The sequence below is a fragment of the Nicotiana attenuata genome, chromosome 7, assembly GCF_001879085.1.
Source record: "Nicotiana attenuata strain UT chromosome 7, NIATTr2, whole genome shotgun sequence".
Taxonomy (NCBI): domain Eukaryota; kingdom Viridiplantae; phylum Streptophyta; class Magnoliopsida; order Solanales; family Solanaceae; genus Nicotiana; species Nicotiana attenuata.
In genome coordinates, this window is record NC_031995.1 from 89,059,548 (window position 1) to 89,131,636 (window position 72,089).

General features: G+C 40.8%; 1 protein-coding gene across 1 annotated transcript; it reads right to left on the reverse strand.

Annotated features, from left to right (window-relative positions):
• Nucleotides 12,433-24,079, reverse strand: LOC109230240. Its single transcript, XM_019395761.1, has 8 exons — nt 24,042-24,079; nt 15,559-15,620; nt 14,243-14,343; nt 13,689-14,182; nt 13,543-13,645; nt 13,158-13,507; nt 12,584-12,720; nt 12,433-12,545 (listed from the first exon to the last, which is right to left on the reverse strand). Exons 1-8 carry the CDS (start codon nt 24,077-24,079, stop codon nt 12,433-12,435), a joined length of 1,398 nt encoding a protein of 465 aa, XP_019251306.1.

Below are 72,089 nucleotides of genomic sequence, written 5' to 3' on the forward strand. Positions count from 1 at the left end.
CCTAACGAGGTTTCAATCAATGACATTCAACAATTTATAATCATATAACAACACCCACAAAGCATGGTGTAAGCCTAGAACTACCCGTACATAACAGGAATAGTAGCCACGTACGGACTGTCATCACTTCGTGCGTACGTAGTCCCCCACAATAAAATCACATATTAATTAAGTTTACCTATGGGGAGATTTTCTTTTTACAAGGTTAGAAAAGAGACTTACCTTGCTTCACGGTCTACTTTCTGGTCTAAGCTTATGCCCAAACCCTCAATTTGGCGCCAAACGGTCCAAAACTATTCAAATGGCATAAAAACTAATCAATATAGGCTTAAAAGTTCATATCCCAACCATTAGAGTGATTCCCAAATCCAAATTACAAGATTTCTCAATTTCACCCTCGGGCCCACGTGCCTGGATCTCGGAATTTTTTGAAGAAAGTTATTACCCATAACCTAAGGATCAAGAATATATGATTTTTACTCCATTCCATAACAAATTTCGTGGTTAAATCTTGTTTTTATCAAATCCCTAGGTGTTTCTCTAATCCCATAATTTTCACTAATTTTCATGTGTTAATCTACCCAAAACTCAAGTATTAAACTCACATTAAGTAGCATTAACTTACCTCACAATGCTAGGTTGAAATCCCCTCTTTGGAAGCTCCCAAATCGCCCAAGTGTAGAAGTGAAATGAAATAAATGACCTAAGTCCCGTTTTTAAAAGCTGTGTCCAGGTACCTGATGTCGCATTCAGGTTCGCAAATGCGAAGTACGCAATTGCGAAAAAACCATCGCAATTGCAAACCTGGTCGGCCCCTGCAATGATCGTAAATGCGATGGAAGGGTCGCAAATGCGGACCCTGCTGGGTTCGCAAATGCGACCATTGCCCCAGCCCAGGCTTTATCGCAAATGCGAAGCCTTCCTCGCAAATGCGAGGTTCGCAAATGCGAGCATTTCCTCGCATTTGCAAGACCTGCAACTCTTCCCAGAAACACTAGAAAACTGGGGTGTTTTTCACTCCAACCCACGTCCGAAACTCACCCGAGCCCTCGGGGCTCCACTCCGAATACTCACTCAAGTCCAACAACATCGTACAAACTTGCTCGAGCAATCAGATCGTCTAAATAACATCTAAAACTACGGATTTAACACCAAAACGCATAAGATCCTTAAGAATATTTAAAATTCCTATTTTTACAACCGGACGTCAGAATCACGTCAAATCAGTCCCGTTTCTCACCAAATTTCACAGACATGACTTAGATGTTATATTGGACCTATACCAGGCTCCGGAACCAACATACGGGCCCGATACCAACATGATCAAACATTATTCAATTTCTTTAAATCCTTAAATTTTCAGCTTAACAATTTTTAACAAAAATTCATTACTCGGGCTAGGGACCTCGGAATTCGATTTCGGGCATATGCCCAAGTCCCATATTTTACCACGGACCCTCCGGGACCGTCAAAACATGAGTCCGGATCCGTTTACTAGAAATGTTGACCGAAGTCAAACTTAGCCTTTTTAAGCCATCCTTAAGGAACCAAGTGTTTCGATTTCAACCCAAACTCTTCTAAATCCCGAACCAACCATCCCACAAGTCATAAATCAATTAAAGCAAGTACGGAAAGCCTTATTTAGGGTAATGGGGTTCTAGGAAGCAAAATGACTAGTCGGGTCGTTACATGCATCTTATGTGGTATACATGGCAGGTGAATGGGCCCATATTCACCTTTGATATTTCCAGTATTCATGGGATTCTATCCCAATTTTAATTGGTCTATTAATTAATAATAATAAGCAGCATAAGAGAATTCGTAAAGAGCTTTCTAGTTCTTTAATATTTACCCATGTGAATTCTCTTTTATTTTTGCACATCATACTTAAATTAACATGGCTAAACCAATTATGCCAACTGAATAAATTATCAATATTGATAAAATTCAGATTTACACCATGACGTATGCAATTATCAAAAAACTTCAAGTTTATTGTGATATGGGTTTTTATATCAATAAATATCTACTTTATTGTGTTATTCTTTTATTTGTGTAGTACAAGCTGGAGAATAAAGTGGACAACTTTTCACATACATATTACCCCGCTACAAGCTGTAGTAATAGAAGATATTAAATCTTTCCTTTATTTATAGTCTCAATATAACCAACCACTTTCGCGAATACTTTAGAAACTCAATTAAGTTTCTTTGAGACATAATGCCTTATTGATAATCAACTTTATTTCTCCAAAATAGTAATAATTGAACTTCCAGAGCTCTCAATTAATTTTGTACTACTACATATTCATCAACATCCATATGGTGAATATCTCTTTTAAAGAGAAAGTTATACCATTATGGTTATGGTCAACATTACATGCAAGATCTGTTTCTTGCATTACCGTTATCTTTTAATAATCACTTTGCCAAAATATTTTGGCGTACAATAAGTACGTGACCAATGACCATTTATGCCATAATAACGATATTATTTTCTTATTTTCCCTCAAACCTCATTCTAGAGGTGAGTGTGGTATATTCACTACCACTAGAACGTTCATATTCTTCCAAGAATGAATATGTACTCATAAATCACATGTTATCACATTCACATCATGAACGAACCATAATCATCTATATGTGATTTAAAAAATTTCATGTCAAATCAATGACAAATATTACTTTCACAAAGTGAAGGATTATTTTGAGAAACCTTATTATTCTCATTACCACGATGATGACGATTATAATTTCGTCATTGTCACGTCCACATTCATTGATACCTTTACGGTAATAATTTTATCTTCTTTCAGACTTATTACATATTGCTACTATATTCTCTTAAGGGAACGAGAATGAAGCAAATTCAATGGGACGGGTTTTCAATTCTTTGCCCACAATCATACATGAATTTGATCATGATAAGACATAGAAGTTTTACCATTTCGAGTGGTTATAATTTCTTACAAACTCTATTAGTATTATAATCAAACTTTGCTATCTTTGCTTGTATATAAAATTAAATTATAGAATTCAATAATTTAAAGGAGAAAAATAAGTGAAATACTTACCTTAAATCTAGAATTTAATCATGAAGGAAGTTCATGGAACAACTGTCAATCATTATGCTCAATACCAAAGCTTCTACTCAATTGGATAGAGTCTCGTGCTGATAATGTGTTATAAAATAATAAAAGAAGAAGAAGAGTATTGCAGAGAAAAGTAGGGAGGGACTTATTAATTTGGGATGAATTATAATGGAATAGAACCCCTCTATTTATAGGGAAAAAGTGACTTAGCCACCAAGTAAAATTCCTAAAATCTCTCTAAAATATAGACATCACCATAAATAAAATTCTATTTATAACAATTTCTAAGTAGTTTTGATCTACATTTGTTAGAATTGAGCAATATCCAATCTCGATAGCTTATAACCTCCCGGGTTCAAATATATAATGTGTTTTCAAATTCGAGTTCATTTCAATGTTCAAAACTATAAAATCTATTCTCTTAAGTTTTGATTGAAAAACCTATTTCCTCTTGCAAATCTATTGTTTTGATGTTAGATCAAGTGATAGATTCATGTTATAATTATAGATTTGACTTAGAATTATTTATCCCAATGAATTAGATGAAAATCACCTAAAAATTCACTTCAATCTGTGGTCCCTAGCTCCCAAAATGGTGAAAACTCTAAGTATCAAATGAGGTTTATACAAGTGCTGAAAAATAACTAATATTGCAAAAAATGGCTGAAGTGGTTGGTGGTGTAATTTATTGCTGTTTTTTATGTTAAAAAAACATTCCTTGAACACCCCCAAATACTCGAGCCACCTGGGACCCCAGCCAAACCATCCCAATTAATCCAAATACCCTATATCAACTTATCTAATGGCTCGAAACACAAAGCGAGACGCTATAAATCAAATCGACAACTTAAATCAATCAAAGAATCCTTATAGTTTCGATTCTCATGCCATATTGCCGAAAAGCATCTGATGAGGCCACAGATCCTAATCCGAACATACGTACAAGTCCAATAGTTATATGAAATTTTACATTTAAAAGCTTCGATAAGTTAATTTGTTCATTTGATTTATTTTCATCATGTCTTTATTATGTTTGTTATATATCACTCATGTACTACCATGAGTGATTTAGCTATGATGTATGCTGGGTTTCCATACTCAGATATTCTATTATGATATCAGGTTTAACAGTTGGTCAGAAGTAGGATCGTCTGCGTGCAAGTTAGGATTTCTGTACTCTTTACATTTTTGGTGAGCCTAGCTACTTTGTGATCCAGCCCCGATCTCGGTCTTCATCGATACTCGAAAAGGGGGCCTTGCTGGTCCGACGAGTAAGCTTGATTAGTGCCCCTCGGAACATTCAGAGGCTGCATAATCGGAGCAGATGGTCGATCGTGAACCGATGGGATTCGGTCTTGTTCACGAAGTAACGGAGGAGGGTCACGATCCTCTACAATGGTGGATGGATTTGCCCGAGGCACACCTTGTACCTCTTGCAAAAGTCTAGAACGATCGGGTCCATCGGGCCCAGTATGAAAGGATAAGTGTAAACACTTAAGTATCCCTCCACGTGGGTAGTAACCGCGTCCTCGGTCCCGGGGACTACTGTGTTCTTGCCTTCCCAATGCAGTCCTTACGAACTATGGGAAGAACATCTACAGTCACAGAACATATGTACCACGAGACTCCTTCACCCCGATCATGTTTGCACGAAGGATTCTCAACTTTAAAATCATCTGCAATTGAACAACCCCCGGGAATGAATGCTGTCAAGGGAGGCTTGGCGGCCGGTTCGTTAGCTACCACAATCGGGGAAGCCGTTTCGAGGGCGACCACTTCGGGGGGCAACTGCTTCATTAAAAGCGGCCGGTTGAAAAGATGAAGAGGCCACTTGTTGAGGAATGATTTTCGATGTTTTGGCCATTGTCATCCAAGGGGTGTTTTAAAAATTTGAGGAATGAATGCAAAGTTCCGGAAACTTGGGTTTTAGAGATGAAGAATAGAGTATGAAGATTTAGAGAAAATCTGGGTAAACATCTGGAAATTCCTATGGAGATTAAAGAACAAGGATAAAGATATAAAGGTTTGAAGATGGCTGGAAAGCACGAAGGTAGTAATTTAGTCGAAAGTAGAAAAAGAACAAAGCGAGGAAGCTTTTATAGGGAAACAGCCGACACTTCGCATTCGGGGGCAACCTGCCGCTGAGCGACATGTGTCCGAAGTTAGAACAACGCGACTGATGGAATGTTTTGGCCCCTCGTTGTAACGTACGAAGGAAGGAACCAGAGTCTTTTGTCGTTTCCCATTGTTTCGACAAGCCTACTCTCTGAGAAACGAGGGGACTATTTGTATACGGGTAAAACTGAGCCCACTCAGCATCCCGGTTCCTAGTGAGGTAGACGGAGCAGAAACGTGATTGTAAGGAATCGGAGTCAGAGCGAGGAGCCCCTAATATCGGGGCTTGAGCAAATCATCTACCCTTGGGAGTATCGAGACAATGTTCTCTAGGTCCGGTTCGAGCCTCAATACTTCGGAGAGCATTACCAAACACGACTAACAAAAGGTCGTGATGACCATGCCCAACCGGATATCATGGAGTGAATCTCGGCCTATCGGCAGAAAATCAGTGATTAGCGAAACGGAAGACTTTTACCTTTCTTAGAATTTTACTTAGGGTAAAACTCCTCTACTATATAAAGGGAAAAACTTATTATTCATGAAGGACATTGTAACATACATACCAAGGCAATTTACTTCTATTCTCTCTGTTATTCAAAGTTCTTATTTATGTTCATCAGTTCTTCATAAGTGCAAGCTCGGGATCGAAGGCAGGTTCCTCATTGAGCGATTAACCGAGCCCGGGATCACCCTTATCATTGGTTTGGCAATTTATTATGTCTTTCATTAGCTTAATCTAGCGTCATTAATCACTATTATTGAATTAATCTACGTATCCTTAAAACCGCGTATAAATTTAATTGTTATCCGTTTTTAAGGGTAGACAATCACATTGTTAGCCAACAGTTATCAAACAGACTCTTCCAAGAATTAATTCACAATGTTTTTTCATTGTTATTTCCTCCCCCTGCCCCTCCCCGCCGACCGCCATCGGAAAGTGTAAAGCTAGATGTGTGTTGACATGCTCAACTCTGCACAATTTGGATGCATATGCATCTCATTGTACATCTCTTAAGACAATTAAAAACCTGAATGGATACAACACATTCTTGCCAAACATTCATGACAACTTATTAATTTGTCGATTTCTTTTTCTTCCGTTGTCATGGCCAGTGCGGTATGAATTTGCCAAATTCTTGTTCTTTGATTTTCCTGTGTTGTTTTTTTCCACTATAAATAGCATCACATATACAAAGTTTCTCCAAATCCCTTTTATATATCCTCCACCTAAGTATAATTCACCTTAAGAGCTTCTCAAAATAATAATATCAATGTTAAGTGTTCAAAATATAGCTTTTATTTTTGGCCTCTTGGGTACGTAAATGCTCCTTAATTAGCTTAGTCACTACCATTTTGAACTTATTAATCTCTAACTAAACTTTATTTCTTATTGTTTTTACTAATTGTTTTACAGGTAAAATTTTGTCATTTATGGTGTTCTTATCCCTAATGTAAGTCAAGTTTTCCTTTTTGTCGTTTTAAATAATCTTCTGGATAAAAATATCATTAAAAAGAAATTACATTACTCCCTTTTTCTCCTCTTTTTTCAGTCCAACTTTTTATAAAATATACAGAGATCATCGGAAGGGTTTCAAGCATACCTTGTGCTTAAAGGAGCAGTAAAGACATTTAAATAATATTGGAAAGCTAAAATCGTAATCAGTAATTTATAGAATATGAGAGTTCCTTGTGGGAGTCACCTATCTACTTATTATACATTGAAGAGCAATATTATTTCGTGATTAATAAGAAAATGCAAAGACCATTTGAAAAAAATGGCATGAACTTTAGAGCCCGTTTGGACATAAGAAAGTTTTCCCTTTTTCTCGAAAATTTTTCACTTTTTTTCGAAATCAGCGTTTGATCATAAAATTTTCAATTTTCACTTGAAGATGCATTTTGGAATTTTTCGAAAATTTGAAAAACTCCAAAAAGCTATTTTTCAAAATTTTCACTCAGATCACTCACAAGACTTCAAAAACAACCCAAAATTATATTCATGACCAAACACAACTCTAATTTTCAAATACCATTTTCACTTGAAATTTTTTTTCATTTTTTTTCTTTTGTGGAATTTTACAATTCTTATGTCCAAACGCCCACTTATTCTTCAGGAAGATAGACAAAACAAAAGGTTATCGTTATCTTTATCAGATCGACGGACAAAGCATTCACTTAGCCTGACAAAAGTTAAATAAAGAGTTTAGGTTTAACCTTAGAAATTCCAAATTGAAACTAAATTCTCAACATCGGTCAATTGAAGAAAGTAAGAAATAACTGAAGATGTATAACGGAGACGAAGAAGTAGCCACTGAAGTTATGAAAGAAGAATGCAAAAATAAACTAATGTTTCATATAAAGCAACCACATACTAACCTTACAAACAAAAGAAAATCTCCATGTTTCACTGATTTGAAATTTAGGTTTATAGATGAATAGGTATTTAACTGTAGAAATTCGCTCATACGTCAAACAACTTGGTCGCATTGAAGTTCTTCGCTACTGCATAACTATCTTTGTTCCAAATGATAATTTAGTGATCCCAATGATGCAAGAGTGTGCAATCCTATGGAAAAAAAACATCCACAGAGGCATTAAACAAATAATCACATACATATAATAAATACACCAAAGGATATGCAGAGAATTAAAAAATCATATGTATAACTCAACTGGTAGTAAGTTGTCATCTGCTCGTGCAGAGAGAACCTCTTTTTTATCAACTTGCATCATTACTATATAATTCGTATCGCCTAGCCTTTTCGTCGGGATGTACTTTTTCGAAGTTTTGATCATTTTTCAGATTTCTATTCTACATTTCATCAATGATTTTTCATTCCCGAACATGAAATTTTGATTACAGGTTTAACAGTATTGAGTATATGTTTAATACTGATTAATGTGCATACATGTCAACTATTTGTATATTCACTAATATGCAGAAATATATCATAAAATTAAAGAACCCAGGTAAAAATACAACATACATAAACAATCAATAATAGAAAGTATTAAGGAGATTAAGGAGTAGAAGAGCATTACTTACCAAACGATGAAATGCTTCACTGACGCACGGATGCACAATTATCACAATGGAACATAGAAACTGCAGCAATGATAAAAATAAAACAATAAAGTATTAGACAACTCCAACCAAAAGATAAAAAAAATTAAACCAATTTAAGCGATATTGGCAGCCATGCACACAACGACTAAATAACTGCTAGCTTGGTCACGGTTATCGCTACCACGCTGGAAAAGGTCTCGTTTCTATTTCTTTAGCATTTTGAGGACAAAATCGTTCTCTTTTTTTTTTTTAAAGAAAAATCAAATCGTCATCAAGAAGCCTAAAGCAAATGAAATTACTAATATGATATTCTTCTTTACAGTTAGTTATTTGAATAACACTCTCCAATTTAGAGCACAATAACAATAAAATCGTGAAATCAGAAGTATTGAAATAAAAACAGAAAGAAAGCTAGCAGAATTAGAAAGTATAAAAGAACCACAAAAATTTTCTTCAGCTTAATTAGGATTAACACCTAGATCAATATCGTTATCAAGTTGAGATCGAGAAGCATTTAGCCTTCACAGAAGAGAATCAAGAATGAATTTTTTTTTTTTGCGTGTGGCTGAAGCTTATGGGAAAAGGGGAAATTGGAAAGCTAGAGATACATAAAAAACAGGAATTTGAGGGTGACGATGAAGGATATCTACATACGTTAAATAGCAAAACTAAGAAGGATGGAGAGAACTCAAAAGAAGTGTTAGCCAATCTGTATTGCTGTAATAAACAATAAAACAGTAAACTTTCTGGAAAAACAGAAACAAAAAGTTAATAGAACCAGAACGACAAAATAAATTCTAAAAAATAATATAGGAATAAATCGAGTCCACTAAATACACAGTGTGTCCTTATGAAAATTATTCCCCTCAAGTACGCGAGGTGCTGGAATATATCCTTCCAGGATAGAACGATTTAACTCACCGGAGTGTTGGTACCAAAAATGCCGATATACAACGAACCACTCGAAGACTGTAAAACACACTAGAATTTTTATGTGCAGAAGAAGAAGAAGAAGATCAGAAAATTTCGTAAGTAAAGATTCTGGGATTCAAGGAATATTTATAGATCATTTGGCACTGTTTCTGAAAAGGTTTGCAACCTTTCAGAAACAGCCATAGCTGTTGGAACAGGTGTGAAACAGAAATATTTCGGGAAATAACAAACGGATTTAAAATAATCCGGGAAAGAAAATGGACCGGACTGGACCGGTTTGTGGGTCATGGGTTATTCCGGATTGAATTTTTATTAATTAATTAAATAATTGAAAGAAATTTTGTCCAAAAAGATTAATCAATCAATCGATCTTTGACCAAATCCAAATCCGACGAATCCGAATCTGAAGCCGAGCCGAGCGAGCGACGACGACGCGAGGCTTGCCTTCTTCTTAACTATTTAAGAGCTAGAAGAAGAGCAATTGCATATATACCCATCAAAAGTATTTTCTTCCTCCAATATGGGACAATGTCCCTTTGACAAGGAGGGAAACTCAAATATTTCATTTTCCCTCCATTTTTCATTCACCCGCTTTAAGCTACACAAGCTTAAAAACCCAACAATCCCCCACATGAATTGAAAATGGCTATAAAATAAAGGAATGCACGGACGCGTGTGTGTTTTACATGCAATAATTAATTGCACCTGGATAAGTAGGTTGCCCTTTGAACTTTCCGTAGTGAACTTATACCGGATATACTCGGTCAATTGGTAGATTTAATATTTTTGAACCGTCGAGCTTTGTTGTATACCTAGACAACATAAGTCACACAATCAATCCTTAACTATCTATGGTTCTTACGGTTGTGTTCGTTTCTGCCATGAACACTGCCTGGTTTCATGAGTGCTTAGAGAATGAGAGTTTACTTTCATTCCCCTTAAAGCAGCTTACACTTCACACTCACATAGGTGATTTCTAAACGTATAATCCTATAGACGCACTATCTGGTCATATCCTGCTAGACTTAGCAAATCATTAAAAGGCTTTAAGCTTTATTGACTCATCAAAAAGCCTTAATTCTTTACCTCGATTTATGAACATTGTCTTCATCACGAGAAAGGGTTGATTTATTCGACAATGTTGAACCGTCATTCCTAACTTTGTTTGATCTCTTTGAACCTAGCTCGTGGGATCTCCAGTCTGCTAGGTAGAGTTACCGCCATGATGACTTGTCCTAGAACTTAACCCCATTCTGTTTGATGATCTTTCAACTGCCTCTCTAGATAGGCTTTTTGTAAGTGGATCTGACACGTTATCTCTTTACTTTACGTAGTCAATCGTGATAACACCGCTAGAGAGTAGTTGTCTAACGGTATTGTGTCTCCGTCATATATTACGAGATTTTCCGTCATACATAATGCTCCCTGCCCCGCCTATTGCGGCTTGACTGTCACAATGTATACAAATATGTGCCAAAGGTTTGGGCCAACATGGAATATCTTCCAAGAAATTCCGGAGCCATTCTGCTTTTTCACTAGCCTTAGCTAAAGCTATGAATTCAGATTCCATTTTAGAACGGGCGATGCACGTTTGTTTGGATGATTTCCAAGACACTGCTCCACCACCAATTGTGAAAACATATCCACTCGTGGATTTAACTTCAGGTGATTCGGTGATCCAATTTGCATCACTATTTCCCTCGATCACGGAGGGATATTTGTTATAATGCAAAGCATAGTTTTTGGTATGATTCAGATACCCCAAAACTCGTTTTATTGCCATCCAATGTATTTGATTGGGATTACTTGTAAACCGACTCAGTTTTCTAATAGCATATGTTATATCTGGTCGTGTACAATTCATGATATATATCAAATTTCCCAATACTCTTGCATAGTACAGTTGTGAGTCACTTTCACCTTCATTCTTTTGAAGTGCATAACTCATGTCAATTGGAGTCTTGGCAATCTTCAAATCCAAATACTTGAACTTGTCAAGTACTTTTTCAATGTAGTGAGACTGTGATAATGCTAGACCTTGTGGAGTCTTATGAATTCTGATTCCTAAGATCACGTCAGCAGCTCCTAAGTCTTTCATGTCGAATTTGCTAGCCAACATGCGTTTAGTAGCATTTATATCTGGCATACTTTTGCGCATTATCAACATGTCATCAACATATAAACAAACAATGACTTCATGACCTGGAGTATTTTTAATGTAAACACATTTGTCACACTCGTTGATTTTAAACCCACTTGACAACATTATTTGGTCAAATTTGGCATGCCATTGTTTAGGTGCTTGTTTAAGTCTATAAAGCGACTTAACAAGTTTTCACACTTTCTTTTCTTTACCAGAAACCACAAAACCCTCAGGTTGTTCTATGTAAATCTCTTCCTCCAATACTCTATTTACGAAAGCTGTTTTAACATCCATTTGATGGATTTCAAGACCATACACGGCCGCTAGTGCCACTAACACCCTAATAGATGTTATCCTCGTTACTGGCGAGTAAGTGTCAAAGTAATCAAGGCCTTCCTTTTGTCTATAACCTTTGACAACATGTCTTGCCTTATATTTGTCAACTAGTGCCATCAACTTTCATTTTCCGTTTAAAGATCCATTTCGAACCTAAAGGCTTATTTCCTGGAGGAAGATCAACCAATTCCCATGTATGGTTATCCAAAATTGATTGAATTTCACTATTGACTGCCTCTTTCCAAGACGCTGAATCAGAAGATGACATAGCTGCTTTAAAATTTTGAGCCTCATTTTCAAACAAGAATATCACAAAACCTGGTCTAAAGGACGTAGATATTCTTTGACGTTTGCTACGCCTTGGATCTTCTACACTTGGAGTATTTTCCTTTGGTTCTTCCCGAGGACGTTTAGGTCTTTCACTTAATGACTCAGAATCAGTTTTATACGGATAGATGCTTTCAAATAATTCAGCATTATTTGATTCCATTATCGTATTATCATGAATTTCAGGATTATCAAATTTATGAACCAAAAATCGAAATGCTTTACTGTTTGTAGCATATCCAATAAAAATGCAATCTACACTTTTTGGTCCAATTTTAACCCTTTTCGATAAAAGGAACTTGTACCTTTGCTAGACACCCCCACACTTTGAAATATTTCAAGTTGGGTTTTCTTCCTTTCCATTTTTCATATGGAATAGATTGCGTTTTGCTGTCGGGTACTCTGTTGAGTATTCGGTTAACTGTAAGGATAGCCTTCCCGCACAAACTCTGCGGTAATTCGAAACTTATTAATAAAGAATTCATCATTTCCTTTAATGTCCGATTTTTCCGTTCCGCTCTTCCATTGGATTGAGGTGTGTAAGGTGCAGTAGTTTGATAGATAATTCCATATCCCAAACATATTTCTGCAAACGGAGATTCATATTCTCTACCCCTATCACTTCTAATCATTTTGATCTTTTTATTCAATTGATTCTCCACTTCATTCTTGTATTGCTTAAATGCTTCAATTGCTTCATCCTTACTATTAAGTAAATAAACATAACAATATCGAGTGCAATCGTCAATAAAAGTAATAAAATATTTTTTTTCACCTCGAGACAGTGTGGACTTCATATCACAAATGTTAGTATGAATTAAGTCTAAAGGACTTGAATTCCTTTCAACAGACTTATAATGATGCTTTACAAACTTAGATTCAACACCTATTTGACATTTTGATTTATTACACTCGAATTTAGGCAAAACTTCTAAATTAATTAACTTCCGCAAGGTTTTGTAATTGACATGTCCTACGAATATGCCATAAATCATTTCACTCCAATAAATAAGAAGAAGCTGAAATTTTACATACTGTCAACAACCATTACATTGAGTTTGAAAAGGCCCTCTATGAGGTAGCCTTTTCCAACATACATTTCATTCTTGCTTACAACAACTTTATCTGAAACAAATATACATTTGAATCCATTCTTCACAAGTAAAGAAGTAGAAACTGAATTCTTCCTATTAGTAGGAACATGAAGAACTTTGTTGAGCGTTAACACCTTGCCGGAAGTCATCTTCAGGAATATCTTCCCATAACCTTCAATCTTGGCTGTTGCATTATTTCCCATGGAAAGCTCTTCTTCGGGACCAACAGTAGAGTACGTCGCAAATGCTTCTTTGACAACACAAACATATCGAGTGGCTCCAGAGTCAATCCACCACTCCTTCGGATTTCTAACTAGGTTGCATTCCGAAAGCATTGCACATAGATCATCAATGTCATCATTCTTCTCCACTATGTTGGCCTGTCCCTTCTTCTTATCCTTTTTCGGGAGACGACAATCAGGGGCTTTGTGACCAACTTTTCCACAATTGTAGCAGTTGCCCTTGAATTTCTTTTTGTTCTGCTCCTTAGTCTGTCCAGAAGACCTCCTCCTCTTCTTACTTTTTTGAGCAGTCTCCTCAACGATATTAGCTCCCATGATCGTTCAATTTCCACAAGACTTCTTCTCGTCTTTTTTGTTGTCTTCCTCAATCTTGAGACGAATCACAAGATCTTCCAACTTAATTTCTTTGCGCTTGTGCTTAAGATAATTCTTGAAATCTCTCCATGAAGGAGGCAATTTTTCAACCATTGCAGCCACTTGAAATGCTTCATGCACGACCATACCTTCATCAATAAGGTCGTGAAAAATAAGTTGAAGCTCCTGAACTTGGGTTCCAACAGTTTCGCTGTCTATCATTTTATAGTCTAGAAACATGGCAACCACGAACTTCTTCAAGCATGCATCTTCAGTCTTGTACTTCTTCTCAAGTGCGTCCCATAATTCTTTCAAAGTATTCACCGCACTGTACACATTGTACAAGTCATCCTCTAAAGCACTTAAGATATAGCCTTTGCAAAGAAAATCTGCCTGTTTCCACGCCTCAACAATTATGAATTTCTCGTTATCCGGCATGTCCGCAACAAGCACTGGAGGTTCTTCACTAGTGAATTTCTGCATACCATGTGCGGTATGCCATACGAACACCCTTTACTGCCATCCTTTGAAGTTGGCTCCAGAAAATTTTCCCGGTTTCTCGGCCGGTGGAACAGCAGTCCGGCTTGACGAGGCTATCGTCTTTGCCGCAACAGTCGAAGAAGAATTTCCATTTCTCACTGTCAACAACAGAGGAGTTCAATTAATAGCAAAACCAGAACAGTAAACAATACTGTAATTAACAATAAACGGTACGTATGATAAATAAAAACCAAAGTTTTGATATACTGTTTCATAGAAACGATGAAGTTTTTATGTTTTCCAAATCGTTTTCTGAATTTCAATATTCTGATGGAGTTTTTGTATCTTCAAATCAGAAGAGTAAAATCAGAAGGAGTAGAAAACCACACAGGTTTTAATCTCCACAAACAGAATACAGAATATAAAAAACTAATTTCCTTAAGATTGTTAGCCAATTTGTATTACTATAATAAACAATAAAACAGTAAACTTTCTGAAATAAAAGGAAATAGAAAGTTAGTAGAACCAGAATGACAAAATAAATTCTGGAAAATAATATAGGAATAAATCGAGCCCACGGAATACACAGTGTGTCCTTAAGGAAATTATTCCCCTCAAGTACCCGAGGTGCTGGAATATATCCTCCCAGGATAGAACGATTAACTCACCGGAGTGTTGGTACCAAAAACTCCAATGAACAACGAACCACTCGAAGGCTGTAAAACACAATGGAATTTTTATGTGCAGAAGAAGAAGAAGAAGATCAAAAAATTTCGTAAGTAAAGATTCTGGGTTCAAGGAATATTTATAGACCATTTGGCACTTTTTCTGAAAAGGTTTGCAACCTTTCAGAAACAGCCATAGCTGTTGGAATAGGTGTAAAACAGAAATATTGCAGGAAACAACAAACGGATTTAAAATAATCCGGGAAAGAAAATGGACCGGATCGGACCAGATCGCGGGTCATGGGTTATTACAGATTGAATTTTCGTTAATTAATAAAAAAGCTGAAAGGAAATTTGTCCAAAAAGATCAATCAATCAATCGTTGACCAAATCCAAATCCAAATCCCAATCCCAATCCGAATCCGAAGCCGAAGCCGAGCCGAGCGAGTGACGACGACGACGACGACGCGAGGCTTGCCTTCTTCTTAACTCTTTAAGAGCTAGAAGAAGAGCAATTGTATATATACCTATCAAAAGTCTTTTCTTCCTCCAATATGGGACAATGTCCCTTTGCCAAGGAGGAAAACTCAAATATTTCATTTTCCCTCCATTTCCCGTTCACCCTCTTTAAGCTACACAAGCTTAAAAACCCAACAAGAAGTTGACCCAAACAAAATCGAGGTAAAAGAGAAGAAGATTTGTGCATACCTGCAGCTTGAACAAAGTCAGAAACATGAGAAGGCCCGTATAGAAAGTAGAAACTGAAGAAACTAAAAAAGACAGGAGACTTTTTGAAGACAGCTATAGAGCCCGTTTGGATTAGCTGATTATAAATAGATGATAAGCTTGAAACGCTGAAAAGTATTTTTAAGTGCTGAAACCTCATACAATCTTCTGTTGGGACGACCATGGATACATGCCGCTGGGGCCGTGGCTTCCACACTACATCAAGCCGTGAAATTCGAATGGAATCGTCAGGAGGTGATTATTCACGGAGATGGGAGTAACCCCATTTACACCAGCCAAACCATCCCGGTTATCGGAAACAGAAGAAGGCTAGGACGGGAAACCTATCATCACATTGAACGTGTCAATGCCGTCGAGAAAGACAAATGGTGGAGCAGCAAAATACAAAGCATACTGGCATGGTCCGGGTATGAACCCGGCAAAGGACTTGGGAAGAATCTCCAGGGTATTACTAAACTGATACGGCTGAAGGGTCATGGCACTACTTTGAGCTCGGATATCAGTACATATGGCAAGAGTATAATGATTGGTCGCCTCCATGGCGCGGACCGTATTACCCTCTCGAGCAACCAATGCCACATCTGGATCAAGCTTTTCACCAAGCTGATACAACATGGGGAACTACAGAAGAAGAGGCATTAGTTGGGCTGAAGAATCTGTTCTTAGAGGACGAAGACATGGACTGTAGTGTTATAATTGAGGAGGAGGAGGAAGAAGGCCTCACTATTCAGACTGTGGAGAAGGGAGCTGTTCTCAGAAACTGGACCGCCGTACCATCCCGGGCCCGCTGAGTCCCTGGGTAGCTTGGCAGATTTTATTTCTATAGCCATTCTAGGCATTTAAGATTTTCAGTAACTTTGTTTTAAAGACTTACTTGTTTCAAAATAAATGCTCGATTCATCGAGCCGTACTTGTCCGCATGTTTTTCAGTTTTAATCAAATGCATTGCTCTTTATTATTCATTGTTATTTTCTACATTTTTTCTTTCTACAACGTTATTATTACTTTTCATGATGAACCGATGACTGTGACATGTAATGAGGCAACGCAATATGAGGATAGTGATTCGGATGAAGAAGACGAGATACCCGAAGAAGTTGTTAGGGAGGTTGAAAACTTTGAGAATAAGCCTAAGTCCAATCAAGACGAAACCGAAGCCGTAAACTTGGGGGACGCCGAGACCATCAAAGAGACTCGCATCAGTATTCACTTATCACCAATAGAGAAGGAAGAGTACATTCGTTTCTTAAAGGAGTATGGGGACATTTTCTCATGGTCGTATGATGACATGACCGGTTTAAGCACGTCCATAGTGGCTCACAAGTTGCCTACTAATCCCATGTGTCCGCCAGTGAAGCAGAAACTTAGAAAATTCAAACCAGATATGAGCCTGAAAATCAAGGAGGAAGTTACTAAGCAGATCAAAGCCAAAGTTCTCAGGGTTGTTGAGTACCCAACCTGATTAGCCAACATCGTGCCGGTTCCGAAGAAAGATGGAAAAGTCAGAGTATGTGTTGACTATCGAGATTTAAACAGAGCAAGTCCCAAGGACGACTTTCCACTGCCAAACATACATATCCTGATCGACAATTGCGCCAAGCATGAACTCCAATCCTTTGTAGATTGCTTCGCCGGTTATCACCAGATCTGGATGGACGAAGAAAATGCAGAGAAAATAACTTTTATTACCCCTTGGGGGGTATACTGCTCTAAGATGATGCCATTTGGTATAAAGAATGCTGGGGGTATCTACATGAGATCCATGACAACTATCTTCCACGATATGATACACAAAGAAATAGAGGTGTATGTGGACGACGTCATTATCAAATCCAAGAGGGCCGCGGATTACATAGCAGACTTGAGAAAGTTCTTTGACAGATTAAGGAGGTACAACTTGAAACTGAACCCCGCAAAGTGTGCATTCGGGGTTCCTGCAGGAAAGTTACTGGGATTCATTGTCAGTCGTCGAGGGATCAAGCTGGATCCGTCTAAAGTCAAAGCTATTCAGGAGTTACTGCCACCTAGGAGCAAAAAGGACGTGATGAGCTTCCTACGACGTCTCAACTATATCAGTCGCTTCATAGCACAGTCCACAGTTATATGTGAACCCATCTTCAAGATGCTAAGGAAAGACGCCGAAACAAGCTGGACTGAGGATTGTCAGAGAGCTTTCGACAAAATAAAGGAGTACCTGTCCACAACACCGGTCTTGGTCCCGCCAGAGCCGGGACGACCTTTGCTACTCTATCTATTTGTATTGGATGGAGCTTCATATGTGTTCCGGGACAACATGATGAGACAGGGAGAAAGGAGCAAGCCATATACTACTTGAGTAAGATATTCACACCTTACAAGGTACTGTACTCTCTGCTGGAACGCACTTGTTGTGCTTTGACCTGGACGACCCAGAAGTTGAGGCATTACTTCTGTGCCTAGACCTCATACCTCATATCCGGGATGGACCCTTTGAAGTATATATTTCAGAAACCCATGCCAATCGGGAAGTTAGCCAAATGGCTGATACTGTTAAGTGAGTTCAATATCGTCTATGTCACTCAAAAGGTGGTCAAAGGACAAGCATTGGCAGACCACCTTGCTGAAAATCCGGTGGGAGGAGAATACGAACCCCTAAAAATGTATTTTCCTGATGAAGAGGTGTCATTCGTAGGAGAGGACATTACTGAAGCATACGACGGTTAGAGGATGTTCTTCGACGGAGCTGCAAATTTCAAAGGAGTGGGCATTGGAGCAGTTTTGGTAACAAAAATGGGGAAACATTATCCGGTATCTGCTAATCTCAGATTTCCTTGCACCAACAACATGGCAGAGTATGAAGCCTGCATACTAGGACTCAACATGGCAATTGACATGAATATTCAGGAGCTGCTAGTAATCGGTGATTCAGATTTGCTCGTACCAGGTACAAGGAGAATGGGCCACCAAGAATTTCAAGATATTGCCATCTCTGCACCATTTTAGGAATTGAGAAGGAGGTTCACAAAGATAGAGTTTCGGCATGTACCCAGAATTCAGAATGAGTTCGCCGATGCATTGGCCACCTTGTCATCTATGATACAACATCCAGATAAGAATTTCATTGATCCCATCCCAGTGAGAATCCATAATCAACCGGCTTACTGTGCTCATGTCGAGGAAGAGACGGATGGAAAGCCTTGTTTCCATGACATCAAGGAGTATTTGGCGAAAGGAGAATATCCGGAGCATGCAAACCACACTCAGAAACGCACACTCCGGATATTGTCCAATCACTTCTTCCACAGCGGAGGAAATTTGTACAGAAGAACTCCTGATTTGTGATTGCTAAGATGTGTCGACGCAAAAGAGGCTTCTAAGCTACTTGAGGAGATACATGCTGGGACCTGCGGCCCACATATGAATGGTTTTGTCTTGTCTAAGAAGATACTTAGGGCCGGTTACTTTTGGATGACTATGGAGACAGATTGCGTCCAGTATGTCCGCAAATGCTACCAATGTCAAGTGCATGCCGATATGATAAAAGTGCTGTCAAATGAGCTCAATGCCACAAGCTCACCTTGGCCATTCACCGCCTGGGGAATGGATGTCATCGGTCCTATCGAGACCACAACTTTAAACGGGCACATGTTTATTCTAGTAGCCATTGATTACTTCACAAAATGGGTAGAGGCTGCATCTTACAAAGCTGTAACCAAGAAAGTCATCGCAGACTTTGTCAAAGATCGTATTGCTTGCCGATTCAGAGTTCGCGAGTCCATTATTATTGATAATGCCGCCAATCTCAACAGTGATCTGATGAAGGCCATGTGTGAAACTTTCAAAATCAAGCACAAGAATTCCACAGCCTATAGACCTCAGATGAATGGAGCCGTAGAAGCCGCCAACAAAAACATCAAGAAGATACTAAGGAAGATGGTAGAAAACCACAAACAATGGCATGAGAAGCTACCTTTTGCTCTGTTGATACCGCACTACAGTTCGCACATCAACCGGGGAAACTCCCTACATGCAGGTATATGGTACCGAAGCTATCATCCCAGCCGAGGTAGAGATTCCTTCTTTAAGAATCATACAGGAAGCTGAACTCAGCGATGCAGAATGGATTAGGAGCCGCTATGAACAATTGGCCCTTATAGATGGAAAAAGGATGAATGCAGTATGTCACGGTCAACATTACTAGAGAAGAATGTCTAGAGTTTTCAACAAAAGGGTCAAACCAAGATAGTTCGCACCAGGATAGCTGGTATCGAAGAAGATCTTCCCACATCAAGATGAAGCTAAAGGGAAATTCTCTCCCAACTGGCAAGGTCCTTACATGGTCCATAGGGTGCTAACAGGAGGAGCGCTCATACTTGCAGAAATGGACGGAGAAATCTGGCCAAAATCAATCAATTCAGACTCAGTCAAGAGATACTATGCTTAGACTATTTGCAGTTGCTCATGTGATGTAATTGAACTATGCTTGACCTGATTCCCGTTTAAGAGGGGATACGTACGCAGCCATGTGGGTTCGGTCATATCATAATAAAATTTCCATTTCCCCCAAGATCAGAAACTGGGGCAGAATTTTGAGGAGGACCATCAAAATTCCGGAGCAAGTCCAGCCAACGCCATCGCACGCCGGAAAGTCAGAAATTGGTTAAGAAACTAGGGCAGAATTTTGAGAAGGGTTCTCAAAATTTCGAGGAATGGTCGACAAGTCTCGTTACTCGCAAACGGCCAAAGGATCATCCACCAAACTGGGGCAGAATTTTGAGGAAGACCCTCAAAATTCTAATATGAGAAAGCTGCAATGTCTCTGAAATGTATTACAGTCACTAGTTCATTTAAAAATCACTTGATATATCAATATGTTTCTAATATGACTCTTTTATCAGTAATTGCATATTTCCGAAAACTCTATTTCCGTAACAGTTAGGTGTTACCCAGGGAAACTTAAACGAGGCCTCAAGAATGGAACATAGCAAGGCCAGCAGACAAAGGAACGAACCAACCTCCCCTTACGAAACTTACAATTTTTCTTTGAGCGCAGGCACATCTGACATAGCGAAAGCATTCGCAAACAAATGCACACAAACCAAAATCACTATCAAACGGGCCACCAGACACTGAACGTATTTCCAGCTATGAAACATTCTACCCTTATTTGCTATTTGTTCTTTGCATGGGACTACGCCCTGTCCCGCACCCTGCATGAGGCTAATCCTTGCCTCCGTACTTGCATGAGGCTAATCCCTGCCTCCACATCTGCATGAGGCTAATCCTTGCCTCCATACTTGCATGAGGCTAATCCTTGCCTCTATACTTGCATGAGGCTAATCCTTGCCTCCACATCTGCATGAGGCTAATCCTTGCCTCCATACTTGCATGAGGCTAATCCTTGCCTCCATACTTGCATGAGGCTAATCCATGTCTCCATAATTGCATGAGGCTAATCCCTGCCTCCATAATTGCATGTGGCTAATCCCTGCCTCCATACTTGCATGAGGCTAATCCCTGCCTCCATAATTGCATGAGGCTAATCCCTGCCTCCATACTTGCATTGGACTAATCCCTGCCTCCATACTTGCATGAGGCTAATCCTTGTCTCCATACTTGCATGAGGCTAATCCTTGACTTACTTGCATGAGGCAAATCACTGCCTTCCATTTGCATGGGACTAAGCATTGTCCCTCCTTGCATAAATGTTGCTCTATTCTGGTACTATCTGTTTACTTTTCAATCGGGCTAAGCTCTGCCCTCCATTTCACAAGACTAAGCCTTGTCTTGTTAACATCATATTATTGCATCTCATGGGCTGAAATATCACCAACCTATCCAAAGGTATCATAGTCTAAAAGGCATCATCCTCATAGCCGGAAGACACCATGCCATGGCCTGAGGATTTCTCAAATCTGCATATCATTGTTCAAAGGCATCATGGTTCGGAGGCACCATATCCATGGCCCGAGAACACCATTTCATGGCCTACGAATCCCTCACCAAACAATTCATGGCCCAGGACATCATGGTCTAAGGACGTCATCCTTAAACCGTCCGAAGAAAACTTCCATGGTCCAAAGGGAATCTGCATCATGTTTAAATTTTCGCACAAATACATGTTCGTAGCATCTCTTTATCTGCAGGTGACCAGTAAGCAACCGCTATCCTAGCAGGAGTGACCTCGCTCCAGTTCCTTCAGCTATCTCAAACCTGGACCATTCACCATAACCACTCTTGCAGCAAGTCCGAAATCTCGTGTCTGTTCTTGTAATGACTTCATCGGTATATTTCGCCAATGAATCCAGAACTACACATGGCTTGATTCCTGTAAAACCAGGGATATGTAGGCAGCTCAAAGACCAGAGTCCGGCCTCTATCTTTCAAAACATCCCATCTGGTCAAAATTGGCCATCATTTCTTTACCCGAAAACTCTTTCATCCTTCCCAGGTAAAGAGGGGCAGCTGCTGACACCCAATTTTTCCATAATATTTTCAAAACTATGCTTTGGCATCAATTAGTATTTTTTATACAATTTCTGCATTTTAAAAAAAATATTTTAACTAATTTCTCCCAGCATTTTTATTTATAAAACAATCACTAATTGCATCACAAATAGTTTTATAATAATTTTTTGCGTTTAATTTTATCATTTGCATTTGTACTAAGTTTCAATTGTTGCACAAATAGCCATTTTTGTATTTTCAGGCTGCAATTGTAGTTACTTTGCAATTATAGCCCACACACGCATTACTACATTATTTTACCATAAAATAGACTTTTATATATTTTTAAAATATTAAGTAATTATTTTAAAATATTTCCAGGCATGAAAATCATTTTTACAGCCTATTAGTTATTTTAAAAAAATGTTTTATCAATTAAATAGGGTATTTAACAAATGGCCCTCTTATTTCAGATTTGGCCTAACTACCTAGCCCAATTTTTAACCCCAATTCAATCAAACCAACCCAAATCTACCCATCCCAAACCTATAATATCCAACCCGGCCCTAAATCCTTTCAATCTTGGCCGTTGATCACAGAGATCAACGACCACAATTACCCTTTTCCTTTTTTTAGTTCCAAACGACCCCCCAAACCTGGCCATTTTCACCAAACAGCCGCCTTGAAACCCTCTCCTATCCGTTCTCTCTGAGACCTAAGCCTAACCCTAGTCGCCGCCACCCAAAACCAACCCTCATCCCTTTAATCCCTGTCCAATCTATGGCTTCCCATGGCTGTACAAGGCCTCTACTTGTCTCCTATCTCCCTTGGTCGCTCGATTGTGTGATTTCATGGAAGAATTTCGAAAAGATCTGGTCCAGATCTCGTTTTAAACTCTTCAAAAGTCCGTCGATGGTCCGTGAATGATTTCTATCAAAGTCTCACGATTCAAATCCTTGATTCAAAGGCCATATTCTCTTACCCTTTCTCTTTTCTTCAAGAAACCTAATGTTTGGACTTGAATCGGTTCAGATCTCCGTAGATCTGGAGCGATCCTGATTTCATCATTGATTTTCCTAAAAGAGGTTCCCTTACTTCTTTACTAGTTAATCAATGTCTGAATACTTTTGTTATATTAGGGTTTGTTTTCTTGTTGTTTGTTGGTCGAACCTCTGGGTATCTGAAGCATTTTCAAACTTCCATGGCTATTATTTTGGGTTCTTTTACTTCTTTTCTACTAACCGATGTTTAAACACTACAATACTTTAGGTTTTGACTTCTATGATTTCTGTTTGTTCGAATCTCTGTGTGTTGACATTCCTTCAAGTTTTTCTTCTTTAAGTGTTTTCAAACTAGGGTTTCATCCCGTTAAGTTTTCTGCAAAAATTCTAAATTTTTTAAGTGTTGGACTGTGGTTCTCTTTACCTGTTCGACTGATTTTTCATATCTATGTTTTAATCCCTAGGGTTTCTGCTTATTTCACTGATTATTTTAATACTTTACCGTTATTCTTTAGTTCTGTCATTTAAAAGAGATTGATTGATTTCATTTGCTTAATTAGGGTTCAAATTATATTTTTTGCCGAGATTGGTACTTCTCTGTGATTTTTTTTAACCTATTTTCCTTATTTGTGACTCATAATTGGTACTACTTGCCTTAATTAGTTTATTAGCCTCATTTATGGGATTTAATTGCTTGAACCGATTCCTAGATGGTCCTTGATTGATTTATTTACCTTATTAAACCTCTAACTTGGTTGTTAATTGATTATCCCTAATTTAAGGGGTGCTTTCCGGATTCTGTTGAATTATTTGATTGAGTTTAGCCCCAATTAACTATTTAATTTTACTTGCGTACCTTATTTGGAACTCTTAATTATTCTTTGCCTTATTTGTTTACTCTGCTAAGTGCTATATAATCTCCCCATTCTGATTTTGAAGGGACGAACATTAGTTCATCAATACTCTCACACTCTCAAAGCTCTCTATTCTCTTCTGTTACTTATAATTCTCACTAACCTAGCCGGCTGTAAACCAAGGCTGGCTATTTGCACCATCTCTGCTCTTTACTCTGTATTCTCTCCTTAGCTGGTATGTCCTGATTCTATTCAAATTTCAAAACTATGTGTTTCTTTGTTGTTTCAGTTCATTAGTTGTGACCTCTAATCCTGTTTATTATTTTACTATCATGTTGCTCAATGTGTAACCAGCATGCCTAGACCATACTGCCTAACTACTGTCTCACTTAGCATGTTGGAGTTTGTTCTGTTAGAAGCTATGACTAGTTTATTTACCCACAAGGATCTGTTTATTGTTTAGCATGCCCAATCCTGCCTTGTGATAATTGCATGCATCTTGTTTGCTCACTAGCATGTCCAAGCAACATTGCTTGTTTACTGTCCCCCCAGCATGTCTAAATTCTGCTTGTTCTATCTATGCTTAGTATTTCTAAACTATAAATGTTTCATGAAGTACTTTCCTAGTTTGTTCATCTAAATCTTGTTTACTCTACTTTACTAAAGAGATCCTGCTAAGTCATCTAGCCCTACAAAGTACTCTGATTGTGTGTCCAAGATCTATGTGTTTTCAACATGTCTTTGCTGTATCTTTGTAATTAACTTACAATTTCTTGAGAAGTTTGTGCATCTATTTGCTTATACACTAGGGTGTATTCTATGTGTCCCCAACCCCTCTCTCCATGTGTGGAATCTGTTTGCCCCAAAATATTCCTGAAAGCTGTTTGTTTTTTGACTTGCATTCTGATTTCAAAAAATGTTTTTTTCATGCTTTTCTCAAACTATTTTACCACCCTAACTAGTACTGGTTTCAGAAAATCTCTTCACTCCTAAGGCCCTTCTTCATACTATTTACCAAAACTCTTTCAAATCATGTCAAGAACTCTCACTTATTCTTAGGTTATTAAGTTCTGCCCCTTTGGTATGTGTATTGCTTAGAGGTCCACGAGATCTCCCTGAACTCTGGCATATCAGGGCTGGCACTTCCACACTGCACATAATCAGTCTTTATTGGAGGAAAGTCTGGGTGTGAGCACTACCCGGGATCTTTGAGGTCCTTAGGGAACTCTGACACACCTGGACATGAATTGGGCTATGAAATCTTGGGCATTTGAGACTAGTGAAGGCTTGGTACACCAGGATTTGCTTTGGGCCTACTTCAGGCTCCCTGTAGCTTAGTTTCTATTCTATTTATGTAATTTTTTATTCAATCCTTGGTCTGTAATAATTAATTGTAAACGAATATTGGGGTGACTAGTGAAAATGGAGGGTAGTTGTATACTGTGGGTAAAGATGGGTAGATAACATGCCTATAGGGTTCATTGTTGTTCAAATGTGTTTTGTTAGATAACATGCCTATAGGGTTTCGCTTTGTTCAAATAAAATTCTGCCTGCTTTACTTTGGATGATTAGACACCATGCCTATAGGATCTAAAATCAGCTATAATCAGATATTATGCCTATAGTATTTAAAATCAGCTTTAATCATAGAAATCATGCCTATAGGATGTAAAATCAACTTTAACTAGACATTATGCCTATAGGATCTAAAAATCAGTTTAATTAGAAATCATGCCTATAGGTTCTGAATCAGTTAATCAATTATCTTACTCGTTTCTTTAATAGTCCTCAACGCTGAGTTAATTAATATCACTAGAAAGCATGCCTATAAGATAAAGAACTTTAAAAAGCTTCTCAGAATTGTGACTGCATATACGCACTTAGGCAAGCCTTAGGGCGTTAAATAATTGTGAAACCAGTTCTGTTTATATGTGAAATTATCCAAGTTTAACAAGCTGTAAAACCAGTAGGCAAACTGGTTAGGATCCTGCCACTTCCCTAAAAAACAAACGCTGCATGTTTTGTTTTGTGATGTTCATCTAGATATCATGTTCTTAGGATTTCGGAACTTTCTTCAAAAATTGGTTTTTAGATGTGTTGTTTGTTTGCCTATATACATGCGGAGGTAAATGTGAGCCTTCTAACTGCCTGTCTTTATTTGCTTGTCCTATATGTTATTTGCCTGGTGCCTAGATTCTTACCTTTTAAAAACCTTAGATTGTCTAGAACTGTCCAGATTTAGTGGTCCCAAATTCCTCCAGGACCATAAGGAAGGGACGGGTAGCAGCACGCTTAGAGGTCGTTAAATTAAACTCGGTTATATAACCACCAATGGGAGGGTAATGGGTAGTAAAAGGATATGATGAGTGCACGCTAATGTCACGTGTAGCCCCTCATTGAGGAGTGATTGCCGGGCATTGCATGGGTATGATCCTATAGGCTAATCAACCTAGGACTTCCCTTTCCCAATTTCATATGTGTTTAAATTTTACTAACTTTCTTTTCTTTACATATACATGTGCAAGTTGTTCAAACCTCTCTCTTGCTCCCATTACCTGAATCGTACATGTACTTAGAATGTGAAAACATACCTTTGTTTACAAATATGTGTTGAAACTATTTACTTGTTAAAATAACTAATTCACATAGTTTATGTTCGGCCGGGACCCACCGTTGTGGACCGGGAGGGGTGCCTAACACCTTCCCCTCAGGGTTATTTCAATCCCTTACCCTAATCTTTGGTAATGCAAACTAGTTACACGAGTTAATTATTCTAGGTGCCCTAACGCACCATAATCCGTTAGGTGGCGACTCATCAAATACCCAATTCCCAAAAGGAAACGAGTTGTCCCCCCCATGAATGTTGAAACCCATAATTCCCTACCAAAGGGGAAAAAAGGGGGCACGACAGGGCCAACTCAGGCACCAGTTGCGCCCACTGTGATTCCAGGTCTACAGGAGGCTTTGGTTCAGATTTTGACTGTGTACCAGCCTTGCCTAGGCGGTCTCCTTTTCGGCCGCATCAGCCACTTCTCAGGCCGGGGGAGGTGCTCAGACTCCCGTCGCCCGTACACCCGAGCAAGTGATGCAGGGACAACAGACACCAGGGGCACTACCAGCCCAGCCAGTTGCAATTGCTCAGGCCGATGTGGTTCCTATTATGACTGATGATGAGCGGAAGAGACTAGAGAGCTTTGGGAGGCTCCAGCCTCCATCTTTCAGTGGGGAAGAGTTAGAGGATGCCCAGGGTTTGTTGGACAAGTGTCAGTAGATTCTCCGCACAGCAGGTATTCTGGAGACCAGTGGGGTCTCGTTCACTACTTTCAGTTATCTAGGGCTGCCTTTAGATGGTCGGAGGCTTATGAGAGACGCAGGCCGGTCGGTGTAGTACCACTTACCTGGCAGGACTTCACTGTTCTCTTCTTGGAGAAGTTCGTACCGCAGTCTCGCAGAGAGGAGCTTCGCAGATAGTTTGAGCAGCTATGTCAGGATACATGTCTGTGATGCAGTACGAGATGAGGTTTTCTGAGTTGGCCCGTCATGTTTTTTGGTTGGTTTCCACTGATAGGGAGAGGATTAGGAGGCTCATTGATGACCTCATATATCAGCTGCGGTTGCCTATGACTAGGGAGAGGGTGTTTGGTGCTACTTTCGATGAGGTTGTTGATATTGTTCAGCAGATAGAGATGGTCCGCAGCCAAGAGTGGGGTGAGAGGAAGGCCAATAGGCCTCGTGGATTGAGTGGTTTCAGTGGTGTTCCTTTTGGGGGGTCAGTTCTACCACAACAGGGGACGTCCTTATAGGCACGCCCAGACGGCTCGTCCAGTTCACCATGGCGCATCATCCGGCCATGGTTCATTTAGTGCCCTTCCAGCTTAGAGTTCGTCTTGTGCACCGTCAGCTCAAGGTTCATCTGTACTGGGTCCTTCTGACAGTTATTCTGGTTCTCGAGGTCCTTCTTAGTACTCACCGCCATTCATAGGGAGTGGTTGTTTTGAGTGTGGAGATTTGGGTCACATCAACATGCATTGTCCCTGCCTTTTAGGAGGCCTAGCTCAGCAAAGGAGTCAACATACCACTTCACCACCGGTTACTTCACCACTCGCCCATCCAGCTAGGGATGGATCTCAGGCAGCTAGGGGTCGCCCTAGAGTGGGAGGCCGATCAGGGGATGGACAGGCCCGGTTCTATGCTCTTCCTGGTAGACCAGATGCCATTGCTTCAGACACAGTGATCATAGGTATTGTCTTAGTATGGCACAGGGATGCCTCATTATTATTTGACCCTGGTTCCACTTATTCATATGTATTATCGTATTTTAATCATTATTTGGATATACCCCGTGAGTTCTTAGTTTCATCTGTTCATGTATCTACGCCGGTGAGCGATACTATTATTGTGGGCCGTGTTTAACGGTCGTGTGTGGTGACTATTGGCGGATTGGAGACTAGAGTTGATCTCTTACTGCTTAGTATGGTCAATTTCGACATGATGTTTGGTATGGATTGGTTGTCTCCACGTCATTCTATTTTGTATTGTCACGCTAAGACCGTGACGTCGGTGATGCGGGGGTTGCCAAGGATTGAGTGGAGAGGTTCTCAAGACTATGTTCCTAGCAGAGTGATTTCGTATTTGAAGGCCTAGCGGATTATTGGGAAGGGTTGTTTATCTTACTTGGCCTTTGTAAGGGATGTTGGTTCTGATACCCTTACTATTGATTCTGTTCCAGTGATGCGAGATTTTCCGGATATGTTTCCTGCAGACCTACCGGGCATGCCGCTCGATAAGGATATTGACTTTGGTATTGACTTGGTGCCGAGCACTCAGCCCATTTCTATTCATCTATACCGTATGACATCGGCTGAGTTGAAGGAGTTGAAGGAGCAGCTTCAGGAACTTCTTGATAAGGGGTTTATTCTAGTGTGTTGCCTTGGGGTGCACCGATTCAGTTTGTGAAGAAGAAAGATGGCACCATGCACATGTGAATTGATTATAGGCAGTTGAATAAAGTCACAATCAAGAACAAGTTTCGTTTGTCGTGCATTGATGATCTATTTGACCAGCTTTAGGGAGCGAGAGTGTTCTCCAAGATTGATTTGAGGTCTGGGTATCAACAGTTGAAGATTCAGGACTCGAATATTCTAATGTCTGCATTTAGGACCCGTTATGGTCATTATGAGTTCTTTGTTATGTCTTTTGGGTTGACCAACGCCCCAAAAACATTCATGCATCTAATGAACAGTGTGTTCTAGCCTTATCTCGACTTGTTTGTCATAGTGTTCATTGATGATATCCTGGTGTACTCTCATAGCCAGGAGGAACATGCCCAGCATTTGAGGATTGTGTTGCAGCGGTTTAGGGAGGAGAAACTTTATGCCAATTTCTCTAAGTGTGAGTTTTGGCTCAGTTCAGTGGCATTTTTGGGGCACGTGGTGTCCATTGAGGGGATTAGGGTGGATCCGAAGAAGATAGAGGCGGTTCAAAGTTGGCCCAGACCGTCCTCAGCTACGGAGATTCGGAGCTTTCTTGGTTTTGCCGACTATTATCGTCGCTTCGTGTAGGGTTTCTCTTCTATTACATTGCCCTTGACCAAATTGACCGAAAAGGGTGATCCTTTTAGGTGGTCGAATGAGTGTGAGGAGAGCTTTCAGAAGCTCTATACTGCCTTGATCACAACTCCAGTTCTAGTTTTGCCTTCAGCTTCAGGCTCTTATACAGTCTATTATGATGCTTCTTGGATCAGTATTGGGTGTGTTTTGATGCAGGAGGTAGAGTGATTGCTTATGCTTCACGCCAGTTAAAGCCTCATGAGAAGAACTAACCTTTTCATGATTTGGAGTTGGCTGCCATTGTTCATGCATTAATGATTTTGAGGCATTATCTCTACGGTGTGTCTTGTGAGGTGTTCACGGATCATCGAAGCCTCCTGCACTTATTTAAATTGATGGATCTAAATTTGAGGCAGCGGAGATAGTTGGAGTTGCTAAAGGACTATGATATTACTATTCTGTATCATCTGGGGAAGGCCAATATGGTGGCCGATACCTTGAGTAGGAAGGTAGTGAATATGGGTAGCCTTGCATTCATTCCTGTTCGTGAGAGAACGCTTGCAGTTGATGTTCAGGCCTTGGCCAACCAGTTCGTGAGATTAGATGTTTCAGAGACCAGTCGTGTTCTGGCTTGTATGGTTTCTCGGTCATTATTATTTGATCGCATCAGAGAGAGCCAGTATGATGATCCTCTTTTGCTTGTCCTCAAGGACAAGGTTCAGCATGGTGATGCCAGAGATGTTACCATTGGGGATGATAGGGTGTTGAGGATGCAGGGTCAGATTTGTGTGCCTAATATGGATGGGCTATGTGAGTTGATTCTTGAGGAGGCCCACAGTTCGCGGTATTCCATTCATCCGGGTGCTGCGAAGATGTACCAGGACGTGAGGCAACACTATTGGTGGAGGAGAATGAAGAAGGATATAGTAGGGTTTTTAGCTTGGTGCCTTAACTGCCAGCAGGTAACGTATGAGCATCAGAGACCGGATGGATTTCGTCAGAGGCTAGAGATTCCAAAGTGGAAATGGGATGGATTTTGTATTTGGGCTCCCACGGACTTCGAGGAAGTTCGATGCTATTTTGGTGATTATGGATCGGCTGACCACGTCCGCGCACTTCATTCTAGTTGGAACTACTTATTCGTCGGAGAGATTGGCTAGGATTTACATCCGAGAGATTGTTTGCCTTCACGGTGTGCTAGTGTCCATCATTTTAGATCGGGGAACGCAGTTTGCATCACAGTTCTAGAGGGCAGTATAGCGAGAGTTGGTAACCCAGGTTGAGTTGGCTACAGCATTTCACGCTCAGACGGACGGACAGTCCGAGCGCACTATTCAGATGTTGGAGGACATGTTACGCGCTTGTTTCATTGATTTCGGGGGTTCATGGGATCAGTTTCTGCCGCTCGCGGAGTTTGCATATAACAACAACTATCAGTCGAGTGTTCAGATGGCCCCGTATGAGGCTTTTATGGGAGATGGTATAGATCTCTCGTGGTTTGGTTTGATCCAGGTGAGGCTACGCTATTGGGTACTGGCTTGGTTCAGGATGCTTTGGATAAGGTTAAATTTATTTAAGAGCGGCTTCGCACGACGCAGTCTAGGCCTAAGAGCTATGCCGACAGGAAGGTCCGTGATGTTGCTTACATGGTTGGGGAGACGGTTCTGCTGAGGGTTTCACCCATGAAGGGTGTTATGAGGTTCGCAAAGAAGGGCAAGTTGAGCCCTCGGTATATTAGGCCGTTTGAGGTACTTTTAAGGATTGGAGAGGTGGCTTACAAGCTTGCCTTGCCACCTAGTCTGTCGAGTGTGCATCTAATATTTCATGTTTCTATGCTTTAGAAGTATGTCGGCGATCTGTCTCATGTTTTGGATTTCAGCACGGTTCAGTTAGATAGTGATATGACTTATGATGTAGAGCCGGTGGCCATTTTGGATTGGCAGATTCGAAAGTTGAGATCAAAAGATATAGCTTCAGTGAAGGTGTAGTGGAGAGGTCATCCGGTTGAGTAGGATACTTCGAAGACCGAGTGGGAGATATGAAGCAAATATCCGCACCTATTTGAGTCTCCAGGTATGTTTCTAGACCCGTTCAGGGACGAATGTTTTGTTTAAGAGGGGGAGGATGTAATGACCCAAACGGTCGTTTTGAGAGTTGTAGACACGTTCCCCCATTTACTGCTCATTTTGTGTTTTACAGTTGTTATATGACTTACCGGGTTAGCCGGTTCGGGTCCAGGGAGATTTCAGAATGAATTAAGACACTTAGTCTCAAAGGTGGAAGCTTAAGTTGAAAAGGTTGACCGGATGTTGACAAATGTGTAAACAACTCCGGAATGGAGTTCTGATGGTTCTGTTAGCTCCGTTGGGTGATTTTGGACTTAAGAGCATGTCCGGATTGTGATTTGGAGGTCCGTAGTTGAATTAGGCTTGAAATGGTGAAAGTTGGATTTTGGAAAGTTTGACCAGAAGTGGACATTTTGAAATCGGGGTCGGATAGGAGTTTCAGAAGTAGGAGTATGTCCGCGGTTCCATTTGTGACTTTTGTGTAATATTTGAGGTCAATCGGACGTGGTTTGATAGGTTTCAGCATCGTTTGTAGAAGTTGCAATTTCCTTAGTTTCAATAGGCTTGAATTGGGGTGCAATTCGTGTTTTTGATGTTGTTTGATGTAATTTGAGGGCTTGACTAAGTTTGTATTGTGTTTTAGGAATTGTTGGTATATTTGGTTGAGGTCTCGGGGACCTCGGGTGGATTTCGGGTAGTTAACGGATTTTGAATTGAACTTAGAGAATTGCTGAAGTTGGCAGCTGCGGGTGTAATCGCACCTGCGGAAGTCTCATTGCAGGTTCGAGCTCGCAGATGCGAGGAGAGGAGTGCAGAAGCGGCCTAAGACGAGGTGGCTAGTGGTCGCAGGTGCGATGTGAGGGCCGCAGAAGCAGAGCCGCTCTTGCAGAAGAATGATCGCAGAAGCGAAGAGGGAGGGAGCTGAGGTGGCCAAGGTTCTGCAGAAGCAGATGAGTGGGCGTAGAAGCACGTCCGCAGATGTGGAGGGTGGTGCACAGGTGCGAGGTCTGGGAGTCTAAGTGATCTCCGTAGATGCAAAGTTTTCACCGCAAAAAGTGGTACCGCAGAAGCAGATTTTGGACCGCAGATGCGGTTTGACTGGGCAGAACATAGAAATTCAAGGGATCGCGATTTTTCTTCATTTTAGGCGTTCCAAGCTCGGTCTAAGGCAATTTTTTTCGAGGATTTTTAGGAGATTGTTGAGGTAAGTCCCTTGTGATCATATTTGATCAATAATCTTGTTTACCCATTGATTTTCCCACCTAGATTGTGTGGTTTTGAGGTGAAATTTGGGGGTTTGAGGTTAGGGATTTGGAGAGTTTGATTTGGGGATTTGGGTGGAGATTTGGTATTGGATTTTGATAAAATTTGTATGGTTGGACTCGTAGTTAAATTGGCTTTTGGGTTTTGTGACATTTCTCAGATTTCGAGACGTTGGCTCAGGGGCTGGCTTTGAGCCGATTTTTGATTTTTGACTTATAACTTCGTAATTTCTTGTGTAATTGATTCCTTTAGCCGGTATTGATTGTATCATATTGTTTGTGACTAGATTCGGGGCATTTTGAGGCCGATTTGTGAGGCAAAGGTGTATTGGAGTAAAGTTTTGCTCGGACTGAGGTAAGTAACACTCCTAAAGTTGGCTCTGAGGGTTCGTACCCGAATTATGTGTTATATGATTGGCGTTGGGGTGACGCACATGCCATGTGATGGGCGTGCGGGGGTGCACCGTGAGAATTATGGTATGGTCGATTCCATGGCACTGTATAGTGGATTTAACTTGTTGATATCCGTATTTTCATCATGTGATCACGTAATTGAGTTGTCAATCATGCTAGAGTTCATGTTTAGGCTATAAGCTGGTACTGTTGGGACCCATAGTGGTCGTTTCATGATGTTGACTTATTTATTTCATTGAAAATTGTATTCAGCCGTATTCATTAATTACATATCATATCTCAGTCTCGCTTGTTATTTATTGATACATCATATCATCATTTTCGGGCTAGTTTCATGACATTATGAGCTCGTGAGAGAGAGACTGGAGAGATTGATGACTGATTGAGGCCGGGGGCCTAATTATGAGTGACATTTAGAGGATCGGGCTGCACGCCGCAGCGGGTTTTAATGATTTATGATAGCGCTTGGGATGAAGGAGCCCCTCCAAAATCTGCACACACCCCCAGTGAGCGCAGTTGATTGATATTGAGGGATGGATCTTCCCTGGACATGGATCTTGTCCGAAACATTTATACCTGGGGATGGATCTTCCCCATGGGCTGGATTGGCCCTACCCGGTACTAGGTGATTGATGGTCAGTTGATGTATATATCCAGGATGGATCTTCATTGGGTCGGATTGGCCATATACAGTAATAAGTGATTGAGCATTTGGAGAGAGTGAGCACATGAGGTTATTAGCATGGTGCATCACATACAGCATATGCATTGGCATATATAAGTATCATATCATTTAGAATTGATTCATCTTACTGAAATTGAGTTTAACTGTTAAACTTGAAAGCATGTTTACGCTTTTGTACTGTTATTCTTATATTGAACTGTTTCGGTTTAGTTCGTCACTACTTTCAGTCCAAAGGTTGGATTTGTTACTTATTGAGTTGGTTGTACTCACGCTACACCCTGCACCTCGTGTGCAGATCCAGGTGCTTCCGTTCACGGCGGCTGCTGGTTTGTGGAGTCAGGATCTTCGGAGACTATCGAGGTAGCTGCATGGCATTCGCAGACCTTGACTCCCCCGCCTTATCTTCATTTATGTTTCAGTTCTTATTCTCTAGACGTTGTAATAGACTATATCCCTGTATAGATGCTCATGTACTTGGTGACACCCCGGTTTTGAGAAAGATTTTGTATTGAGTTGCGAATTTTATTCTCTTTTTAAAAGTTCTTCCTTAAATATTAACTGCTTACGTATTTTTTAAAGCTCTTATTGTGTTTAAATGGTTGAGTAGTTGGCTTGCCTAGTTCCACGATAGGTGCCATCACGACGATTTGATTTTTGGGTCGTGACACTAAGCTTAGCCAACCACCCTCGTTGTCTCCTCAACTTACACGTACGGTTTGTGTGAATAATTCAAAGCCACTCGTATGAAATTGGTTTATGCAATGATTAAAAGTCTAAAATGCCCTCAGCCTTTTCTTAAAAGACATGAAGCAGCTAGGCCGAAACCTGAACTCTTCTAATATATAGTAAATTACTAACTTTTTTACCTAATTCATCTATGTTTTTTTATTTACAGAAAATAACTAAAGTTTTCTTACAACATATATACAAATTTTGTCAAAATTTACAATTTATCACTAATTAAAATATTTTTTATAGAATCCAGTCAAAAACTACAATTTACATACAATTTAAATACATCTTGTATACAATTATGTTAGTTGTATATAATTTGTATGTCGTTTTTACGCAGTACAAATTATATAGAGTTTCTTTATGGCTTCTTCATCGAGTTTCACTCAGAAATTCTAACCAAAATGAACTCGAATCTTCATCAAATTCTCTCAAAATTGTCACGACCTGGTATCCCATCATCAGGGCCGTGATGGCGCCTAACATCTACTTGCTAGGCAAGCCAACATTAGGTAATTAATTAACTAGATTTGGCAAGTATAACAAGGTGATGATAATTAACAATTAATAAACTCAAAAATGAACAGTGTTATTATAAGTAACGTGGTACTAAACTACTACCAAAAATCCAAAGTCACAAGTACATGAGCATCTAGAATACTACAAACATGGTCTGAAGAAAAACATAATACGGTCTGAAACTAGAACAATAGTGAAGAATGGTAGAAGGGGACTTCAGGGACTGTAATGCAGCAGCTCTACCTCAAGTCTCCTGTAGCTGTCAAATCCGAGTAGTCTCCGCTACGTGCCGATGGGTCCAATACCAGTATCTGCACAAGAAGTACAGAAGTGTAGCATGAGTAAAGACGACCCCATCTACTCTTTAAGTGCCGAGCCTAACCTCGACAAAGTAGTGACGAGGCTATGGAAAGTCACTCACAATAAACCTGAACAAAATTTTTTAATAATAAAAAAACAGGAATAAAAAGAAAGCAGTAAACTAATATAAACGGACCGGTAGGTCAACTACCCTAAGGGCCCCAAAATAACATGATCTCAAATATCATGTCACAATACCGAGAACAATCTCTACAACCTCAGAAAATTACAACACATCAAATCTGTTGCGGCGCATAGCTCGATCCCACCATTTCATCATCTGTTCATATCATATTCCATCATTGTCTCTTCATATCGTATCATTTCAATACCGTTATGGAATACAACCCAATCTCATCATATCAATTCATTTCAATATCATTGTGGCGTAGAACCCGATAACAACAATTTCAAATTCTTAACATAAACAACGCAACACCAATACTTACAAATTATCAACACAAAAGAAGATGAAATGTACGTAACATTTAAGATCCATCGATATAACAAAGAATATCCAACACTTCGAAATCCCAAACCTATCTAATCATCAATACAAGAATAGCTAAACGGCTCACATAAGTGAAACAACATAATAGAGTGCATCGAGTAATATAAGGAAAATAAAAACATGTAAAACATGTGACAATAAGAATATACAATTAAGGCAAGTAGGAACAAGTATCAGGTAAGCAAATTATTGAGTGAGAAATGAACAAATCAAGCAAGTAACAATGAGGTAATAATTTAACAAGTAAAGAATAGATGTCAAGTCGGAACAAGCAACAATTAAAGCATATAACACGATGTAACACGGAAGAACAAAGACATGGAAATAAATAGCCCAATCCCGCATGCCAAATCCACGACGGTGCATATATAATCGTCACCTCGCATATATGTTATTTTTCCCCACATAATTCACATAAACAATAGTTCAATGAGTCCTAATTCCCTCAAGTCAAGGTTAGACCCGATAGTTACCTCTTTCAGCAATCAAATCAACACTCAACCACGGCCTTTTCTTTAGAAATAGTGTCCAAGCAGTCAAATCTAGACAAATATAGTTCAATTAATTCGAAATAATATTTAGAAACTACACACGTGTGAAAAAGATTCGATCTTTGATGAAATTGTAAAGGTCACCAAAAGTCATCCCCAAGCCCGCCCGGTCAAAACTCAAGTCCAAGGGTAGATATTGACAACCCATAATCCCACGAGTCCATATATGTGTTTTGTTTCAAAATCTGAGTCTAATTCGACTCTCAAATCCCAAATTTTCATTTTTCAAAACATAGAAAAAAATGCCCAAAATTCTCTTAGATTCTCATGATTTTGATGTTAAATCTCATGTATAATCATGTAATGTAATTGAAAATAGATCAAAATCACTTATCCCAATGATTTCAGGTGAAAATCCCCTCTCCAAGTCGCCTCATACCGAGCTAGGGTTCTAAAATGGGAGAATGACCGATTTCCAGACCTTATGTTCAGGCGCAGACGCAATTGCAAAGAATGACTCGCAATTGGGGCGCCCGTCGGCCAAAAGGGAAGTCGCAAATGCGACATTGAGTTTGCAATTGCGAAGTCTGCACCCATCACAACAATGTTTTGCAAATGCGAATCTGTCCTAAGTTGCCATGGGTCACAAATGCGACAAAGATGATCGCAAAAGTGGTCCCAGCCAGTTTGCTAATGCGAACCATTTCCTCGCAAATGCGATGTCACCCAGCTCAGGCCCCTACTCGCAAAAGCGAGGCTCGAAAATGCGAGCCAGACCTCAAAACTGCGAGAATTGCATCAGACACCTGATATAGGTACTGCACCATCAATCTTCAAATTAACCAACCTCATCTGTAACGCATTCGAAACTCACTCGAGCCCATCGGGCCCCAAAACAAACATGCACACAAGTGTAATAACATCATATAAAATCGCTTGCACAATCAAAACACCAAAAATAACATCTAGAACCAACAATCGGACATCAAAACGCATGAAATTCAAAAGGCAACTCAAGAACCTCTAGAATCACAACCAAGCGTTCGAATCCTATCAAACCAACTCTAAATTGAACCAAATTTTGCAGACAAGTTTCAAATAGAAAAGCAGACATATTCCAAGTCCCAACACTAAAATCAGAACCCAATAATTTTAAAGTCAAACTATAGTCAAACCTAAGAAATTTCTAAACATCCAAATGGATAACTTTCGGCAAAACAAGTCAAATCAACCTAGGGACCTTTGAATTCAATTTCGGGCATACACGCAAGTCTAAATCACAATACAGACCTAGTGGAATTGTCAAAACACCGATCTAGGATAGTTTACCCAAAATGTTGACCGTGGTCAACGATTGCCTCATTTTTAGTCAAAATTCTTATTTTCTTCAAAATGTCACATAAAAGATTTTCAAAAAGCGACATGGACCATGCACGCAAATCAAGAAACATCAAATGAACCAAGTGAAGGTCTCAAATCATTAAAATTAAGGTTAGAATTCAAAATGACCTATCGGTTCGTCACACTCTCCACCTCTAAAAGAAATGTTCGTCCTCGAACGGACATAGAAAAGTACCTGGACTGGTAAAAAGTTGTGGGTATCTGCTCCGCATATCGAACTTGGATTCCGACGTAGTTGCCTCGATCGGCTTACCTCTCTATTGCACTTTCACAGAAGTAAAACTCATAGATCTAGCTTTCGAACCTGCCAGGCTAGAATAGCCACCGGCTCCTTCTCATAGGCCAAATTCTCTTCAAGCTGAACCGTGATGAAGTCTAGAACATGCGAGTTGTCCTCAAGGTACATCCAAAGCATGGAAACATGGAACATCGGATGTACTCCTGATAGGTTAGGAGGCAAGGCAAGCCTGTAGGTAACCTCTCCAACTCTCTATAAGATCTAAAATGGGCCAATAAACCTCGGGCTCAACTTGCCCTTCCTTCCAAACCACATTATGCCATTCATAGGCGATACTTAGAGAAGGACCTTCCACCCACCATATAAGCTACATCCCAAACCTTCCGGTCCGTATAACTCTTCTTTCGAGACTGAGCTGTATGAAGTCATTCCTAAATCACCTTAACCTTTTCCATAGCATCATAGACCAAAACAGTGGCCAAAAACCTAGCCTCTCAGGGATCAAACAAACCAATCGGCGAACGACATCGCCTCCCATATAAGGCCACATACAATGCCATCTAAATAGTCGACTGGTAACTGTTGTTGTAGGTGAATTGTGCAAGAAGTAAGAATTGGTCCCATGAACCTCCGAAATCCCTAACATAGGCACGTAACATGTCCTCCAAGATCTGAATTATGTGCTCGGGCTGTCTATCTGTCTGAGGATAAAACGATGTGCTCAGCTCATCCCGTATGCCCATTTCATGCTGCACGACTCCCCAAAAATACGATGTGAACTGCGTGCCTCGGTCATAGAAATGGGCACACCATGCAGGCGGACAATCTTCTTAATGCAAACCTGAGCCAACCGCTCTAAAGAATAGGAAATGGCCACCGAAATGAAGTACGCAGACTTAGTCAACTGGTCCACAATAACCCAGACCGTGTGATATTTCTTCAAGGTCCATGGCAAGCCTACCACAAAATGCATAGGGATGCACTCCCATATCCACTCCGGTATCTCCAATCTCTGAGTCAATCCACCTGGTTTCTAATGTTCATACTTCAGTTGTTGATAATTCAAACACCGAGATACATAAGCAACGATGTCTTTCTTCATTCTACGCCACCAATAGTATTGTTTCAAGTCACGGTACGTCTTCATGCCACCTGGATGAATAGAATAGCACGAACTGTAAGCCTCTCCAAGGATCAACTCTCTCAACCCATCAACGTTTGGAACACAAATTCGGCCTTGAAGCCGCATAACACCATCATCACCAATCACAACCTCCTTAGCACCACCCCAATGTACCATATCCTTCAACACCAACAGGTGAAGATCATCAAACTAGCGAGCCTTGATACGGTCCAATAATGAAGATTGTGCCACAACACAAGTAAGAACCTGGATGGGCTTCGAAACATCCAATCTCACCAACTAGTTGTCTAAAGCCTGAACATCTATGGCCTATGGCCTCTCCGCTACCGATAAATATGCCAAACTACCCTGCTCTCCGCCTTCTTGCTCAATGCATCGGCCACTACATTGGCCTTCCCCAGATGATATAATATGGTCATATCATATTCTTTTAACAACTCTAGCCACCTCTGCAACCAGAAATTAAGGTCGTTCTGCTTGAACAGGCGCTGGAGACTCTGATGGTCGGTATACCTCACAATTAATGTTGTACGGATAGTGCCTCCAAATCGTCAGCGCGTGAACAATAGGTGCCAACTCTAAATCATAAATACGATAATTGTTCTCATGAACTTTCAACTGCCGAGACGTGTAGGCAATCACCCTACCATCCCGCATCAATACCGCACCAAGCCCAATACACGATGCATCACAATACACGGTGTAAGATCCCAAACCTATAGGCAACATTAACAACAGGGTTGTAGTCAATGCAGTCTTGAGCTTCTGAAAGACCAACTCACACTTGTCAAACCACCTAAAAAGAGCACCCTTCTGGGTCAACTTGGTCAATGGTGCTGAGATAGATGAAAACATCTCCATGAACCGGCGACAATAACCAGCCAAACCTAGGAACCTCCGAGTCTCTATAGGTGAAATAGGTCTAGGCTCGTTCTGAACTGCCTCAATCTTCTTAGGATCAACTTTAATGCCCTTGAAAGATACAACATTGCCTAAAAAGGAAACCGATTCAAACAAGAACTCACACTTTGAAAGCATGGCATATAACTAACAGTCTCTTAGAGTCTGAAGTACGTTTCAAAGATGTTGCTCATGCTCCTCTCGACTGCGGGAGTAGACCAATAGATTAATAATGAAGACGATCACAAAAAAATCCAAATAGGGCTTGGACACCCGGTTCATCAAATCCATAAATGGTGTTAGGGCAATAGTCAAGCCAAATGATATCACTAAGAACTCATAGTGACCATACCGAGTCTGAAAAGTTGCTTAGGGACATCCAGTTCCCTAATCTTGAACTGACGGAAGACAGATCTCAAGTCAATCTTGGAAAACACCTTGGCTCCTTGAAGCTAATTAAATAAGTCATCAATCCTCGGAAAAGGATACTTGTTCTTGGTAGTGACCTTGTTCAAATGTCGATAGTCAATACAAATACACATTTTTCCATCCTTCTTCTTCACAAACAACACTGGTGCACCTCAAGGCGAGACACTAAGTCTAATAAATCCCTTATCGAGCAAATCTTGAAACTGCTCCTTCAATTCCTTTAACTCAACTGGGGTCATACGGTACAGTGCAATAGAAATAGACTGAGTGCTCGGAACCAGATCAATTCAGAAGTCAATATCTCTGTTGGGTGGCATCCCCGGCAAATTTGTAGGAAACACCTTTGGAAACCCACGAACAACTAGTACTGAATTCATGGAAGGAACCTCCGTACTAGGACCACGGATATAGGCCAAATATGCTTAGACATCCCTTCTTGACCGCGTGTAGAGCCTTCATATAAGATATAACCATGCTAGTATAATTGATAGGAGTCCCTATCAACTCAAGTCGAGGCAATCGTGGCATGGGTAATGTCACAGTCTTGGTGTGATAGTCCTAAATAGCATGATAATGTGACAACCTATCCATGCCCAAGATAACATCAAAGTCCACTATATCAAGAAGTAGAAGGTCTAACCTAGTCTCAAAGCTCCTGATAGAAACCACACACGGCGATAAACGCGATCTACCATAATAGAATTTCCTCAGGCATGGACACATAACAAGAGCACTCAAGGAATCACGAGGCATAACCATATATGAAGCAAATTAGGATGACATGTATGAATAAGTAGAGCCCAAGTCAAATAAAACTGAGGCATCTCCATGGCAAATCGGAATAATACCTGTGATGACAGCATCAGATCACTCTGCCTCAGGTCTAGCTGGGAATGAGGCTGAGCCCCACCACTCTAACCTCCAGCTCTCGGACAGCGTATAACTGGCTGGCCTACACCTCTAATGGCCTGACCACCACCTTGAGCTGCCTGACCTCCGCCTCTAATTGTTTGTGTGGCGGTGGAGCAACCGGTGCCAGAATCATGGCACGAGTACCCTACGGTGGTCTGCTACTCCTCAACCAGGGATAAAACCTCCTGATATGACCCATACCTCTACATTCAAAGCACTCTCTCGGCTATTATGGCTGCTGAACATGAGACTGACCCTGACAGCCCGGATAACCACTATGATAGCTCAAAATTGGTGGTGCACTGATGTGAGCTCAAGGTGCATTATAGGCTATCAACTTAGGGCGAGACCCATAAGAACCACGACTTCATAAATTGCGTTGTGCTACCTGAAGCACTGATTGAATCGTCCTATGATAATGGCCTCTACTAAATGAACCAATGCCTCTAGATTAGTCACCACTGAAATTGCCAAAGTGATGAGGCCTCATCTCAGATACCGCCTCTCTACCCTGAGCATGAATCATATCGATCCTCTAGCAATATCCACGGCCATCTGAAAATAAATATCATCCTCCTTCTCCTTGGCCATTTGTAACCTGATACCAAAAGTAAGACCATCAATGAATCTCCTCACCCTTTCTCTATCGATAGGAGTCAATATAGCTGCATGGCGAGATAGGTACACAATTTTGGTCTCGTATTGGGTAATAGTTATGCCACCCTGCTGTAGATGCTCGAGCTGCCTGCGGTACTCCTCTCTCAGTGTAAAAGGAATAAATTCTCCAAAAATACCTGGAAAAAATTGATCCCAAGTGAGTGGTAGTGAACCTGCTGGTCTGGCAAGAACATAATCCTGCAACCATCTCTTGACAGAGCTGGTCATATGAAACACTACGAAGTCGACTCCATTGGACTCCACATTACCCATGTTCTGCAACACCTCGTGGAAATGGCCCAAATAATCCTGTGGGTCCTTAGAAGTTATACCCCCTAAATGAATAGAGAAGAGCTTTGTAAACTTATACAATCTCATCAATCCCTCAGAATATATTACGGGCCTCTCCTCAGACTGTGTAGCAATAACAGGCTTAAGGACTCCAACTACTCGAACCGCCAGAGTCTGATACAGGGGAGCTATTTGCTCCGAAGTGTGGGTGAAAGGAGTATGAGATCCTCCCCTAGCCTGAAAGACAACTGGTGCCATAGGAAATACTCCGGCCTGGGCCATTCTCTCCATAAGGCTCACTAAGCGTACTAGGGCGTCTTGAAGTACGGGAGTAGCAATGAATCCCTACGGGACCTGAGTAGGTTCGACTGGTGCGGTCTGAACAGGGATCTCCTCCACATTCTTAATCTGAGGCTCTGCAATGGGTGATGTTGCATGTGCTCCGAGCTAAGCTCTGCCTCTGCCTCGGCCCGTATATCGACCCCGGTCCCTACCCCTGGTAGTGGCTGCAACAAGGGTCTCAGGCTCCTGCCCGAATGTATATGTTGTGCGTGTTCTCACCAACTATGAGTGAACAATAATAGAATGGTCCAAATTTCAATAATAGAATAGTCGCACGACAGAGAAAGAAAGAAGTGAAATTTTCCTAAAAATTTGTAGCCTCTAGAAGATTAGTATAGACGTCCCAGTTACGATCCTCCAGACTCTACTAAGCTTGCTCATGACTCATGAGACCTAGGTAACCTAGTGCTCTAATACAAACTTATCATGACCCGGTATCCCATCATCGAGGTTGTGATGGCTCCTAACATCTACTTGCTAGGCAACAGAACATTAGGTAATTAATTAACTAGATTTAGCAATTACAAAAAGGTGATGATAATTAACAATTAATAAACTCACATATGAACATAGTGTTATTATAAGTAATGCGGTTCTAAACTACTCTTAGATATCCGGAGTTACAAGTACATGAGCGTCTAAAATATTACAAACATTGTCTGAAGAAAAACATAATACTATCTGAAACTAGAATAACATCAAAGCATGGTAGAAGGGGACTTCAAGGACTGCGAATGCCAGCAGCTCTACCTTAAGTCTCATGTAGATGTCAAATCCGAGAAGTTTCCGCTACGCACCGCTAGGACCAACAACGGTATGTGCACAAGAAGTGCAGAAGTGTAGCATGCGTACAACCGGTCCCATGTACTCTGTAAGTGTCGAGCCTTACCCCGACGAAGTAGTGACGAGGCTATGTCGAGTCAATTACAATAAACATGTACGAAATAATAATAATGGAAAAACAGGAATAGAAATAAAGTAATAAACTCATATAAACGAACCCGTAGGTCAACTACCAGAGAGCCCTAAAATAAGATGATCTCAAATCTCATTTCACAATATCATGAACAATCTCTACAGCCTCAGTCAATTACAATACATCAAATATGTTTCAGCACACAACCCGATCCCACATATCATCATCTATTCGTATCATATTCCATCCTAATCTCTTCATGTTGTATCATTTCAACACCGTTGAGTGTGCAACCCGATCACACCATATCAATTTATTTTAATACCGTTGCGGTGCTCAACCCGATCCCAACAATCTAAAACTACTAACATAAACAACTGAACACCATTACTAATGAAATATAAACACAAAGGAAGATGAAACGTACGTAACATTTAAGATTCACCAATACAACAGAGAATATCCAACACTTTAAAATCCCAAACCTTATCGAATCATCAATACAAGAATAGCTAAACGGCTCATGTAAGCAAAACAACATAATAAAGTGCATCGAGTAATATAAGGACAATAAAAGCAGGTAAAACATTTGACAATGAGAATATATGACAAAGGCAAGTAGGAACAAGTATCAGGTAAGCAGATTATTCAGTGAGAAATGAACAAATCAAGCAAGTAATAATTAGGTAACAATTTATCAAGTAAAGCACAAATGTCAAGTTGGAACATGCAACAATTAAAGCATATAACAAGAGATACACATGGAAAAACAAAGACATGGAAAAAAGTAGCCCAATCCTGCATGCTAAATCCCACAACGGCGCATATACACTCGTCACCTTTTATATATGCCGTTTCTGCAAATAATTCATATAAACAATAGTTCAAATCTAGCCAAATATAATTTAAATAATTATTTCTTTCCGCAATCAAATCAACACTCAACCACAACTGCTCCTTTAGAATTAGCGTCCAAACTAGTCAAATCTAGCCAAATATAATTTAAATAATTCAAAATAAGCTTTGAAAACTACAAACGAGTGAAAAAGATTTGATCTTTGATGAAATTGGAAAAAGTAAATAAAAGTCACCTCGGGCCCGCCCGGTCAAAATTCGAGTCCAATGGTATATCTTGACTACTCTCACGATCCAAAATTCCAACCTATCGTGATGGCACATAACACATTTTCTACGTAAGCCGACAATCACATAACAACTAAATATTTGGAATAAAACATATTTTAATAAACTGAACAGTGCAAAATTTCATAAATATCTAATAAATGTAACTGAAATACTACTCCAACCACCCCCAATCCACTGTCAACGAGTACGTGAGCACTACTAAATCTCAACATAAACCAAATTGTAGTACAACTGTATGAATAATAGAGCAGTATTGAAGAAAATAAAAGGAAGACAAATCAAGGTATGGGGGCATCATAGCATCTACCTCAATATCTCCGAGCAAGTACCCGCATAGATCTAGCAATCACCATGTCCAGAAAGCCCAGATATGATCACGAAGTGCAGAGTGTAGTATAAGCACAACCGACCCCATGTACGCAAAGTAACAGAACTAACCTTGGGGTGAAAGCAGTGACGAGCTCAGCAAGATACAATCAAAACAAATATAATGAAAATACACATATAATAATGACAATGGCAACGAATAACTCAGAGAAATTTCTATAATTAGGTCGTTCAGGGTACAAAAATTTAGACATGCTTCAAAGTTCATAAATAAAGTCCAACACTGATGAGAATATTTCAAGTATAACTAGCATGAGGAATGGTGCATCTCTATGCATATATATTAAACATGCATATCAAATGTATGATTTCACGGTGATATCCCCAAGAACTCACTCTCTCAAAAATACTCAATCTCGCTGCCAAATGCTCGTACAATCAACACTCAATCACTTAGCATTATACGGGTGCCTGGCATCAATGCCCCTCCCCAAAGAACATATATATATTACTGTGCCTGCACTCACTGCTGGTATGTCAGACTTCCTAGGGGCGGATCCTGCCCAAGTGCTAATATAAAGCATATAAGGCTTGCTGCGGCGTGCAGCCCGATCCACAATAACACTCACTACACGGCTCTCAAGCGCACCTCAGTCATCAATCTCTCAAGTCTCAAGGGCTCACCAATCTCATACCACTTAGCCCAAACAATGATAACATGTGATGTAGTAGTGAATGATAACAGAGACTGAGATATGATATGCCTGTGAATAATCATGACTGAGTACATAACTGCAGTTAAACCAGATAACTCAGAACAATAGAAATAACCTCAGTGGGTTTCAATCAAATAAGCTTATAGCCTAAACGTGATCTCTAACATGAATTACAACTCAATTAGTCTAACACGTAGGAATTACACGGACAAAACAAGACTTGATATCAACATAGTATAAGAATCCACCTGGATCATGGTTACCACGGTGCACGCCCACACTCCTGTCACCTAGTATGTGCGTCACCCTATTGCGACCAAACACACACGCAAGTATACGTGGTCGTCAAGTAAAAAAGTGACTCGAAAGTCGGATGTCGAACCCACAGAGACTTAGATTAACCATTAACTAAGCAAACTAAAATCAATTTAATATCCAAGATAATAAAAACTATTAATTTTCTACCAAACTACTATTGTGAAAATTTAAACACGCAACCAAGGGAGATATAGATTCCGGGGTTGTGGTTGGTTTATCAATCCTATTGAGTTTGTAATTACACCTGTTAATCCAAATTATCTATGATTGCTAATTGACCGGATCGTTTGTATAAATAGCATGTTCCCACAATACTATCCGTCTATCCATAATATATCAACCCAATATCTGATAGGCAAGAGTGTTGCCAGCTGGTATTGAAACGCATCCTTCCCCTATCTACTTCTTGTCTTGAATCTTCTTTGAATTTCTACTTGATAGGATCTTGTATTTTTCTTTTATTTTTGCTGTAATTTTTCCGTTTATTTTTAATGTAATTGCAGGAACCGCGGACCGGAACCTCGGCGGCACTTCACGCGACTCTCCACCTCGGTATACTCCTTCGCTCTTCTCACTTCTGAACTACACGTTTGTTCCAGGAACATTTGTAAGTGTTAGTTAAATCCCATGGAGGGTCCTGAAAGCTTAAAACAAAATCCTTGAAAATTGAAACTAAATCCCATTATCCAGGAGGGTTCTGAGAACTTAAAACCTAAATCCTTGAAAATTTGAGATTCAATTCCATTATTCAGGAGGGTCTTGAAAACGTAAAACCTAAATCCTTGAAAATTTGAGGTTAAATCCCTTATTCAGGAGGGTCCTGAAAACATGAAAATTAATCCCATTGTCCAGGAGGGTCCTGAAAGCTTAAAAACCTAAATCCCATTATCCAGGAGGGTCCTAAAAAGCCGAGAATGAACTTACTTGAGCCATGCTCTCTTCTTGGAGGATCCTGAACGGAATTCTTGCCCATGAACCATTCTTTCTTCATGGGAGGGTCCCTGCAGATTGAACAAATTTTCTTGCCCCTGTTTCAGACAAAAAAATCTTGTTAGTTTGAAAATGTGGTGGTTAGTTTGTGGCATCACTGCTGAGTGTCTGCTTCTGCCATTGCCATGCTTCATTCTGATTAGCTGCTTCGGGCCAGCAAGGAATTGTTTGACCTTTTGATCGAAACTGGATCGCAAAATCTCTGAATGACCTGAACCTCTTACACTCACTTGTTGCATTGTGTTTTCATTATGAAAGTTACTGAATCATTGCATTTTCTCAAAATTCAAGAATCACCTTATCCCCCGAGCCTTAGTTATCACCATACTGCTCATTTTAAATCATGTCACTTGTGATGTGCTTGGCCGAACTCCGCTTTGTGCAATTTGAAATCTGGTAGTAGGCTTTGGGGTCCTTTCCTGCTTGTTCAACAAGGGCTATCTTAAAAAAGACTAATAAAGACAGACTCAAAGAGCACAATGAAGTGATTCTTGGCAAAAGGAACAAAGGAAAATTTTGAACACAGATGATTATGTGAAGAAGAATGGGAAAAAGAAGACTTATCTGAGTGAGGCGGCTAGCTCCAATGATCATGACATACATCTCGGATTGATCTGCCTAATCTATCCAACTAATCATATTTTCGGTTCATGTCATGTCTTCATATTTCAAAACCGGGCTTTCAATGATCCAATTTCTCTATAAAATCACGAGCCATCATTCGACTTGTAGTGCCCCGAAGGGTTTTCACCAACAAGCCTCTCTCATTTGTTTATCTCTCAACTCACCATCGCCTTACGGTGCCCCTGAGGGTTTTCACCAATAAGACTCTCTCATTTTAAATTTTCTCTCAGCTCACCATCGCCTTACGGTGCCCATCAGGGTTTTCACCAATAAGTCTCTCTCATTTAATTCATTTTTCCTTTATGCCCATGGACAAAGTGTTACCCATTATGTAAGTCATACCTCTATCTCGCTTGACTTGGCATCCTCGAAGATTGATCAGAAGATCTTTCTGTGAACCGTAATGTAGGCTTTTGGACAAGGCTAGAAAGAAAGGGTGGCATGAAGGCTCAAAATAATTTAAGATGAAAAGGGTTCAAAATTACAACATTTGGAATTAGATCTTTTGCAAAACCAAAACTTCTGCCCCAGTTTCTTTGAGTCTGGGGAATTTTGGATTTCTATTTTGAGGGGCCTGAACCGTAAGGCTGCCTGCGTATCCTTAAAAGGAATCAGGTCGAACGTAGTTCAAACAAAAGTTGTTTGTTTTTGTTGCTTTTATTTCTTCCTTTTTCAGTCTTTTTTTCTTTTTCTTTTTTTTTCTTTCTTTCTTTTTTTTTTTTCTCTTTTCCTTTCTTTTTGTTTTTGTTTTTCTTCTTCTTTTTCTTTCTTTTTTTTTTTTCTCTTTTTTTCTTTCTCTTTTTCTTTCTTTTTTTTTCTTTTTCTCTTTTTACTTTTTTTTCTTTTCTTTTCTTTTCTTTTTCTTTTTCTTCTTTTTTCTATTGTACTTCTGACTCCAAAAGAGGGGTATGAAAGAAAATAAATAAGGCTCAAAAGGGGTAACAAAGGATAAAAATGTTTGGGTAGCAGAACAAAATGCCTTCATCATTCCAACTTTGAACATGCCGAGTACAAAATGCAATTGAAGGTAAGCAAAGAAATCATACATAGTACCTCTTAACTGCATCAGAATTGATAGCCATATCTACACATTTGCCTTCTATGTCTGTTAAATACAAAGCGCCATTGGGCAACACTCTTGTCACCATGAACAACCCCTGCCAGTTTGGGGCGAACTTGCCTTTAGCTTCAGCCTGGTGGGGAAGGATGCGTTTCAATACCAGCTGGTCCACTTCGAATTTCCGAGGATGCACCTTCTTGTTGTATGCTCTTGCCATTCTCTTCTGATACAATTGACCATGACATACTGCAGCCAATCTTTTCTCATCAATTAAATTCAACTGCTCTAACCGGGCTTTGACCCACTCATCATCATCAATTTCAGCTTTTGCAACGATCCGAAGGGATGGAATCTCAACTTCCGCAAGTATAACTACCTCAGTTCCATATACCAGCAAATAGGGAGTTGCACCTACTGGAGTGCGAATAGTAGTGCGATAACCCAATAAGGCAAAAGGCAACTTTTCATGCCATTGCCTAGAACCTTATAACATCTTACGAAGTATCTTCTTTATGTTATTGTTAGCAGCCTCAACAGCTCCATTCGCCTTGGGACGGTACGGAGTGGAGTTTCGATGCATAATCTTGAACTGTTGGCATACCTCTTTCATCAAATGACTGTTGAGGTTGGCAGCATTTTCTGTGATGATTACCTTGGGAATTCCGAACCGACAAATGATATTTGAATGAACAAAATCCACCACTGCTTTCTTGGTCACGGACTTGAAAGTTACAGCTTCGACTCACTTGGTAAAGTGACCAATGGCCACTAGAATAAACCTGTGCCCGTTTGATGCTGCCGGCTCGATTGGTCCAATGACGTCCATGCCCCAAGCAACAAATGGCCAGGGTACAAACATTGTATGCAACTCAGATGGTGGGGAATGAATCAAATCACCATGCACCTGGCATTGATGACATTTGCGAACAAAGCTAATGCAATCTCGTCCCATGGTGAGCCAATAATAACCTGCTCGAAGTATCTTCTTTGCTAAGACATACCCATTCATATGCAGCTCGCAAACTCCAGAATGTACTTCGGCCATGATATACGAAGCTTCTTTAGCATCTATGCACCTTAGTAGTCCTAGATCTGGAGTCCTCTTATACAAGATTCCCCCACTAAAGAAAAATCCACTAGCCAAACATCGAATGGTTCTCTTTTGATCACATGTGGCATGTACTGGATATACCCCCAACTTGATGTATTCCGTGATATCATGAAACCAAGGTTCACCATCGATTTCCTCTTCAACCACATTACAATAAGCATGCTGATTACGAACTTGGATATGCACGGGGTCGACATAAGTCTTGTCCGGATGGTGTAACATCGATGCTAGAGTAGCCAAGGCGTCAGCAATCTCATTCTGAACCCTGGGAATATGCCTGAACTCTACAGACCTGAATCGTTGACAAAGATCATGTAGACACTATCGGTACGGTATGAGCTTCAAGTCCCGGGTTTCCCACTCTCCCTGAATCTGGTGAACCAGCAAATCTGAATCTCCCAGAACCAGTATTTCCTGGACTCCCATGTCTACAGCTAACCTCAAACCCAAAATGCCTGCTTTGTACTGAGCCATGTTGTTGGTGCAATAAAATAGAAGCTGGGCTGTTACAGGGTAGTGTTGCCCTGTTTCAGAAATGAGTACAGCTCCTATACCGACACCTTTCATGTTAGCAGATCCATCAAAGAAGAGTTTCCAACCTGGCTTTTCATCATGGTCCACCTCGTCAACATACATCACTTCTTCACCAAGAAAATAAGTCTTCAGTGGCTCGTATTCTTCATCCACCGAATTCTCAGCCAAGTGGTTGGCCAAGGCTTGGGCTTTCATCGCGATCCGGGTCACATAGGTGATGTCAAACTCTGTGAGTAAAATCTGCCACTTTGCAAGTCTTCCTGTGGGCATAGGCTTCTGAATGATTACTTTAGAGGATCCATGCGAGAAATGAGGTAAGTAGTGTAGGACGAGAGATAATGCTTCAACTTTTGTGCCACCCAAGTCAGGGCGCAACATGTCCTCTCAAGGAGAGTGTACTTAACCTCATAGGGAGTAAACTTCTTACTGAGATAATATATTGCTTGCTCCTTCTTTCCCGTGATGTCGTGTTGACCCAATACACAACCAAAAGAATTATCCAGGACCGCCAAATAGAGAATCAAAGGTCTCCCAGGCTCTGATGGGACCAATACCAGTGGGTTCGACAGGTACCTCTTAATCTTATCAAACGCTTCTTGACACTCGTCAGTCCACTTGACTGCAACATTCTTCTTTAACAACTTAAAAGATGGGTTCACAGGTTGTCGTGAGTTGAGCAATAAACCTGCTGATGTAATTTAACCTTCCGAGCAAACTCATCACCTCAGTTTTGTTCTTTGGCGGCGGTAACTCCTGGATGGCTTTGATCTTTGACGGATCCAACTCAATACCGCATCTACTAAATACGAATCCCAGCAGTTTCCCAGAGGGGACACCGAATGCACATTTTGCTGGATTGAGCTTGAGGTTGTACCTGCGGAGCCTCTGGAAAAACTTCCTCAAGTCTTAACATGGTCAGACTGCTTCTTTGACTTTATGATCACATCATCTACATAATCCTTGATCTTTTTGTGTATTATGTCATGAAATATGGTAGTCATCACCCTCATGTAAGTTGCCCCAGCATTCTTCAAACCAAATGGCATTACCCGGTAGCAATATGTTCCCCATAGCGTGATGAACACTGTCTTTTCTACATGTTCGTCATCCATCAAGATCTGGTGGTATCCCGCGTAGCAATCCACAAAAGACCCAATCTCATGCTTGGCACAATTGTCGATCAGAATGTGGATGATCGGCAATTGAAAATTATCCTTTGGGCTTGCCTTGTTAAGATCACGATAATCAACACACACTCTGGTTTTACCATCCTTTTTTGGTACTGACACAACATTAGTTAACCAAGTGGGATATCGAGTGACCCGAATGACCTTTGCATCAAACTGCTTTGTGATTTCTTCTTTGATCTTCACACTCATGTCAGTCTTGAACTTTCTTAACTTTTGCTTGACAAGAGGGAATGCCGGATCAGTTGGCAATTTGTGAACTACCAAATCAGTACTCAAGCCCGGCATATCGTCATATGACCATGCAAAGACATCTTTGTACTCAAACAATGCTTTGATTATTTCTTCCTTAACTTGTGGTTCTAGATGCACACTTATCTTGGTTTCCCTAACATTATCCTGGTCTCCTAAATTGATTACTTCAGTTTCATTCAAATTAGGCTTTGGTTTTTCTTCAAAGTGTTTTAGCTCATTACTGATTTCCTCAAATGCTGCTTCTTCATCATATTCTGTTTCATCATCACACTCTACTTCTTGGATTATTATTTCAGAATTAGGTTGGCTTTTAAGACTTGGCTAAAAAATCCTTATGCATGTCATGTCATTGCAACCAGCATAAAAAGAACTGTACAATAGAAAAACAAAAGTGAAACACTATTAGGAATAACTCAAAACAGGAAATTGCATTTCATTGAAAATAAAAGGATAGAAGGGTTTGAACATCAAAACAAGCAAAAATAAAAATCTGGATTACAACCCTGGAATAACCCAGATAACAGAAAGGAAAACAAAACAAACTACCAAAACTCCTTCCTGGTGAGGAGAGGAGTAGCTTCCCAATTGCTAAGCTTCACATTTGGCCCAACGAACTATACATCTGCTTTACTAGAACCTTCGCCAACTTATACCATATTAACCTCATCGAACAGACTCTGGAACCTCTTGATCAGCTCTTCATCAACATCGACCACAGGTTCTGGCACTGGTGATATTGGAGGTTTTTCGGCCCCTGTCTTGACAAAAGACTTAGAGATGTGTGGGACAGGCTTGGGGAGTGACCATACCTTCTGTTTCAGATTTTTAACCCTTTTAACATCCTTCTCTATGGGCATGAATCCCAAACCAAATGTACCAAGATTTCCACTGGGGCGCACTGGATGCACAATACCTTGCAGAGATGAGCCCAGACCCTTACCCGGCACAAAACCATTCTTCAACATTTTATTTGCTACCATGACAGACACAGAGGATAACTTAGGACCTGGAATGCATTTCCCTTCAAGAATCTTCTCAACAGACACTATTTCGAAAGTTTGATAGACCCAAGGTCCCTTATCATCTTCAACCTCAATAAACGGAACAATTGTGTCATTACCAGCTGATAAGTCCTCATCGCTGTGCACAACTATTTCCTGCCTGTCCTATTCAAACTTCACCATTTGATGCAGAGATGATGGGACTGCCTTAGCAGCATGTATCCAGGGCCTTCCCAACAACGGATTGTAGGAGACAGCCACATCTAACACTTGGAATTCCATGGTGAACTCAGTTGGCCTTATCGATAATTCGAGCATTATATCACCAACAGAATCTTTACCTCCCCCATCGAAGCTTCGAACACATACACTATTCATGTGGATTCTTCGGTGCCGATCTTTAACTTTTGCAGAGTAGACAGAGGGCAAATATTTGCACTAGAGCCGTTGTCAACCAGAACCCTTGAAACAACAGAATCTTTGCACTTTACCGTGAGATAAAGAGCTCGGTTGTGTTCTGTACCCTCCATAGGGAGTTCATCATCTGAGAAAGTGATCATGTTTACTTCAAAGATCTTGCTAGCTACATTTTCCAAGTGGTTCACTGTGATCTTATCAGGAACATGTGCCTCATTCAATATCTTCATCAGGGCCCTGCGATGTTCATCTGAATGTATCAGCAAGGACAAAAGAGAAATCTGATCTGGTGTTTTCCTTAACTGCTCCACAATGGAATAGTCTTGCACTTTAATCTTTTTCATGAACTCCTCAGCCTCTTCTTCGGTCACCGATTTCTTTACTGGAATTTGACCATCCTTGAACGGCATTCCTTAATTCTTCTGGGATAAAACATCTTCCAGAACGAGTCAATTCTCCAGTTTCGTTGACTTCTTCCTCCACCTCTTTTCTTTTGTATGTCACTGTCACTTTTTTGTAATTTCACGGAACAACCTGGTATTAACCACTGGCAGCAGGGTCACTGGCTTTATGATAATAGGGGTAATAGGAGCCCCCTTCACAACTATGACAGGCTTACTTGGAACCCCTGGCACTACCACTTTTGAACTTTCCTGACTTGCCCCAATATCTTTCAAAGACCCTTTCACGACCAACACCGGTGGCTTCAAGTTGGGCAATCTCAGCTTCTCTATCACCTCTTCAAGTGTCAAGGGCGTTGCTTTGGTAGAGTGTGGAGCTTTAACCAAATTACTTTCACTGGCCCGAATCATCATGACAGACTTGGAAGACTTCTTGGGTTCCCCATCCTTGTGAACTATTTCAATCATGTGCGTCTCTGCATGGGCTGGCAAAGGGTTTTGGTTGATGTTCGGCGTGTCTGCGCTTTGGACTACAATTTGGTTTGTATCATGAGCTCCTGGATTGCCCTTTTCAAATGCCAGCACTTCTCTATGTCATGCCCTGGAGCATCAGAAAAATAAGCGCATCTGAGGGAATAATCAAGTTTCTTTGGAGGGGGATTTGGTATCTTTGAATCAATTGGCCTCAAGACGTCTAACTGCCTTCACCATTGAAACAAACTGGCATAAGACTCTCTAAACGGGGTGAAAGTTTGTTTCCGCTGCTGCTTTTCTCTTCTATACTCCGGCCTTGGTCAAAAATTTGACCCAGTGGGGTTTTGGTTTGGTTGTGGAGGTGTATACGTATTTTGTGGAGCTGGAGCGTGCCATTGCGAGTAAGGAGGGGGTTGAGCATATGACTGTGCATGGTGAACATGGTATTGAGGTGGCCTGGCTGAGTATTGGGGGTTTTGCGGGGAAAAGTAATATTGGGGTGGATTATATGGAGCTTGGGTTTAGGTTTGAGGTCGGGGTCGAGGATGGGTTTACTGATGAGGTGAACCCCTCTGGCCATGTATTGGTCCGGAGACAACCATGGAGACATCGTCCTTCTTCTTCTTGCCTAGCAAACTTCCAGTACCACTCTGGATTGCCCGGGTGGTTGCTTTTATAGCGGAGCAGCTCATGGTCTTGCTCGACTTGAGCCCCTCTTCCACCATTTCTCCCATCTTCACCACATCATTGAAAGACTTACCAATGGCTGAGATCAAATGGCCATAGTAAGTAGGCTCTAGGGCTTGAAGAAAGTATTCAACCATATCGTCTTCTTCCATCGGAGGATAGACTCGTGCAACTTGCTCCCTCCATCGGAACCCATATTCTCTAAAGCTTTCACTGGGTTTCTTTTCCACCTTGGTCAAAGATAGGCGGTCTGTAACAATGTCTATATTGTACTGAAAATGCCAGGCGAAGGCCTGAGCCATATCGTCCCATGTGTACTACCTGCTGGCGTCCTGGCGGGTGTACCATTCTAAAGCTGCCCCACTCAGACTCTGGCTGAAGTATGCCATCAGTAATTCGTCTTTTCCTCCGGCGCCTCTCATTTTACTGCAGTAACCTCTCAGATGAGCTACATGATCTCCATGTCCGTCATACAAGTCAAACTTGGGCATCTTGAACCCGGCAGGCAGTTGGACATCGGGGAACAAACATAAATCCTTATAAGACACACTCACCTGGTTTCCTAACCCTTGCATATTTCTCAATGATTGCTCCAGACTCTTTACCTTCCTAAACATCTCCTCTTGCTCCGCGTTCTTGGGTGGTTTGTCAATTTCAACATGGGGCTCAAAGTGGGGAGTGTAGGAGTAAGGATCTGGGACTTTGAAGGTGGGCTATAAGGCATAGTATTGGGTATCTGGAGCGGGGAATGCGGGCTCACTAGAGGATCAGTGGAGGGTAGCTTGCGGAGGGGGTACAAAAATAGGAGCAGATGACGACGCAGGGTATGAGGTTGGTTTGGCTGGTGGAGCATGAAAAGTTTTGGCCGAAGTGCCAGGGTAATTGTGGTAAGGGGTGAAGCCTGGTGCGTGTTGTGGGGAAAGATCAACGGTATATGGCATCTGGGCTTGGGACAGTGGTGAAATGGAAGCAGGGTTTTCTTCGCAGTTGGTAGGGAATGACGGTGGAGGGTGTCCCTTAATCCAGGCCTGATACATCTCCGCCATCTGATGCCTCAGCCTTCGGACTTCCTCTTTCAGTTCCGACTCTGATTCAGCAATTTCCCTTGGTAGGTCTACAGCTCCTGTGTCTGTTTCTTTACTGGTCATGACTATCTGGCGCTTTGACCTGGTGTTATATGGATGACTTTCCAGGATGCCAACAAACTAACCACCTTCCTGAAATTGGGATAAAGATAACATAGGAAAACAACACAAAACCACCATGTTAGCATTAGGGCATTTATCAGATAATAATATCACATTCCGTGCAATGCACCTAGAAACAATTAGCGGTTCTAAAAATGGCTTTGAGGGTCGCAGGGTCATATGGCATCATCCCAATTTGCTTATTTCAATCCTTGCTTCTCTTTCTTTTCTAGCACCTCTTATCATTTTCTCCCCACTCTTTTCTGGCTTATCACTCTCTTCTTTTCTTCTCTCTTATTTTTTTTAAAGAAATGATTCGATCAAACCCGATGTAGGTTGCCTACGTATCATGTCCCTCATGAGTCAGATCAAGCGTAGTTCTGGAATAATAATGGACAAATAAACAAAGAAAATCTTTTTGGATTTTTCATTTATAACTTTTCGATATTAAAATACAATGGGAAGTACGATAATGAAAGACCCGACAGACTCAACTATACTACGACAGACCCTGAAACTACCTTCAGTACTACTTAGACAGGGCTAGAAAATAAAAGACGATATAAACAGACTCAAAACATGTGAATAATAACAGAAATCCTCCTCAAGTAACTCCTGGATGTGATGCCCCGGTTGGGATGGTCCTGGGCTGTCCGTCATGCTCAGACTCTGTAACATGCCTCGTAAAGAAACACCGATGCTGGGAATAAAGACCCTGGCGTGTGCCCCCGCATCCTGAAGGCCGAATCCAAACAAATACTGGCCATGCTGCTCCACGTTTGCTGCCAATCCCGCTAACTGAGACCTTATCAACTCAAGCTTATTCCAAGGATCCTGATCTGAAGCCTCCTCAAAATCATCTGTCTGAACTGCCCGACCCCTGAGTTGTGCTGGCAATGGGGTGCTGACTCCTGGTGTGATAGACTGCAACCATATCAAGTACTCTTGAGTGCACTCGGGCTTGCCAACGTCGTCTACTAATGTATTTTTCTTCATCCTCTTTGCATTGTTCTAGTATTGCACGTACTTGATTTCGTCAGCCGCCTTTCTGCTAAAATTCATGATGTGCCTCCGAAGATTCAGAGTTGGCGGCTCCTCTTGTATCCTGCCCAACTGTCACATTACCCTAACGGGAGTGTACGGCATGACACACTTGAGTCCTATTAACATCCGGAAAGGCTGCATGCGACATCCTACCAAAATCTCATCTAAAGGTAGCCAAAGGTAAGCCCACAAAACATTCCCATTTGTCCTCAAACCAAGGAACTCAATCCAAGCTACTACGCCTACTGGGTATGTAAACTTGGGAGATTTCATCCTACGCTCGATGCATACCACCCGATCCCTCAAGGCACGGTCGATGGGACAAAGTAAGGAAGTGGTGTGTAAATGCTCCATCATCCATAATTGTAGCAAAAGGTTACTTCCCTCAAAATACCTGACAGCGCCTCTAACCTCACTCAGGGCTCAACACAACTCTGCTAAGATCATCGGCGCAACGGTAATGGTTTTGCGTTGCTTCTCATGAAATAGTGCCATTACCACTGATTGTAGATGGGTGCTAATGTGCCTCTCATCTAATGGAAAAACCAATAAATCCCAACAAAGCAAGGCTGAAATCTTCGAGGCGGCATCTTTGCCACTTTGCCTTGGTTGTGCAAAACTCATCCCAAAAGACTTCAAAACTATCCTGTGGTCCAAATCTAGCAAACAAATAATCCAAGGATATCCAGGACTGCTCGAGGCATCTTAAATGCTTGTTGTATTTCAGGCCCAGGTCGCTGAGGAATCTTGTCCTAAAGTGGTCTCGGGGAAGTATCATGTCCCTGCCTATATAGCTTAAACGAGTAAGGCCAGCTATTTCTGCCAAGGTAGGAGTCATCTCACATTCTCCAAATCTGAAAACCAAATTTTGCGGATCCCAATAGGTCAACATCGCCTCCACTATGTCTGGGCGAGGGGTGATATCAAGAAGGGAAGTGAGGGTGCCCAGTTTCGCCATTAACTCATGCTGCTTTAATAATGAAAACATTTTCCACCACTTTATAACTTCCTAGGAATCTTTACCACCATCAGCACCTTAGATCGAATTAGCGGGTCCATACCTGAATGAAGAGAACATGGTTAGCGACTCGGGGCACTACGTGACACCACAACACTTCCTAGTGGACAAATGCAAGACACTATTGGGCTATTTTTATAAAATGGCCTAAGAGGCCGAAAGTGGCTATTAGTGCAAACTTGACAAAGTTAACCCCTAATGCATGGAAAATACCCCATTTAAAGCTTACACGGCTTCAAGCTCCCAACAATTATGGCCTTAAAAATTACTTTGCGGAAATGACCCATTTGCAAAAATGGCCGATAAGGCTAGAAGTGGCTAAAGAGGAAAACTTAAAAAGGACGGACCTTAAAGTAATATGACACCTAGTTGTAGACTCAAGATTCTAAGACATTGGTAATTGAACCACTTTTGCGAAAATGACCCCATTTTGCAAGAATGACCGATGTGGCCAAAAGTGGCTAGACATGCAAGATTTGGCTAAGACCCCCGCAAAGCTAGGAGCCTAAGACTTACTAGGAAGACCGGACCCTATGTGGGTTGCCTACGTATCCCGCCCCGAAAGACGAGAATCAGGTATGCGTAGTTTGGGAAGATCGGACACGGGAGAAAGCTTTTAAGAAAATGCAACTAATTTGGAAAAACTACCGTTTTTTTGTCTTTTTGAAAAATGATGGAAAATGTAAAATCTTTTGAATTTTCTTTTTCTTTCTTTTTGATTTTGAAAAACTATGAAAGAAAAATGTGAGTGGGCCCTACTTGCTTCATTTTATATATCACCCTCATATGTCATTGGTCCGCCAAATGACCCTTTTACCCCCAAAGAAATGCAGCATGTAGCATGTAAGGATGATTAAATGTCTTTTTGGGTCATGAGCCCATTTTGACATAATTTTGAGAGGCCTCCTACAACGGGACATGGTGCTTGGGACAGAGCCCTGCTAGGTTTAAATGACATGATGCAAATAAGAATGACCTAAAGGCTGACCTAAGTTTGGGGTTCACTAACAAGGCAATTCGGGGGAGTGTATGGTCGATAGTGGCTGCTCAAGCTTTCCACCCACTCCATACGTCCGACGGCCCCGCCTCCTAAAATAAGGGTGACTGAACAAAGAGTTCGTGTACGCAATGCGTACTTCGAGACTTGTTGCAGAAAGAATTGACTCAAGGTGATGCATATGATGACAGTTATAAAGCAGTAACACATAAGGGAAAAACTGTAAACACACAAAACAACTAACAAATAAAGCGACATAAACAAAATAAAAATCAAATAAAGCAAACAAAGAAAACATAAAAACCTCAACCGAATATTCTAAAAAGCCAACAAAATCAAGTACTAGCTCGAACGTGCAGAGTCCCCAACAGAGTCGCCAGAGCTGTTGTTGATATCCAATTTTTCCCTATATATTTTAAATATGCAAAATACATTCAAAATAGCATATACATGCATATATAAGCATGCCCAAGGTTTTATTTATTTTTTCCTTTTTATCCATAAATCCCAAATAATTATTTCCAAAATTATTATTTTTGATAATTCATCTATTGGAATTCTATATTTATGCCAAAATATGGATAAGGTAATTTTTATATATTTTTATAATTACATTTAGTATTTTTTAAGTTAAATTACACATAATTGCAATATTAGCCCTTTTAAGATTTAATTATGTTTTATACGCATAAAATTGGATCCTGTATTTTTAAATTGCTAATTGTGTATTCTAAATCAATTTAGCACTTTAAATTATTATTTCCAGAAATTATTTACTATTTTTATAAATTAAAAAGGGAAAAACTGGCTATTTAAATTATAGCCAAAAGGGGCTTTCAATTATGGCCAAATCAGGGCCCCAATTTCCAGCCCAATTCTATAATTAAAACCTGACCCACGCCTTTTAACCCATGCCCGAACCCGGAACCCCCACCTACCCTCTCTAATCTCGACCGTTGATCCACCTTGTTCCTTAACTTTTTTAACCCAACGACCCCCCAAAACCCTACCCCATTTTTCATTTGAGCCACCTTTGAATCCCTTCCCCTCCAATTCTCTCTGAGACCTAAACTTAGCCCTAGCCGCCGCCACCTAAAACCTACCTAATCCCTTCGATCCTCACTCGATTCATAGGTTCCCAGGGTTGTTTGAGACATATACTTGTCTCCTACGTCTTCTGGTTGCTCGTTATTGTGATTTCATGGAAGGATCTCGAAGAGATCTAGTCCAGACCTTGTTCAAAACTCTCCGAGAGTCTATCCATGGTCTTTTATGCTATTTTCCGGCCATCTATGGCTGTTCGAGTAGGATCCATGACTTTTCCGGCTAAAACTGGTAACGTTCTAAAGTTTTCTCATCCTCTCAAGGTTTTTTGAAACCCTAGATCTTGAGCTTTTTCACTCTTCTTTAGATCTGTCTAAGATCTAGGTGTATCCATGAGTTTTTTTAACAGATCTTTTTTCCATCTTTACTATTTTTCGAAACCCTATAGTTACTGTTGTTCGATTCTTCTTAGATCTTTCTAGATCTGAGATGATTCAAGTATTATCAAGCTTTTTCCCATAAAATCTCCTATTTTTTAACTGACTATTTCGATTTTAGTCATTCTTTTCTAAAACTAGGGTTTCTCGGAGTTCTTTTACGCATGTTCTAACTGATTTTGTTATGATTAAGCCCTTTCCCTTGTTTGTTTTGATCGATTTTGTGTTCTTACTGCTTTTAACTTGACTCTATTAAAAGCCCTTTCTTTTAATATTCTCTTTACTTTGTTTCTGTAATTTTTCTTACTTTGCCTCTCTGAGTGTTAGCATGCTTTCTTTACTCCGTGTCTGTATGTTAGCTTGCTTACTTGAGTCCTGAGATCACCCTGCTTCGAATATGTTTTCCTGTATCCTTAGCCTACTTATGTCGCTTTTGCATGACTGTGTTCACTTTATTTGCTCATCTTTTGCTTCGTTCTGTGACTATGCTTCAAATATGTTTCCTTGCTACATCCGTGGACTTCCTCTATTTATATGGAAGAATAGAGTCGTGATTCCCTTTTGATCAAGTATGGTTTCCTTAATCTACGGTGATTGGAAATTTTCTTTCAAAAACCCTAAAAAAACATTGCCCGTTTGTTAAGCTGATTGATTTCCTTACCCTATTTTGCTATTATACTTATTTTCTACTAGGTTGTGTCCTTAATCAGGGGTTTATGAATTTGGTCCTACTTTATGCTACTGAATCTCGACCCCTACCTTTCCATTTCATTTGATTAGTTGCTTACCTTAATTAATTCTCCTTGCCTTGTCTACATTGCTACTGATTGTTTCCTTAGTTTGAAAACCTTCTGAACCTAGCCTTAATTACCTGTTCTATACTGGTACTATTTTTAAAATCTTTCCTTACTTGTTACACTCCAGCCGTGTATGATTTCTTTCCTTACTTGTCACCTGCCCTTTACCATTCACACTGACTCCCTTAATCAAAGGGAGATTCGAACCAATTTTTATGCTGAGTTATATAATTATTGAAGAATTGATTCTTGCCTTACTTTAACTAGTTTTTCCAACTACTATATAAATGACTCTCTTCTACAGTCTTAGACACGAACAATAAGTTCAGAACACACACATACACACTCAAAACTCTCTCTTCTTTTTCTACTACTTGTGCTATTGCTTGTCTAGCCGGCTGAAAGCCAAGGCTAGACTGTGGAACTCTACTTGCTTTACTTTTTCTGCATTTTGCTTCCTTAACTGGTATGTTCCTAGTTCAATTCTAAAACTCAACTCTATGTGCTCCATTGTTTGTCAATCTCTGTCTCTTTCTGCACTGACTTAATGACTCATGTTGTTTAATTGCACTTCTTGTCTACTGCTTTACTCAGCATGCTTAAGTTCTCCCCTCTCTTGTTCAAATGTAATCAGCATGTCTACTTGAGTTCCTGTTTATGTCCCTCAACTAGTATGTTTCCTAATGTACTTGATTGACACTAAGTCATGACTAATTATGTGTAATAGACCCCTGCATGACTACTCCCATACCTTGTCCCTATGTCTTATTACTATTCTAATTTCTAGCATGATTCTCTTGTTAAATCTTTGAAGTAATTGTTTGTGTTCTGGAGACCAATTAGTCCCTACTTGATCTTTGTACTTGCTGGCCTATATGCGCCTCCTCTCACCCGTGTTTAGGCGTTTCTGATTTGGGCCCTCTATGTCCCCAACCCCTACTTCCCTGCTTATAACTTCTAAAACTATACTATTCTTTGAACTTGTTCTGTGTGTGTGCTGGCTTGTTCGATGTTGTTGTTGCTCCTATCCCCTTTCCCTTTCGAAACTGTTTCCAACTCAACTCTTTTAAATCTCTGTCAAGCACTCTCACATATACTCTTAGACTACTAGGTTTTGACCCTTTTGTGTGAGCCTTGCCTTGGGACCCTTGAGCTCCCTCTGAACTTGGACACATAAAAGCTGGCCTTTCCACACTGCACTTACTCTGACTTGGTTATGAAATCTGGGTGTGAGCACTGTCTGGGATCCCTTGAGATCCTTAGGGAACTCTGACACACCCGGATATGAGAAAGCTGTGAAACAATCTTGGCACTTGAGGTGATTGATTACATAACTGTCCTAATCAGGCTTCCTATAGTGTAACTTCTTATTTTCATTGCTACTTATGTAATTAATTTCAATGTTGGTGTGTAATAACTTCTTGTAAACAAGTATTGGGGTTGGCTAGTGAAAAGGGATATGGAAAATATGCAAGCTATAGTTGTTAAGGGTAGAAAACATGTTATTAGTTTTATGTTCCTAATTGTGCAATAGAAACCATGCTTAGGGCTCATACATGCATTAGAAATCATGCTCTTAGGTCTCATGTTTATTGTTTCAGGCATGTGCATCCTTACAAAATCATGTGTTAAAATCTTCTAATAATTAACACTTTACTATTATGTTCTACGCTACCAAGTGCATTTAGAAATCCTGCTCTTAGGAAATTCTGCAATCCTGCGATATGCATTTAGAAATCCTGCTATAGGAATTCTGCATCATCAGTTTTATACATGCATCTTAGATACCATATTTTAGGATCTTATCCGTACTCGCATTCACACTTAGTAAACTGCTGGTTATAAAAGAGGTAAAAACAGCTTCACACTTGATTATCCTGTTTAAAATAACTGGTAATAATCTCTGCATTCGTATCAACTAGAACAACATGCTCTTAGGGTAAAATAATTTTCAAACTGTCTTTTAATAATTCTGAATAACTGCTGCATACTATTTTACGCCTAGGCGAACCTTGGGTAATCAATTTTTAAATAAAACCAGAACCGTCTCTGCGATCAGTGTTTAATTATCAATTGTTAAAATCAGTAGGCAAGCCTGATTCGGACTTCTTTTCTGAGTCATGTAATAGATCTGGTTCTGTTGTTATCACTTAGATACCATGCATAGGATTTAAATTCGGACTTTAATTGTGTATGAGTCATGTTGTCTATGTGCCTTACATGTGGAGGTGTATTTGAGCCTTTCGTTTTTCAATGCTTCCCTTTTAGTTGCAGTCCTACTTGTTTTGTATGTCGCCTTAGTATTTTTCCTTTAAACCTGAGGGTCTGCCTAGAACCTCCTTCTTATAGGATAGGAGTCCTAAATTCCTCCGGGACTGATAGGAAGGGACGGGTAACAACATGCAATAAGGGTCGAGACCAACCCTCGCTTTACTTACCATCACGGGACGGGAAAAGGTAGATATGGATATGATGACCGGTGCGCTAATGCCACGCGAAGCCCCTTTCTAAGGAGTGATAACCGGGCATTGTACTGATGTGATCCATATTATAAACAAACCTAGGACACCCCTTTATATTCGCAAATATGCTTAACTTGTAATCCTTTTCAAAACCTAGCTTTTTCATTAGTTGTTTTCTTATTTTTGTGTGTTTAAACTTATATCCCCTACTATTTGAGCCATACTTGCTTATTTGCTAATTGTACAAATTTACAAAAACTGTCTGGACGGGAACCACACTAGTGGATCCTGAGGGGTGCCTAACACCTTCCCCTTTGGATAATTTCAAGCCCTTACCCTATCTCTGGTTACCAAACATAGTTATAGATGAACCTTATAGGTGCGGTAACGCACCTTAAATCGTTAGGTGGTGACTCTTCAAAAAATGCAAACCCCTTTCCCAAAGGAAAGAGTTGTCCCATACCAAAAAAATGTCATAAACCCGATTCCCTCCGCGAGGAAAGGAAAAAGGGGGCGCGACAGCATGGCGACTCCGCTGGGGATTTTAGGCTTTTACCATTTCATACCATTTTTGTGAATTTGTACCTCCTCCTATGTGTAATCGCTTGTTTAATTTATTTTAGCATTTAATCTCTTCTTCAAAAGCAAAACTGACATATCTTCCTTGTTTCTTTCCTTTAACTGTTGCTTTAAATTATGAAATTGCTGTATTTATCGCTTTCTTAACGTGCAAATACATGTCAACATGATTTTAATTTTTTTTTTTCATAATCATGCTCAACATCATACTCCACTTGTGCCAAACAAATACTACAGCAACGCTTGATGAGTGGTTGCACCCTTCCTATATCATTAACCCCTAAATTTGGAAAGGCTTATTTGCGGTAAAACTAGTCGATCAGCGGTGCAGTCGACAGTTTCGTGCCTTCCCCCTTGAGTTGTCCGCTCAAGGGTACCAGTCTAAAACCCCAAATAAACCTTACTCTATTTAAATTGTGCATGCGTCTTGGTCAAACCTAGCCGGGTCAGTTATGTTGTCCACATAATGATCCTTTAAGATAGCCTTGTCCAAAAGTCCACTGGGTTTCCCTAAACCCAAACGGACATCATCACGTTCTGTGCGTTTATTTGGAGAGCTAAATGCTTCATGCTAATTATTGATGTTAAATAGTCGAGTCTGGTAGGAGTAAGGGCCTAACCTTGTTTGCCTTGCAGAAATATGAGGCACGAAGTCCCCAGATTCGGCATGGTCACCAAAATCCACCCAAGGTTGCTGAGTTGGTGGGAAGATTTGCATTCTAGTGACAAAATCTCAAAAGGGTTGAAGACTGTCAAAAGGCTAAAGGGACCGAAGGTGGACATCTAGCCAGAGCATACCTGTTGCTGGTATGCTGGGACTTTGTGAATTGGGGAAGCTGTTCGACGGAGCCAAGGATGCTGAATCTGGGGAAGGTCCCTCTGGGACAAAATAGATAGGAATTTACTTTTTCGCTTTATGAATGTAATAAGGCCAATGGCCACTAGCGACTTTTATTTCTTGCTTAGTTAGTGTCGTTTTGGGATTCACCTATTTTTATCAATAAAATTAGGCATTTAGCATTAAAAGTTCTCCAAGTTTATTTGTCGCTTGGCCTACCTCGGGCACAAAGAGGTTCCCAAATTAGGACACGCTTTACATTCCCGCACTATGTGTTTAAATATTTCAATATTTTTTATAATCCCCACTGACTTGATTACCTTTTGTTTTATTTTTGTTTTTATTATTCCCCTCCCCAAAGGTTAGTTCGTGCACTCTGGCATCATCATCTTATTTCACAAGATCCAGGGGCCCTCCACCCACTCCTCATCTTAGTCCCATTAAAAGCAAAGGCAAGAACAAAATGGAAGATTTGAATAACATCAGGAAAGAGAACACAGCTGAACGGGTAGAGTCCACTAATGGCCATGGTATTCGGGTTCCTAACGAGAATGTGTCACAACTTGAACAGAAACTGTTGAAGTTCCAGGAAGAGCTCGATCAGGTTTAGAATCTGGCAAACCTGTCATTCTCCCTCAGCACCCCAGATACCAACTTCCCCAATGCTCGAAACCCTACACCTCCTCAAAATATCCCAAAACAACAGAATCATCCCGCTGCTCCACCAAAGAACCAATGTAACACCTGCCATACCCGAAACAGCACTCCACTACTCATCCCAGAACCTTAGAACTCCACAAATGACCATTTCCACACCCATACACCAGGCCTCCATAACAATCCTATCTATGTGGAGACCATGCCACACTCCACCCAACCCATCTCATGCACACCTGAGTCTGATGAAAAGGATCTGCTTATAAGGAACTTGGCCGAGGAACTTAAGAAACTAACCAGCCGGATTCAGGGCGTCGAGGGAAGCAAAGGAATCGAGGGGCTGAACTATGAAGATCTTTGCATACAGCCTAATGTCGAACTGCCTGAGGGGTACAAACCTCCTAAGTTCAAAATGTTTGATGGTACGGGTTCTATAAGGGTCCATCTGAGGATATATTGCGACAAGCTGGTCGGAGTAGGAAAGGATGAAAGGATTCGCATGAAGCTGTTCATGAGGAGTTTGAAAGGAGATGCATTATCTTGGTACATCAGCCAAGACCCCAAGAACTAGTCGAGCTGGGTAGGCATGGTATTTGACTTTACGGACAGGTTCAGGTTTAATACAGAGAACGCCCCAGATGTATTCTATATCTAGAATCTAAAGAAGAAGCCCACAGAGACATTTCGCGAGTATGCTACTCGCTGGAGGTCCGAAGCTGCTTAGGTCAGACCCACCTTAGAAGAGGAGCAAATGAACAAGTTCTTTTTCCGGGCTCAGGACCCGCAGTACTATGAACGACCGATGATGATTGAGAACCACAAGTTCTCCGACATTATCAAATTAGGTGAAAGAATTGAAGAAGGTATTAAAAGTGGAATGGTTACAAATTTCGAAGCCTTGCAAGCTATGAATAAGGCTTTACAGTCCGGTGGTGTGTCCAAGAAAAGGGACGTAGGGGCCGTGATGGTTGCACAAAGGACCAAGTCTCCCCTTAAATACCAAGCTTACCCAACACCTCAACTCACATACTAACCAACCCCAAATTACCAAGCACCATCATACCAAGCTCCACCACCAACTTATTAGTCATCTCCACCTCCTACATATCAACCTACCTCACCCAGATACTCACAACCCGCTCATGTCTACCAAACTTACAATGCTCAACCATCCCATTATTAATCACCCCCTGCACGCCAAAACTTCCCTAGACCCCGACCTAATGTTGATCGCAGACCTCCAAAACAATATACAGCCATCGCTGAACCCATCGACCAACTGTATGAGAGGCTCAAAGCTACTGGTTATGTCACCCCCGTCCCTGCTACAACCCCTGAGAATCCTTCTCAGTAGGTTAACCCAAACAAGTCCTGTGCATACCACTCCGGTATGAAAGGGCACACCATCGATCTATGCCGCTCCTTGAAAGACAAGATACAGTCTTTGATTGATAACAAGATCATTGTGGCAAAGGAAACCGCTCCAAACGTCCGCAACAACCCTCTGCCAGACCATAAGGGTGGAGGTATCCATATGATTGAAGTGGAAGATGACTAGGATCCCGAGGGATCAATCAGGTTGATCGCAGAAGGTGATGAACCAAAGAAACCAACAATTACTCTCAATCCGATCATAGTTCAGATCCAACCGTCTGAGGACGCCGAGGTGAACATGTCTATACCTCTCGAATTTGAAGCAACACCATCCGCAAAAGCACCGGCACCAATTGAGGCTGAATTCATATCTCCGGCTAATGCACCTGCACCATTTGAGGTTGTAGTCTTGCCACCCAAGGCACATGTTCCATTCGAAGTGAGGATAGCCGCGCCGATCCCAGTGGTGATGTCGGACATACCACCCTTCTATACAAATGTTGTACCCTGGGATTATACGGCCGAGGCGAGAAGGAAGGGCAAGGTCAAGATTGAAGAAACTGTCGTAGCATAGGGTATGACAAGAACTGGTAGAGTCTATACCCCTGAACATCTAGCTGAATCAAGCAAGCAGGCCTACAATCGGCCACCCCTCATTAAGACAGGTCCGGACGACCTTTGGAGGAAAATACAGGCCAAGGAATATTCAGTCATCGACCAGTTAAACAAGACGCCAGCACAAATATCCATCCACTCTTTGCTGCAAAATTCCAAGACACACAAGAATGCTCTGTTAAAGGTGCTGAGTGAAGCGTACGTACCAAGTAACATCACTGGCGGGGAAATGGCTAATATGGTAGGACAAGCGCTGGAAAGCCATAAGATCACCTATTATGAGGACAAGCTGCCACCTGAAGGGCTAGGTCACAACAAAACACTGCACATCACCGTGCAATGCGAAGATTATTTCATCACCAGGATCCTGATCGATGGAGGTTCCAGTCTTAACATTTGTCCGCTGGAAACACTCAAGAAATTGGGCAAAGGGCTGCATGAGATAAAGGATGGAGCAATCAATGTGAAAGCCTTTGATGGTTCTCAGAGGTCCACCATCGGTGAGATTAGTCTATGCCTGCAGATGGGACCAACCTGGTTCGAGGTTGATTTCCAGGTGATAGATGTGCCAGCGTCTTACAACTTGCTTCTAGGACGACCATGGATTCATGCTGCTGGGGCCGTAGCATCAACGCTGCATCGGGTAGTAAAGTTTGAATGGAATCACGAGGAAGTGATCATTCACGACGACGGTAGCAACCCTATATACAGTCGCCAGACCATTCCGGCGATCGGGGGAAGAAGGAAGCTGGGTGGAGAAACTTACCACCACATCGAGCGGGTCAATGGTGTCGACAAAGACAAATGGTGGGATAACAAAATCGAGAGTATACTGAGTTGGAGTGGGTACTAATCTGGCAAAGGGCTCGGCAAGAACCTCCAAGGGATCTCTAAACCCATAAAACTCAAGAAACATGGCACTACCTTTGGTTTGGGATATGAATACACCTAGGAAGAATTCAATAGCTGGTCGCCACCATGGCGCGGTCCTTACTACCCGCTAGAGCAGCCAATACCGCATCTGAAGCAGACTTTCCAACAGGCCGACATTATTTATGGGTCAGATGAGCAAGAAACACTTACAGCAATGAAGAACTTGTTTCTAGAGGACAGTGATATGGACTATTGCATTATTCTCGAGGAGGAGGGGGAGGAATGCCATTCCATACAGGCCGTGAGCAGAGGGGCACATCTCAAGAATTGGACCATCAGGACAACCAGAGCCCGACGAGCCTCGGGGTAGCAAGGCTAAAACAAGCATTATTCACTGTTTTATTTACTAAATGATTTTCTTTTCGCATTTTTCGATTCCCGCAATAAGATCTTCAATGTTCAAAATAATTATTCAATTTATCAAAAACACTTTTGATTTTCCTTATGAATTAATATTTTTTGCTATCATTTTCTCTCATTACTTTACCTATACAGCGTTACTATTACTTATCTTGATGAACCAATGACTGTGACATGCAATGAGACAACGTAACAAACGGACATTGATTCAGAGGTAGATGACATACCTGACGAGATTGTCAAGGAAGTTAAGAACATTGAGAACAAACCTAAGTCCAACCTGGACGAGACCGAAATTGTTAACCTAGGAGATGAAGAAACACGAATAAGCATTCACCTATCGCCATCAGAAAAGAAAGAATACACAGAATTTCTAAAAGAGTACGAGGATATATTCTCCTGGTCGTATGATGACATGACTGGTCTGAGTACGTCTATTGTGGCCCACAAACTGCCAACCGATCCAATGTGTCCACCGGTAAAACAAAAGCTCAGAAAGTTCAAGCCTGATATGAGCCTGAAAATCTAGGAAGAAGTCACCAGGCAGATCAAAGCTAAGGTTCTCAGGGTGGTTGAGTACCCGACATGGTTAGCCAACATTGTGCCAGTGCCAAAGAAGGACGGGAAGCTCAGAGTCTATTTCGACTACCGGGATCCCAACTGGGCCAGTCCGAAAGACGATTTCTCTTTGCCAAATATACACATCCTGATTAACAATTGCGCCAAGCATGAGCTGCAGTCATTCGTAGATTGCTTTGCTGGTTATCATCAGATCTGGATGGATGAGGAGGATGCTGACAAAACGACTTTCATTATACCGTGGGGAGTGTATTGCTACAAGATGATGCCATTCGGCTTGATGAATGCAGGGGCCACCTACATGAGGGCCATGACTACCATCTTTCATGATATGATACACAAGGAGATAGAGGTACACGTGGATGATATTATTATCAAATCCAAGAAGGCCACTGACCACATAGAAGATCCGAGGAAGTTCTTCAATAGACTGCGTAGATACAACCTGAAACTAAACCGCGCAAAGTGTGCATTTGGGATTCCTGCTGGGAAATTGCTTGGGTTTATTGTGATCCACCGAGGAACAGAACTTGATCCCTCAAAAGTCAAAGCCATTCAAGAACTACCACCGCCAAAGAACAAGAAGGATGTGATGAGTTTCTTGGGAAGGCTTAACTACATCAGCTGATTCATAGCACAGTCTACAGTTATCTGTGAGCCAATCTTTAAGATGTTAAATAAGGATGCCGCTACCAAATGGACTGATGACTGCCAAAAGGCCTTCGACAAAATCAAGGAGTACCTGTCAACAACACCAGTCTTAGTCCCGCCCGAGCCAGGTAGACCCTTATTACTCTACCTTGCAGTGTTAGATGGAGCTTTCGACTGCGTTCTGGGGCAGCATGATGAAACCGGGAGAAAGGAACAAGCCATTTATTATCTTAGTAATAAGTTCACCCCGTAAGAGGCCCGATATTCTCTATTGGAACGCACCTGTTATGCTTTGACCTGGGTAGCTCAGAAGCTGAGACATTACTTTTGTGCCTATACTACATATCTCATATCGAGAATGGATCCCTTGAAGTACATCTTTCAGAAGCCCATGCCCACTGGCAAGCTAGCCAAATGGCAAATCCTGTTGAGTGAATTCGACATTATTTAGGTGACTCAGAAAACGGTCAAGGGATAGGCACTGGCAGACCACCTTGCTGCAAACCCCGTGGATGGAGGATACCAACCCCTAAAAACGTATTTTCCTGATGAAGAGGTATCATTCATAGGAGAAGACATTGCAGAACCCTATGACGGTTGGAGAATGTTCTTCGGTGGAGCAGCAAACTTCAAAGGAGTTGGCATAGGAGCAGTCTTAATATCAGAAACTTGTCAGCATTATCTAGTGTCTGCCAAACACAGGTTCCCCTGCACCAACAACATGGCCGAGTATGAAGCTTGCATCTTAAGACTCAAAATGGCCATTGACATGAACGTTCGAGAGCTGCTAGTGATCGGAGATTCAGACTTACTTATACATCAGGTACGAGAAGAATGGGCAACCAAGAACTCCAAGATACTACCGTATCTGCATCACGTACAGGAGTTGAGAAAGAGGTTCATAAAGACGGAATTCCAGCATGTTCCCAGAACCCAGAATGAGTTCGCCGATGCATTGGCTACCCTATCATCTATGATATAGCATCCTGACAAGAATTTCATTGATCCCATTCCAGTGAAAATCCATAATCAGTCAGCTTACTGTACCCATGTTGAAGAGGAAGCAGACGGAAAACCTTTGTTTCATGATATCAAGGAATATTTGGCAAAAGGAGAATACCCGGAGCTTGCTAATCCTACTCAGAGACGCACACTTCGGAGATTGTCCAACAACTTCTTTCACAGCGGAGGAATCCTGTATAGGAGGACTCTCGATTTAGGATTATTGAGATGTGTCGACGCAAAGGAAGCATCCAGGCTACTAGAGGAAATTCATGATGGGACCTGTGGTCTACATATGAACGGTTTTGTCTTAGCAAAGAAGATACTCCGAGCTGGTTACTTTTGGATGACTATGGAAACGGACTGCATCCAGTATGTCCGAAAATGCCACCGTTGTCAGATACATGCAGACATGATAAAGGTACCTCCAAGCGAGCTCAACACAACAAGCTCACCGTGGCATTCGCCGCCTGGGGGATGGATGTTATCGGACCAATCGAGACTGCCGCTTCCAACGGGCACAGGTTTATCCTAGTAGCCATCGACTATTTCACCAAATGGGTCGAAGCA

Coding starts and splice junctions, on each gene's coding strand:
- LOC109230240 (XM_019395761.1), bottom strand. CDS start 24,079: ATGGTGCAAATAGCCAGCCTTGGTTTACAGCCGGCTAG. Junction 14,183..14,242: donor AACCGGGAAAATTTTCTGGA/GCCAACTTCAAA, acceptor CATGGTATGCAG/AAATTCACTAGTGAAGAACC. Junction 12,721..13,157: donor CTTGTGAAGAATGGATTCAA/ATGTATATTTGT, acceptor TTTACTTAATAG/TAAGGATGAAGCAATTGAAG.